Source organism: Rhineura floridana, chromosome 15 (assembly GCF_030035675.1).
Source record: "Rhineura floridana isolate rRhiFlo1 chromosome 15, rRhiFlo1.hap2, whole genome shotgun sequence".
In the NCBI taxonomy this organism is placed as follows: domain Eukaryota; kingdom Metazoa; phylum Chordata; class Lepidosauria; order Squamata; family Rhineuridae; genus Rhineura; species Rhineura floridana.
Window position 1 is genome coordinate 32011560 of NC_084494.1, and position 60948 is coordinate 32072507.

At 46.2% G+C, this 60948-nt stretch overlaps 2 protein-coding genes, 1 long non-coding RNA gene and 2 pseudogenes across 6 annotated transcripts; 2 read left to right on the plus strand and 3 right to left on the minus strand.

Annotated features, from left to right (window-relative positions):
* Window positions 1–27302: 27302 nt before the first annotated feature.
* On the minus strand, window positions 27303–41578 carry LOC133370405 (uncharacterized). Its single transcript, XR_009759124.1, has 3 exons — window positions 41192–41578; window positions 32059–32202; window positions 27303–31397 (listed from the first exon to the last, which is right to left on the minus strand). It is a non-coding gene; the product is annotated as an uncharacterized LOC133370405 (long non-coding RNA).
* On the plus strand, window positions 28295–39533 carry LOC133370403 (pregnancy-specific glycoprotein 22-like). Of its 2 annotated transcripts, XM_061596672.1 has the most exons (6): window positions 28300–28601; window positions 29718–30119; window positions 31876–32265; window positions 32755–32877; window positions 35329–35403; window positions 38378–39533. In XM_061596672.1, exons 1-5 carry the CDS (start codon window positions 28547–28549, stop codon window positions 35364–35366), a joined length of 1008 nt encoding a protein of 335 aa, XP_061452656.1. In that variant the 5' UTR covers window positions 28300–28546; the 3' UTR covers window positions 35367–35403; window positions 38378–39533. The 2 variants fall into 2 exon arrangements, with proteins under 2 accessions (XP_061452657.1, XP_061452656.1); XM_061596673.1 differs by lacking the exon at window positions 31876–32265 and having other exon boundaries at window positions 28295–28601.
* A 2455-nt stretch (window positions 41579–44033) lies between the features above and the next one.
* Window positions 44034–58839, minus strand: CEACAM19 (CEA cell adhesion molecule 19). Of its 3 annotated transcripts, none has more exons than XM_061596676.1 (8): window positions 58712–58839; window positions 57325–57600; window positions 55932–56303; window positions 52506–52689; window positions 51077–51129; window positions 49713–49807; window positions 47041–47082; window positions 44034–45295 (listed from the first exon to the last, which is right to left on the minus strand). In XM_061596676.1, exons 2-8 carry the CDS (start codon window positions 57374–57376, stop codon window positions 45248–45250), a joined length of 846 nt encoding a protein of 281 aa, XP_061452660.1. In that variant the 5' UTR covers window positions 57377–57600; window positions 58712–58839; the 3' UTR covers window positions 44034–45247. The 3 variants fall into 3 exon arrangements, with proteins under 3 accessions (XP_061452660.1, XP_061452658.1, XP_061452659.1); XM_061596674.1 differs by having other exon boundaries at window positions 57325–57603; XM_061596675.1 differs by having other exon boundaries at window positions 57325–57701.
* Window positions 49218–49336, minus strand: LOC133371057 (5S ribosomal RNA; annotated as a pseudogene).
* A 1726-nt stretch (window positions 58840–60565) lies between the features above and the next one.
* On the plus strand, window positions 60566–60684 carry LOC133371021 (5S ribosomal RNA; annotated as a pseudogene).
* Window positions 60685–60948: the final 264 nt, after the last annotated feature.

A 60948-nucleotide genomic window follows, 5' to 3' on the forward strand; every position in this document is an offset into this window, starting at 1 on the left:
GGAGTTGTAGTCCAAGACATCTCGAGGGCACCAGACTGGTGAGAGCTGCCTTCGACTTGACCCCCAACCCTCTGAAGCTGATTTAGAAAGAGCGCAGGGGGCATGCAGGGAGAGGAGAGGGCAGGGATGTCCCATTGCACAGCTAAATCTCCTTGTGCTTGCGGAACTATGTCGCTGGTTTGCGTCTTCTGGCCACTTGTTGAGAGACATGTCAGCTCAATGCATATCACTGCCTTCCCTTTGTTTCCTTAGGATGGGGAGTCAGCAGGAACCAGGCAATGAAGGCACCGGGCCTGGGTAAGTACCAACCCTACAAGATGGGAGAATGAATGGGAGCTCAGTGGTGGAGGTTCAAGCTCTTCATCATACTTACATTGCCTGCTCAGCCTATTCGAAACCCTCCAAATGGATGTGGTGGGCCTAAGGTGCAGCACTTAATCAGGCCTGCACAGCTTGTGATCCTCGAAGACAAACACAAGCCATTGTCTAACACAGTGGTTCCCATCCTGGGGGCCACCCAAAGTAATCCAGAGAGGGCCACAAACAGTAAAGAAATGTATTATGTATTTTTTTTTTAAAAAAAACACCTTTTCTCTCCCTGGACGCTGGCTGCTTCCCACTGCCACTGCAGATGACACCTCCCCCTTGCTCCAAACAAGGAGGACTTTTGCTGAAGCACCAGAGCATCTTTCAGGCACGCCAAAGGCAGCCATCTGCCTATAAAACATGTGACAGATGTCAAAGGAGGTTAAGGGTGGAGCTACCAGGCAAAAGAGGGGATTACTATTGCCAGCTCCTGTCTCCTCGCACTGCCGCTGTTGATGATGCCCTTACTCTGAATGAGAGGACAGGGCTTTTCATGAAGCAAAAACAAGCAAGGCTGCAAGGAAAGGCTGTTTCCCCCTTCCTTTCTGGCAGCCAGCCAGCCTGCCTTTCTTGGCTCCTGCTTCACTGCCACCTCCTTTTAGAAATTATTCTTATTGCGAGGCTGCCCAGAACTCACCTTCGGCCCAGAGAGAACCAAAGAGCAGTGAGGAAGTCTAGTGGACTGCTCCAAATTTGGAAAGATGTAGTGTCTTCTGAGTTATAAGTATAGCTTTCCAGGTCCTCAGAGATAAGGCTGGTGAGATGTGGCCTACATGCAGTTCCGGCTACCTTCCCCTGATTCTAAGTTGGCTTTCTTCCAGATTATGAAAAGAGAGCTCACTCTAAGTTGCAGAATATTGTCAGCATTTAAGTCTTGAACAGCATCAGCCAGCCCCACAGACCCTCTGCCATCCTCCAGAAGAGGAGCACCATATTCATGGAAATCATGATGAAATAATCAAGGACATTCTGATGGCTTCTCTAGCACCAACGCTAATGCCCATCCAGACCCTCAGGGACAGGAAAACAACAGCATGTCCCCACATGAAATGAAAGCCTCCAGAGCCTACTTCTGACTGTATCAAATTTTGTAATCAAATTTTACATGATGGTTACTGAGATTAGGGATCAGGTTTTCTTCTGTGTTTAGATACTTTTGGACCGCCATTTTGAACCAAGATGGCAGGCTGAAGCTTTCAAACCTACACTGATTTTAATCATTGATTTCAAAACTGCATTGATTTTTTTTATGGTTTCTTAGAATTCCTGAGCTAGACGGGGTACAAGGTTGCTAGCCTTACATTAGATATATATTACAGTATATTGTTCACTCTGTTTGCCAAGTTCAGGAATACACATGGAACCTTTATTTAGCCAAAAATACCTCCACCATTTGCACACAAGGGACTTGAGGGAACTCCAAGGTTTGCAGAAGTAGACAAAAATATTTAGTAGAAAAACACCTAAAAGGGAAGAGATCTAAAATAGCTTGATGAGGATTGAGCATTCTTAGTAGGCATGAACGCTGACCAACTGTTGGGACTGGGAGAGAATCTGGGCAGAGGAGAATGGAATGGAATATCCTGGGGAAAGCTTTGACTGGCGTACTGGAACCCTAAACAAAAGCATGACACGCTCCCCCAAGGCCACTGAAGTTTCTTTAATCATTTTACAGTATTTTATTAGATTTAAATCTGGTAAGTTGCCCTGTGAATTCATTTCAGGGAGAGGGTGAAAGTTTCCAGAATCAATTTAAAAAATAACACTACTCAGCTCATCCACAAATATCCAGGATTTTTCCACAACAAAAGTTAATACAAACAATGACTCTTGACCAGAAAAAAGTTACCACAAGACATGCCCACATCATGCTGCGAGTGCATACTATATCTGGTGAATACTCACAACAGAGCCTTCTCTGTCATGGCCCCTAGACTATGGAATGCCCTCCCCTGTGAAGTAAGATCAGTGCCCTCTCTTCCCATTTTTTGACTGCTGCTTTTTTATACAACCATTTGGCTAAATTTCTACCCCTTTTTACAGATGTTTTTAAGGATTTTATGGATTTGTTTATATATAGTTCTTTGTATGTTTTTGTATTTTTAAATTTCTGTATGGTTTTGGGTATGCTTTCAATTTTTAAATCCATGTAATCTGCCTCGGGACCCACATTCCGGGTAAGAGATGGACAACAAAAATAAATTATTGTTGTTGCTCCACAAGTTGATTAGAATTCTGCCAGCACGCTTTCCCTTATAGCTCCAAACAGAAAAGGGACTAGCTGCTTTTTTTTTTTTTAAAGAAAAGAATGAAAATTCAGAGAGGGAGCCTGGAACATCCCTCAGGAGGCCAAGCCCTGCCAGCTCCTTATGGCTTAAACCCTGGACTGATGTACAATCTGCCTTTCTCAGATGCCCCCCCCAAATGGGGCCTTCCCCATCCCACTCACCATGCCTCACATCCCTGCTTTATGACCTCCTATTGTTACCTGGAAGCTCACAAGGGTGGGGGAAGCTGCAGGTATGGAGACAACTTAAGCTTGACCTGAGGAGACCTTGCAGTGATGGGGGATGAGTGGACTCAGTGGAGGGCCCTGGGCACTGGGGTTTAATGTCACAAGAGGAACCCATGTGTGCAGTTGGACACAAAACTAACCTCCCAGGATGCCCCAAACCCTCCCACCTGCAAGAACGGCACAAACACCATGCAGTCACTGCCCTCTGGTTGTGGAAGATCTTGGCTGCTGCTGCTTCTGGCAGGTGAGAGACTGAGACTCAGTGGTGAAGGGAAGTGCCATGGTTCAGTGGCAGAGCCCGTGCTTTGCAGGCAGGTTCAATCCCTGGCGTCACCAGCTAAGGCTAGGAAAGGCTCCTGCCTGAGCTCCTGCAGAGCTGCTGCCAGTCAGGGCGACGATACTGAGCTGGATGCTCCCATAGTCTGGCTCAATCTAAGACAGCTCCTGATGTTCCTATATTAGAGGTGGGAGCTCGTCTATCAAGAACAGGAATGGAGGCGGAATCTATTTTAAATGGATTTTATATGTGGATTTTTGTGTTTCCAACATAGAACAGTCAGGCCACATGATGTTCTGCATCATAATTTTATAAGTGTATTAATATGTATGGGCCATACCCAGTGCACTTCTTCCATTAGTGCAAAGATTTATGCTTACACAAAAGAACTTTCCCCTCCCTTTTCTCCCCCCCCCAACCTGCTCCAGAGGGTTCCCAACCTGGGGGCCGAGACCCCCAGGGGGGCTGCGAACAGTAAAGAAATGAATTGTTTATTTTTTAAAAAGTCTTCACTCCCTGGACGCTGTCTGCTTTCCACTGCCGCTGCAGATGACACCTCCCCCTTGTTCCAAACGAGAGGGGAGGACTTTTGCTGAAGCTCCAGAGCATCTTTCAGGCGCACTAAGGGCAGGCATCTGCCTATAAAATACATGGCAGATGCCAAAGAAGGCTCAAGGTGGAGCTACCAGGAAGAAGAGGGGTTACTATCACTGATTCCTTGCACTGCCGCTGCTGTTCTGCCTTACTCAGAATGAGAGGAGAGGGCTTTTCTTGAAGCAAAAAGAAGCAAGGCTGCAAGGAAATGGTGCTTTCCCCCTTCCTTCCTGGCAACCAGCCTGCCTCCCTGGGGGGAGGGGGTCACAACATTTTTTGAGCTTATAAAAGGGGTCCCATACTCACTGCACTAATGGAACAATTTGTGGAGTGCTACGTGGGCCTCAACGCTGTGTATTTTTATACACTTATATGCATTGCTGGATCTTTCTATTTATGTACTGGTTACGTTAGGAAACCTGGTGTGTAAATGCATATAATATGCATGCAACATGTGTTTAATAATGCACACAATTTGTGAGAATTGTTTGTCCTTTCAGTGGAAACAGAGCAACGGGTGGGGGGATGGACTCACTTCTCATCGAGACTAAGGAGCGAAATGGGAACTAGGGGGGAAAATCCTCATAGATAAGCTCGATACCAAGATTTTCAGAAAATTCTATCCCGAACTGGAAACAGGATATGGGGCTCAAACCGTAGCTTGGAGAGGCTCTTCAGACAATGCTAGCAATGAGTGCTGCAGCTGCCTGGATATAAATCATGCCCGCCAGATTCTGAGATGATTGTACAACAATGAAGTTCATTATTTGAAAAAAATATATAAAGATGATAATAAAACTCCCCTTTGTCCCTTTTCCCCAGAGGTGTGACTTTGAAAAGCCCTCTTCATGCTTCATTTCTTTTCTTGCTGCTGACCTCTTCCTCAAACTGAATGCCTGTCTCTTTTTTTCTCCTCCCCACCCCAATCAGCCCACATTTTGAATTCTTGTTTCTCATTGATTCAAGCTGGGAATATCAGTATTCCTGTCACCATGGATCCATGGTTCCCTTTAGTAGGAAAACAAGTCACACTAATCCCAATAGGAAGCGTGGAGAGCATTTTCTCTTGCTGCTGGTTCCGGGGGAAGAGTAAAATCATGATCTATCAACCGCCACCAGTTTCTGTGCACAACTACAGCGATGCCTACACAGGGCGTGAGACTGTGAACCCAGATTGCTCCCTGCACATCATTAATTTGACCCTCCTGGACTGCGGCTACTATATGATACAGAAGGAAAAAGCTTCGCCTCAGGCATCAGAAGTGGGACAGATATTCTTAATGATCAGAGGTAAGATCCAACACTGGAGGCACTCAAGAGGCAGCTGGACAGCCATCTGTTGGGAATGCTTTGATTTGGATTCCTGCATTGAGCAGGGGGTTGGACTTGATGGCCTTATAGGCCCCTTCCAACTCTACTATTCTATGATTCTATGATAAGAATCCATCAAATTTGCAAGAACCAAAACACAGCCATCCTTTGAAATCGAATGTTGCAATGCCGACCAAACAATGTTTATAAAAAGGCATATGTTAGGAGAAAGTGCATAAAAATGAATATAGTAGTGAAAATAAGATACAAAACTGCATTAAATGATGCAGTTGAAGTCGCATCTTCAACTGCCCCAAGGCATCAGTCAAGATTGGAGGGCAGGACAAGCTCAGGAGAAACAGGGAGGGCTGCTGCTGCCCTCCCCAGTATTGTTTGCCTCATTCTGCTAGTGGAGGGGTGGGAAGGAATGATCCTCCCGGTGTTACTGCAAACCACGCTGTGCTGATTCCATTCACATATTTGGTCTTGGAAATGGTTCTTTGTCTTTGGGGCAGATCTACACACCAAACAAAAATACTCATTACTAAGATGGTAACGGGTGAATCTGTCAATTTTTGTTTCTCTTATTTTCTAATTTTTCCAGTCCTAAGTTCAGTTCTCCACATTCTACATCGGTTGGCGATTTTTTAAAAGTCCTCATGAAAATTCATCACCTTTTCAGTGCAAATTTCCCCTAATATACATATTTCTTGCATGCAGTTTTTCCCTAATATACCATTTTATGCAGAGCATTTCTCCCTAATATAATGCACTTTTGCATGCTATTTGCAATAGTATATGACTTTTAATGCACACTAATATAAACATTCTTGTAGACATTATTTGGCTAGAGGAACCACATTGCAAAGTTCAGTGTAGTGTGAATTATGAAGGATGGCTGTGTTTCAGTTCATATATTGTCACAGAAAATGCATAGTAGGTGAATTCACCTTTAAATGTGAACTGAATCAAATTTCTCCCCCACCCTTAGACATGGAATGATCTGTCAGTTTCTGTTCTCTCCAATTCTCTTTTTTTATCTTAAATTCAGTTATTCACATTTCTGCAGCAATCTACGGGGGGAAAATTAAATCCTCATGAAGATTCTTCAGCAGTGTGAATGTTTCCTAATAAATACATTTTTGTTTGCAGTTTTGACTAATGTACACGTTTTTGCAAGCAATTTATCCTAATAAATTTATCCCTTAAATCAGCCTTTCCCAACCAGTGTGCCTCCAGATGTTGTTGGACCACAACTCCCATCAGCCTCAGCCAGCATTGCCAATGGTCAGGAAAGATGTGGATTGTGGTCCAGCAACATCTGGAGGCACAATGTTTGGGAAAGGCTGCCTTAAATATTAGACAGGCGCCATATCTTTTCGGCACCTACTGAAGACCTTCATTCCACAAGCCTTTTAAGAGACCTTATCCCAGTCTGTGTTGGAATTGCTTTTTAAGATGTTTTTAAAACTTTTTTTAAAAAGATGTTTGTAAAGATGTTTTGTTTTAATATATTTTAAAGTCTGTTTTTTATGTTTTAGAGTGTTTTTAGTGTTTTGTTTGCTGCCCTGAGCTCCTACTAGAAGGGTGGGATATAAATTAAATAAATAAATACTCTACTCTACTCTACTCTAATATAATATGTATTGCTGTATTAATTTTCACCAACATATTAATTTTTATGCGCACTTTCCTCTACGATATGCATTTTTGCAAACATTATATGCCGAGCTGCATTGCAAAATTCAGATGAATGTGACTTTCAAAGGGTGGCTGTGTTTTGGTGCTCATGTTGTTTCAGAAAGTGCGAATGCAAACCAAATTGAATAGGAATGCCCCATGGACCTGAGGATGAGTTAGAGCAAGACATTGTCATTCACCTCCCTAATTTTCACATTGGTTTTCTTTGTGTCTTCAGATGAAGAATCTGAAAAACTAAGGAAGAATCCTGGTCTGCCTGCAAAACTAACTGCAGGGATTGTTGTGGCATGCTTGTTTGGATCCCTGGTCACAATCGGCCTCATTTCCTACCAGACTTTGACCAGTTATGGAAGGTAACTTTTGCTTGTCATTCACTTTGGTTTTTATCCTTAATATATATATATATATGAAAGGGGCTAATAAAGTCTTTTCTAGCTTGGTGCCCTCCAGATGTTTTCAAAACATCTGGAAAGTTTTAGATTGGGAAAGGAGCAAAAAGCATGTGACTGTCCACACTTGCCAAGTTGGGGAAGGATGGTATACCCATTTCAAAAAATAAAAAAGTGTGAACAACAAACGATCAACAGCAGAATAGAAATAATGAAATAACGATAGCAGCCCAGGGACAAATTAGCTCCATCCCCCTCCACTGATCCTGCTTGTAGCTTCATCCTCCAGTCCTGTAAATGTGAAGAGATACACTATTATTTTAGTTAAAGATTTGATAGAAAAAGAACAAACAGCTTCTTGGGCCGGGGCAGAGAACCTCAGGCCCAGGGGGCAGGGGGGAGGGGCTGAATGCAGCCCTCCAGGCCTCTTTACCTGGCCCTCTGGATTCTGCGCAGGCCACTGGCCCTGCTCTGTGCCCACCTTTGTTGGTTTTCCCTGGCTGGAATGTGTCCTTGAACTGTGATAATGGATCTTGCTCGTCTGGATGAAGCACCACTAGTATGCGGCCCCTGGAAGGTTGTTCATGAGGGAATGCGGCCCTCAGACTAAAAAAGTTTTCCCCAACCTTGCTGTTGGGTCCTAGCTTTCATTTTCATTGACGTTTTGTCCATTTGTTGCATTTTATTTGTATCATATTTCTGTTCCTCATGTAAGATGCCGTGATAGACTTTGCTCTCAAAGGTGGTGTTTAGATGTTTTAAATAATATAAAATAAGACCAGCTTCTCACTCCAGAACTCTTTGTTCTTTCCCCTTTTTCTTTTGGAACAGAATTGATCCTGAACAAGCATCCACAATTCTGATCTGAAGTCAGAACAAAGCCTACGGGACAGAGTTCAAATCCTCCCAGTTGAGAAAACCAGATCCTCCCTCCAGGCACTTTGTAATATTTGCATTCATTTACAATTACAGGATGGTATTCAGTGCTAGTTGCAGTTAATGTTGAAGTTAATAAACATGACTGACTTAGGTTCATTAATTTCAGTGGATCTACTCTGGGTAGGACTCAGTTAAATACAACTCATATAGTTTGAACACAGATGGAGATACAACTGAACAATCTACTCGCAAAGTTCATGGCTCCCCTATCAAAACTCTAGAGCAAGGATGGGGAATCTGCAGCCCCAGTGGGACAATGCTTTGATGTCTTTGTTGCACACTGCCCAGAGAGCTATGCTAGTCGGGTGGTATAGAAATTTAACAAATAAATAAATAAATAAATGTATGAACTAGTAGACATCATCAAAATATTAGGAAAGTGCTGATTGTTGTTGTATTGTTATTGAAAGATGTTGCTGTTGCTTTTTTTTAGCAATGTTAATATTTTGTTATTTAAATTTTTGTAAACTATTGTTCTTTGATGTGTATTTTGTATTTGTGTTTATTTTTCGTGGGCCACCTTGAGGGCCTTTGTGGCCAAAAGGCGGCATAGAAATAAACCATAATATAACATAACAGATGTTGTTGGACTCTGGCTCCCATCATCCCCAGTTAGCATGGCCAATGGTCAACGACAATTGGAACTGCAGTCCAACAATATATGGAAGGTCTGTGCATTCCTCATAATGGAGGCTGGAAGTCAGAGTTCCATCTGAGATTCCGTTTCCACCTTTGGATGACAGCAAGAGTCTGGTTTCTCCAGTTAAGGGAGCTGTGTGCAGAAAAAACGTAGGTCTAGCCTTGAATTTGGATGGATGTGGCACCTAGTGGTTTGGAATCTTTCAGGCCCATAGATGAAGGCAGCAGGTTATGAAAACTTCTGGTTTCCATTCTCTGATTCTGGACTTGCTCTCTTGCAGATGAAAAGAAAGACATCATCATTCTGAAGAATCCTGGCAGCATTTACGTCTGGAACAGCATCAGCCAACCCCACAGACTGCGGGAGCCATTGCCCTCCCCACCCCCTAAAGGGGAGCTCCATCCATCTGAGAAATGTTAATGAAATAATCAAGGACATTCTGATGGCTCCTTGAGGACCAGCCCTTCTACCCATCCAGCCTCACAGGGGCAGAAAAAGAACATCATTTATCCACTGATGAAATAAAAGCCTCCAGTGCCTACTTGGCTGCCTCCATGCCCTTTGACAAGGACCCTCTGAGTGGGTCCACCTCCTATATGTGAGCTGCTGCTGCCCATTTACTAGTCCTCTCCCTGTGGCCCCAATCGGCCCAGAAGCAGCGCGAGTACAAGCTACTGCCCTTTCACCAGCCTCCTAGCATTGTTCATTTGCTTAGGTGGGACACGTGAGCAGGCAGTGACAGCAAGGAAAGGCAGCAGCAGAGTCAGGGGGCTCCAGGTGTCATCAGTGGGACCAGGGCCGGCGCCAGGCATGACTGGGCCCTTGGGCACCAGCCTGCCCCGGGCCCATGGCACTGTAGCTCAACACCCTCCTAATGCAGGCGGCGTGGGGCTAATAAACCTGCCTGCGCACCACCCCACCTCTTGTGTCATGTGAATGACGTGTGCATCTATGATACCTGCCATCAACCAAGATGGTAGCAGGGGCATCAAGTCCCTTAGGAAATCCCCCATCGCCATCTTGGGTGATGGCAGGCATGCACGCACAGCACACACAGCATTCACACTGATGGGAGAGGTAGGGGGGGTATGTGTGCAGGCTTATTGAATCCCACACTGTCTGTACTGGGGGGGCTGGGAGCTCCCTCTCTGCAGTCCACAGCAGGGTCTGGTTGAAGAACCTAACCCTATCACAGATCACAGAATGGGAGTGCCACCCTCTCACTCCAAGGAGGGGCTCTGGGCTGCAAGGGCCCTTGGCCAGGGCCCAACCTAGCCACCCTCTGGCGCTGGCCCAAAGTGTGACCCCTGCTGAGGTGTGGGCCTCAGCAATTGCCCGAGGATGCCAACCATGAAAACAGGGCTCTCCATATTCAACTGATGCATTGATTGCCAGGTGTTCATGTTAGTGTTTAAAGTCCTAAATGACTCAGGTCCCAAACAGCTGAAAGACTGCCTCCTTCCCTCCAGTGTTAAGATCAGCAGAGGGGGCCCTTTTGGTAGTGCCACCACCCTCAGAGAGGGAAAGGGCATTCTCTGTTGCAGCCCCTAAGCTGTGGGACTCTCTCCTTCCAGAGGCACATCTGGCATCCTCATTGTACTGTTAAAGTGGATGAAAGTGCTCAAGTCATCCTAGCACACCAAATCCATGAAACAGACTTTTTGAGGTTGGAAAAACGACTGGGAAATTCATTGGAATGTATGGGACGAACGAATGATTGACAGGAGGATGTGTGAACAGCCTGAAAACAAATCAGGAGGAATGCTTATTGTCACATATCTGCCCTGTAAACAAATCAGAACAAATGCTCAATAATTAAAACTGAGTACAGACAATGGTATTCCCAGTCTCTATGTATGGATGTGAAAGCTGGACAGGGAAAAAAGCGGATAAGGAGTTATCACCTGAAGAGGAAACACAGGGGCTGCGGGGGACCCATGCACCCACCCATACCTGCGTGACTCCTCTGGCCGCTGTGCATGTTTAATGTGCGCTTCAGCCATGGGAGCGGCACAGGACAAATGGGCTAAACTTGCCCTGCCATTATGGCCCCTTGTCTCCAACTTCAGAGCAGCCGTGTGGGATTTGCTTCTTAGCAAAACAAAACCCATGTGGGACAGTCTTCCCCAACCTGGTGCCCTCCAAATGTTTTGGAACGCAGCACCTATCAGCTTCAGCTAGCACAGGGCTGACAGGGAGCTGTTTGTCCCAAACATGTGAAGAGCACCTGGTTGGGGAAGGCTGCCCCACAGGACACCCTAATCGCAGACCTCCGGCTGCGAGACACTGAGTGGAGCTCATAGAAAGAACACAAGGCCTCCCATTCCAGATGCTGATGTGAGGTACCTTGTGCTTGGAAGAAGGGAGGGAGGCTCAGAGGGTGGTGAGAAGGGAGAGGGCCTTTTCTGGTGTGGCACCCCGTCTGTGGAATATGATCCCCAGTGAGGTCTGCCTGGTGCCTTCACTGACATCTTTTCGGCACCAGGTAAAGAAGCACCTGTTCCCCCCAGGCATTTGATAGACTGAGATAATATTGTCTGTTATTGGTATGCTGTCAAAGCTTCCTGTGGTTGCTTGAGGGTGTTGTTGTGTTGCTGTTGCTTTCTTGTTTTGTTTTTGTAGTATGATATATTTGCTTTTGTTTTAACATTGTTGTAAGTAGCCTGGAGACCTTTGGGTATCAAGCAAGTAATAAGTCTAATTCATCATCATCATCTTCATCATCATCTTAAGCAAGCCTGGCTCATCACAAAAGAACTGTCAACGTTTAAATGTATTTTGGGGGAGAGTCTGGGTTTCAGCCTGCCCCAGCCATATCAAACAGGGCCAGGCTGGGATTTGCAACTTGGAGGCATCTAGGCAGAAAAGTCCAACTGGAAGAGAGTATTGTACATTGCTACACAGGAAACGCTACACTCAGAAATCACCTGGAGAGAGAGACAGAGAGAGAGAGAGAGAATCAAGGGGTTTCTCAGTGCAAGGCTGCAGCTGGGCCAGAGATGAGGCCCAGAATTAATTTCTAATGCCAAAAATTCACCTCTGGAATTAGATGTTTCCTCTGAGCACATGCAGAGTGCATTTCCCTCACTGCACAGCACCCACATGGAGAGGTAGGGGGGCTGCCTCAGGTGGGAAATGTTGCAGGGAGCAGCAAGTGGCAGTGAGGTGTGAAAATTCAGAGCTGTGGATGCGACGTGACCTGCCCTCTGCCCCCTACATTAGACTGCTGCCCTCAAGGGGGGAGCTACTGTCCCTTCACTAGGGCTGAAGTCAAATTTTCAATTTTAAAAAAAAATGTTTTAAAATATGTTTTGTTTTAATAAATTTTAAAGACTGTTTTTATAATGTTTTAAAGTGTTTTTAGTGCTTTTGTTTGCCACCCTGAGCTCCTACTAGGAGGAAGGGTGGGACATAAATCAAATAATAAATAAATAAACTGCCAGTCCAGGCAACTTCTGTACATAGAATAGGGGACGGCAGGGCAGGGGGGGAGTGGGGAGAGAGGACACCATTTTGTCCTTCACCTCAGACAGCAAAATGCCTGGGGCCAGCCCCACCAGACTCCCATAGGCTGAAGCACAAGACAAGTGCTGGACCCCCACATATATACCTCATCCCCTCTCGTTTCCATAAATAGAAACCTGCTTACCTCTCCAGTTCTTGATAGAGAGCTTCATCGCGAGGCTGTAGCTCCTGAAGAGAAAAATTAAATTAAATCAAAATTATACTAAAATTAAATTAGACTTATATCCTGCCCTTTCTCCCAAAGAGAGCCCAGGACGACAAACAAATGAAAAAGCACTAAAAACATCTTAACAATCAAAAACAAAACATCTTTAAAAGTACTTTCAAAAACAAAAAGAACAATCCAGTACCAACGCAGACTGAGATGAGGTTTCTACTTAAAAGGTTTGTTGAAAGAGGAAGGTCTTCAGTAGGCACTGAACGGCAACAGAGATGGCAACTGTTGAATATTTAAGAGGAAGGAATTCCACAGGGTAGGTGCCACCACACTAAAGGTCCGCTTCCTATGTTGTGCAGAATGGCCCTCCTGATAAGATGGTATGTGCAGGAGGCCCTCACCTGCAGAGCGCAGTGATCAGCTGGGTATAGAAGGGGTGAGACACTATTTCAGGTAATGTTAAGACAATTCAGCAGGAAGCCGTAAAAATCCTTTGTTTTATATATATAATCATGCAGAAATTCCCCAGTTCTCCAGGGCTCAGTGTGCGGTTGAGCAACTCTATCAATGTCAATTTGTCTCTGCTTCTCATTTTTCCAATTTTAAATTAAGTTATCCATATTTTCCCATCGGTTTGCGACTATTTTATATATTTTTTTTTAAAAATAGAGTTCTCAAGAAAATTCATCAGCAAATTTATCCTAATATACACGTGTGTATGCAATTTTGCCTAATATACACAGGTTTACACTGCAATTTCCCCTAATATAACACATTCATATTATTTTCCCTAATATCTTCAGTTATATGCACATTTGACCTTAGGATATGCATTTCTGTACACATTACTTGGCTGGAGATCTGCACTGCAAAAGTCAGAGAACTGTGAATTTCAAAAGAATGGGTGCAAATTTGGTAAGTTCACCCTTCAATATGAACTGAATTGAATTTCTTTCCTGTTCTTACCTCAGTAGCACCCCCAGCTATGTGGCTTTGATCTGAACTCCCACAGTCCCATTGATCAGGGCCTGTCCCTATTTCCTGCCTTTGGGGAATGAAATGTTAACTGCCCATTGTCTATGGCTCAGTTGCCTCTTCTCAGTCCCTAGGGGCACTTCCAGACTATCGCAATTGCCGGTGGGATTCAATCACATACCGGCAAATTCAGACAATTAAACTTAATTGATTCTCTTGCACAACAAACCCCTTTCCCCACAAAATCAGATGTTTTGCAGTAAGGAAAGTGATGGAGAAATGCAATGGCAAGTGTGGGATAATGCTTGATGCAATGTAGGCCCCATCTGCACTAGACATTTCAAGAGGTATTATGCTACTTGAAACAGTCATACAGGGCTCATCTATACGGTGGTTTACTGTGTGTTTGGTGCTACTCACATCCCCTTTTAATTCACATGGTTCATATAACACTACTGGCAAACAGAAGCTATCACGCAGTTTTCCCCCTGTAAATCCGTACAGTAGGGCCCCGCTTTACAATGCTTCGCTTTACAGTGCTTCACTAATGCAGCAGTCTCAATTAGACGCAATTAGATTAAAGCCCCACTCATATGGCACTTGTTTAGCTTTTACAGCGGTTTTCGGGCATCGCACGCCATTCTATTCAATGGGTTCCACTTTACAGCAGTTTTCGCTTTACAGCGGGGGTCCAGAACATAACCCACCATATGAGTGGGGCCCTACTGTACTAACCCAATTCTCTGATAACACAAAAAGGGAAGAAAAAAAATCTTCACTCCATATCTCTAGTGCTTGGAGCAGAGCTTGGAAAAGTTACTTTTTTGAACTACAACTCCCATCAGCCGCAGCCAGCATGGCCATTGATTTGGGCTGATGGGCGTTGTGGTTCAAAAAAGTAACTTTTCCAAGCTCTTGCTTGGAGACACTTTGCTCCTATGCTTTTTGGTAGGTGTGTCAATCGTTCCCCTCTCCATGCCCACTCCCTCCTCCTCCCTTCTTTCATTTCATTTCCTGTAGGCTAACAAGCAACTTCCGGCTGTTCTTCTCTCCATTCTGCTGACCCTTTTTATGTTGCTGCAAACGGTGTCATTATTTTTCTTTCCCCCTAACTTGTGCACAAAAGCATAACACTGCTCAAAGATTTGTATTTCATCTGTATCGTACCAGTGAAAATACAAATAATCACACTTCCGGGTTGCTGGTGTGTTTTTTTAAATGGAACCTACAGCAGCTGCTAGAACAAACTGAGCATGCTTTGTTGACAAGCAACCAGAGGGAGTGGAAATGTTAAACTGGAGGGCGTGGTCATTAGGAAACTGCATTATTGATCCTTCCCTTCAGTGTGAATAGGAAACACCATGTTTGCAGCTGGCATTGAGCCCTTACTGCAGACAATGCAAATAGAAAACAGAGGTAAAAACAGCATCTTTAGTACAAAGTAATGCTCCCATGCGGATAAGCCCATATTCTATGATACAGACTATTTTCCTGAAGAGGCTGAATTTTGAAAGAGGAACATAGTAATAATCCCAACAGGCCAAAAAATCCTGGGAAGTGTTGTTTGTGAAGGGTGCTGAGAGGAGACCCCTATTCCCCTCACAGAGCTACACTTCCCAGAGTCCTTTGGGAAGAGGGACTGATTGTTAATCTACTCTGGAAAAATTAGAAACTGGGAGAACTGAAACTGACAGATCCTTCCATCCCTACATGCACAGGGTCCCGAGTCCATCTTCTCCAGTGAAAAGGATCTTGGACAGTAGGCCTGGGAGAGAGATCTGCTCCAGAATCTGGACCTCAACAATTGTCACCGGTCAGAGTAGACCAGCCTTCCCTGGACCTGATGCCCTCCAGATATTTTAGGCTCCAGCTCCCATCAGCCCCAGCCAGCATGGCCAATAGTCAGGGATTATGGGAGCTGTAGTCCAACAATATCTGGAGGGCACCACCTTGGGGAAGGCTAGAGTAGGCAGTGCTGGGCAAGATGGATCAATGGCCTGACTCATTTCAAGGCAGCAGCCTGTGTTGGACAGTCTGACTGGGGTAGAAGTGAGCAGCATTCTTTCACCATCCACAGAAAGACAGTCAATTAAACCCTGTGCAAAAGTTGAGCAAATTCAACAGCTGAGTCATGCTCAGAAAATGAACAAATCCTGAGTCAGACTGTGGCATGAGTAATAAACAAGCCTTACCCAATGGGCATCCTTCTAAAAAAATATCCGCAATAATAATTCTCTGCCATTCAGCAGGGCAGGTGGGCAACTTTTTTGCCCACCTTAAAGGCCGCGTTTATTTTAATTATTTCTAAAAACATTTGTATAGCACTATTCCGTTAAAAACATCAAAGTGGTTTACAACATGTTAAAAACAACCATTTTTTAAAAAGTATTAAAATTACAATAAAAACAAAAGTCAACTGTTGCGGAAAAAAAAGCATCTTCTTAATTGCCTGCATAAGCCTGGGGGAACAGAGAGGTTTTCAGCAGGCGCTTTAAACTTAAAACAGTAGTGGGTGGAGCTACACCCCAGTAGGCGTGGCTAGAGCCAGTGGTGGGCATGGTCTGGGCTAGTGAAGGGTGGCGCTATTTACACACATATTCATTTACCATCTCTTTCACACACACACACATACACACACATACAGGGAGGTTTAGCCCTTCCCCTATTCTGTCCTTTCTATGCAAATCTCACTCCTCCAGCAAGATTTAGTGATAAAGGGAATTCGGCTGTCCAGGGATGGGAAGGCTTGCATTCCTGTGGAAACCACACTGAAATCAACTGATGGCCACATGTAGGCTGCAGATTGCCCACCTGTGATCTAGAGAAAGCCCTGGTCCTCTCTGTACACAAAACTGCCTGGGCATCTGCAGTGGGATGCAGGCAATCCATACCGCTGCATCGAGCTAAACTAAAGTATCTAGGTTCCAAGTTGCACGGCGGAGGTGGGAAACTCCTTTGCAGCCATCAGTCCGCATTTGCTCGTGGGTGACCTTCTGAGGGCCACATATCTGTGGCGGGCAGGGCCAGATGCAAAGGCAGCCAGAGCAATGGATGTGACTCCAGCCACGCAAAAGTTCACACACTCACACACACGCACACCTGTCTCCATCCAGGCAATCAAGAAGCATTATCACAGTTCAAATACACATTCCAGCCAGCCAAAACCACGCCAGGAGGGTGTGGCCTGGGAAGAGTCCCAAAAACAAATGGAGAGACCCAGAGGGCCACATTTGGACCCCAGGTCCAAGGTCCCCCAGTCCCGCTGAATGGCATGGGCAGACCCCAGTGGAGGCTGGTCCATTAAGCAAATGGGGTGCTGCCCACCAAACTCACCCTGCCTTCCGCCAGCCCCCACCTGCCTGCCTTCTTCCTTGCAACCACTGCGGGGGTCAGCACTGCCTATACAACTTCCTCCTCTTCCTCCGTAGTCTCAGCGTTGCCCCGGTAGAACTCAGGGGGGAAGAGGAGGAGGAAGAGACAAAACTAGACTTCGTTGGCTCTGCCTGCCATTGGCTCTGGCTCCACCTACTGTTGGGCTCCTTGCCTTCCGCCCTACCAGTCCCAATGGCACCAACTGCCACGGGCAGACAGCATGGTGCCAAAGGCAACAGCTCACAACCTGCTCGGGTCGAAGCAAGAGGACACTGACACTTAGCCATGGCCAAGAGCCAGGCTTGCATGCTTCTCGCTGGCCTCTCCGACGCCGTGCCACTGCCACCGCCTGCTTAGTATCAATGGTATGGAGTGGGAGATAGATGCTCCTCCCTCTGTCATAACACTAGACGTTGTGGATCACCCAAGGAAACTGATTGGCAGTCCGTTCTGGACACACAAAAGAAAATGCTCCTTTGCATCAGGCTGAGCGTGAACTTACGGAACTCACTGCCACTGGCTTAGGACGCTTTCACAGGGGATGATCACACACATCAACAGATGAGTGGTCTATCAACAGCTATTAGCTCTGATAGGTAGACAGAACCTCTGTCAAAAGGGGCATTCTACCCCTGAGGCCCTAACGCTGGGGGACAAACAGCAGAGGAATGAGAGGTTCTAGAGGCATCAGAGGCCACTGTTTTAGAATGTTGTAAAAGAGGATTAGATAAACTCGCAGAAGCCATTAGCTATGATAGCTAAACAGAAACTCCATGTTCAGAAGCAGTGTACCACTGAGTACTTGTTGCTAAAGTGCAAACAAAAAGGAAGGGCGGACAGTAGCTTTCATACTGTGCTTAGGATCATAGAATTTTAGAGTTGGAAGGGATCTTGGAGGTCATCTAGTCTAACCCTGCACAAAATTTAGGAATCTTGTAATGGCAAGGTTGTTTCTGGGGCTTTTGGAAGCATCTGTTTGGTCCCTAGAGTCATTGAGCCTTTCTGATATATCCTTTTATATTACATCAAGCAGACTAGTCTGTCCAGATTTGACTTGCGGCTGACTTGCCAAAACAAAAGCACAGCCATCTCTAGGCTGCATTACCTTCTGTTTCCCTTGCTTGCTTTCTTCCCAAGACCTAATCTTCACTCTGGGGGTACCTGTACATTTACCTGGTATATATTGACAGGGTCTGCAGCGTTCTCAGGCTTGGCCTAGATCAAAGACAAACAGAACTGTTTTAGAGATTGCTAAAGCAATACTTTACAGTTGTTGTTTTTAAAAGTCAAAACGTTTGCAGGATGGAAAAAAACACCAACTTTTTCATGATCCTTTCTGTTTCTGCATTAATCTATGGATGCAAAATAATAATAACAACAATCTCAAATATGTATTTAAATATGTACTTTAACACATACTTAACTGTGTCTCTTCTCTCTCTTCGCCCAGAGAGCTTCGGCTATGGGGCGGTATACAAGTATAATAAGTATAATAAATAAATAAATAAAATACAGATTTAAGGATTTATTCACACTGGTGTGTGCATTTCACCTAATATATACATTTTTGTATGCAATTTTGGCCTAATCAGTGCATTTTCTCTAGCAATTTCCCCTAACATGATGCCCAATACTATAAGTAATTTTGTGTGCTTTTCCCTAATGTACAGGTTTTTTTGTATGCCTGCTTTGATTAGAAAAACCTTCCCAAATTTCGAAGTGCAAATTTCAAAAGATAACTATGTTTCAGTTCAGGTTTTAGCTCAAAAGGTATGATGAATTTTCTCTCCCACACCTCAATGCAGCTGCTGGGTCTGTCTGCCACTGCCCCCATCATCTGCCACTCTCTGAGTAGTCATTTGGGGGGGAGGGGGCTGCTGAGCTGCGGACTTCAGCCCCAAAGTGCAGACGGCTCACAAAGTGACATGCAGTTCACATTCAAAGGCAAACCTACCTAATTCACACTTTCTGATACAATTCAAGAACCAAATCTCAGCCATCTTACAAAATCTGCACTCCTCTGAATTTTGCAGTGCAATCCTTCAGCCAAGTCATGTGTAAAGTGCACATAGAAGTGTATAAGTGAAAATAAGCTACAAAAATGTTTTATATTAGGGGAAATTGCTTTGCTAAAATGTGCATTTTAGGCAAAATTGCATGCAAACGTGTGTATATTGGGAGGAATGAGCACTAAAATGCTGAAGAATTTTCATGAAGATTAAAAAAAAACATTGCAAATTGCTGCAGAAATTTGGAGAACTGAATTTCAGACTGGGAAAAATGAGAAAGTGAGAGAACCAAAACTATTAGATCTTTCCATCCCTAGAGCTAGCTGAACCATTGATGCGGAAAGGCAAAAGTGGTAAATGCAACCACACTCTCTCTCACCATCACTCACCTTGGGTTCCATCTGTGCGACAGGGGGAAGGTCCTCACACAAGGATGGGATTGACATCATCTGTGGGGGGTTCTCCCTCCGAACGTGGGCACCTGGGAACAAGGTGCGAACTGAGGAAAGCACATCTTTTACAAAGATCAGGAAGGCTTCAACATTCTGTCAATTAACTGGGAAGGTTAAACAGCGACGACTGAAGGCGAGCTATGCACTGTTTCAGGGACTGCAAATTAGGTGTGTTCTCATTAAAATGCAAACCGAACTACTTTCCTGCCCCATCTGTACCAGCCAGCACTTGATATAGAGGCCAGGATTCTAAGCCCTTCCCAGTTCAAGGGTACTACTCACAGAAACAGTATAGCAGGGATCCTGTCAAAGTCATGCCGGCCACCAACCCAATCACAATGCCCAAAATGACCTTTAGAGGGAGCAGTTTAGCCCAAGAAGATTCTGGAACAGAAAGACAAAGTGCCGTGAACTTTCCCCATATTTAAGCAACAGGGTCCTTATTATCTCTCTCTCTCTTTAATTATTTGGTAAGCCACTATGCGAACAGAACGCTGGACTAGATGGGTTTTTGGCCTAACCCAGCAGGGCTCTTCATCTCTTCTTCCTTTGACAGGGTAACGAGGTCTTCTCTTGCCCAATCCTAGCATGCATGTTACTGCAACCCAGCACAGGTCACGCAGTTCATCAGCCCAAATGGGAGACCCTGGGGATTGCATTCACTCTCTTTGTTGCTGCAGCATCACACTGTTAGGCATCCTGTTCACACAGTTGCCTGGGACAACCTTCCCAGGACAGAAGAACAGCTGCTGATTTGGCATGCATCTGTGCTACAAAGTCAAACTACTTGTTTATTTTTTTTAAGTTTTAACTGCCATGGTTTCCCTCAAATTGATTTGAGTTTGTTGCTTAGTGTTTTACAGTCTTGGTAAGAACATCCTGGTTCAGGCCAAAGGCCTTTCTTGTCCAGCATCCTGCTCTCACAGTATCCAGCCAGATGCCTCTGAGAAGCCAGAGACTTGAGTGTGACAGTGGAGGTAGCTGTCAGGGTTAGTAGCCAGACAGCCTCCTTCATGGATGTATCTAATCCTCTTTCAAAGCCCACCAAGTTGGTGACCATCACTCCCTCTTCTGGGAGCAAATTCCATAGCTGAGCTACGCGCTGTGTGAAGAAGCACGTTCTGGTGTCTATCCTGAATCTTCCACTCCATTAGATGTCCACGAGTTCTAGTGTTTTGAGAGAGAAGAAGAAAAGCTTCCCCCTATCCGCTCTCTCCACGCCATGCATAATTTTACACACCTCTATCAAATTCTCCCACCCACTCTGACTATACAGATATATAGATATAGATCCATAACAATCACTACCAGACTGGGGATTCTGTGAGGTTTCATCCGTGGGGTAGGTCCCATTCTGGTCCATGAGAAGAGTGACCATCCCTGTTCCTCCTGGAGCCACCTGGAAGAAGGAGATAGTAAAGGCTGCAAAAATAAAATAAAAGTGTATGCAAAGTCTTATATTAACAGATACTTCTCTTCTGTGGTCAGCACCTTTCAAGCTATTTCTTCATCTCCCCACATAGATACACATTTTCCCAATCCAACCCACGCATGATTTCTGTAACATCCAAATACAGTTGCCACCTTTTTCTGGCAAAGCTCCTGTGCTTTTAACAGCTGGGCGACAGGCAGAAATTAAACAAACACAGCATTTTCCCAATAGGGTGATGCAGTGATGGGAAACACCTTTACCTGTTGAACTCCTACCTGCCACATAGCTGACAAAGGGTTAGGCAAATGGCACCTGCTTTTTCCAGCAACTTTTTGTTAATTCCTCAGATCTTGAATGTTGTACTAATGCACCTCACCCCTATCATGGAAAACTGTCATGCAAATCTGCAACCTTAATGTGTCACTATTTTCCTCATCAGATAGTGAAAGATTTTATATGCAGTCTGCTAAACCTGGAACTAAACAATTGCAAACATTTAAGACGTGCCAAAATATCAGATTCCATTCCACTCCTCAAAATTTTGAGTGAGAAATGAGAAATTTAGCCACAACTTGTTGACATCTCTCAGTTAGATTCTGGCAGGCGTCAAATATGAAATCTCAGAAGCTGTCACCAGTCAAATATTGCTATTTTAACCATTTCACTTCATCTATGATTTACTTTTGGTGTCAGATATACCACTGCGTGTCAACAACCACATTCTGTCAAAGACCCAAATACTACATACCATGACGAAAACACTGTCATGTATAAAATACGTAAATAAAATTTCATCAGTGGTCCAGAGTAGATGTTAAATACTTGGTCAGCACTGAGCAACAATTGAAATACTCACAATGTCTAGTGGAAAATCGGCATCAACATTTGAAGAGGGGAGTTTTCAGAACTCATTCATTTCATTTTTACAAGCTACCCGGCTCACTATTGTATGGTTCTGACCTAGAGTCCTTTGGTCTATTCCTTTGCCTGTTTGGACCACCTTCCTTACCTGCAAGGAGAAATTTTACCCAAGGCTTTGTCCTTGGGCTAGCAAATTGATGTTCCATTGGCTTTCCTCGCACACAGAGAGCTGTGGAGCGAACTCACAATTTGTGGAAAGTCCAGACTCCAGTGTCAAGAAAATCCCCTTGGAAAAAAAAATCTCCCTAAATCCCCCCTTCACTTCCTCTCCAGAGAAGACCCCCAGCGTGTGACTGCCCAGTGTTGTATTAGAACACTCTCTGAGACATGCAGTGGGGTTTCAGACCTTTGTTTTGCCTCCTCCGGCCTAGGCACCTGCTTTGCCTATTTTGCTGAGAGATGCAGCCAAAGAGTTTGTGGGATGACAACTGGGGGCGAGATACAGGGGGGGAAGAAGATAGATCTCGTGTTCTTCCCTTTCAACCCATTCAAAGTCACAAGCAAGCTAATCCCTGCTGATCCCTGTTATGCAAAGCAAGGGCACAATAAGGACTTCTGTGTAACAAGGACTTGTGGGACGCAAGTGATAGGTGGAACACTGACCCCATCAGTCATAGATTCAACGGGGGGAGTAACAGAGATAGGTCAGTGGGGTCTCTTTCATCCCTGAATAATATTCAGTTTCACCAGGAACGAGCATTTGCTTACAATGCCTGGTTTGCATGCTGCATACATCAAGCATCTCCGTTGCAAAATCTTCCATTTAATGGCAGGCTTGAGGGACGCTAGGACTAGGGACCTGTACTGAACATTTATGGGAATGTCAGGAAGGGTGACCCTTCAGTTGAAAATCAGTCAGCATTTCTGAACATGTGCAGAGTGTGTTTCCATCACGGCTGAAGAACAAAAGGCAGTCCAGACATCTGAAATTAGGGAGCCAAGAATCAAGATGAAGTTTGTGCCCAAATGCTTCTTGCCTCCAGAACTTAAGCACAAATAAAGTGTAAGCTAGGGACGGGTGAGAATTTCAATTCAGTTTGCATTTTAAGCAGAATCTATCAAATTCGCACTTTCTGAAATAAAATGAGAACTGAGACACAGCCATTCGCACTTATCTGAATGTTGCGATGCAATTTGCCAATCAAACAATGTTTGCAAAAATGTATATCTTAGGGGCAAGTGTGCATAAAAATAAATATAAGAGTGAAAAAAACATGCAAACATGCACTACATGACAAGAAACTTGCAAAAATGTGTGAATTAGTCAAAACTGCCTACAAAAAATGTGTTTATTAGGAGAAATTCACAATAAAATGCTGGAGCATTTTCATGAGGATTTTTTTTGGGGGGGGGGAGATTTGCAAATTGCTGCAGAAAGATGAAGGACAAAATTTAAGATTGCAAACATGAGAAGCTGCGAGAACTGAACCTCACAGATCTTTCAATTTCTAGTAGGAACTAATCTAAGCCTCTGACACCGATTGGCTGAGCTGGCATGATGTCACAAGATGTTCACTATTTCTTCCCTGGACCCTGCCTGTGTCCCTGGCTCAAGCATCCCAAAATCAGGTAGAACAGATGTGTTACTTCAGTCAGACCATTAAGTCCATCTAGTGCAATGGCATCTGCTTGGTCTGGTGGTGCTCTTTGGAGTCCAAGGAAGGGGCCTTTCCCAGCCCTGTTTCCTACGACAGATTAACTAGAGAAGCCAAGGTTTATGAACATCAGAAGAGCTCTCCACGATCAGACCAAAGGCCTTTCAGGTATCCTGGTCCTCAGCTGCCCACAGCTTTATACAGCTCCCCGTCCCCAATAAAAGAATAGAAGATTGCTTGAAAGTTTGGTCACTGCTTGTGTCATGGACACTCATCCCAGTTCTGTCCCTGGCAAACAGGGTCTGATAAGATTTTGTACTGCTTCAAAGCCTGTTTATCTAGAGCAGTGGTTCCCAACCTGGGGGCCGGGACCCCCAGGGGGGCCGCAAAGTAATCCATAGGGGGCCGTGAACAGTAAAGAAATGAATTATTTATTATTTTTTTTAAAAAAAGTCTTCACTCCCTCGACACTGTCTGCTTTCCACTGCTGCTGTAGATGACACCTCCCCCTTGCTCCAAACAAGAGGGGAGGCCTTTTCTGAAGCTCCAGAGCGTCTTTCAGGCGCACTAAGGGCAGGCATCTGCCTATAAAATACATGGCAGATGCCAAAGGAGGCTGAGGGTGGAGCTACCAGGAAGAAGAGGGGATTACTATCACTGATTCCCGTCTCCTTGCACTGCCGCTACTGGCAACGCCCTTGCTTAGAATGAGAGGAGAGGGCTTTTCATGAAGGAAAAAGAAGCAAGCCTGCAAAGAAAGGCTGCTTTCCCCCTTCCTTCCTGGCAGCCAGCCTGCCTCCCTGGGGGGAGGGGGTCACAATTTTTTTTCAGCTTATAAAGGGGGTCCCGTGCTCATAAAGGTTAGGAACCACTGATCTAGAGGCAACAGAGAGACAAAACAAATTTGTGTGTATGCCAAAGGAAACAATGCCTGCCTCAAATCATTGTCTGCTCTCTAAAAACTATTGACAGGATCGTCATTGTGACTGTGAATGCATAACGGCGATAATTCTTTAAAACAGGAGAGGGGAACCTGTGGCCCTCCAGATGTAACTGGACTCCAGCTCCTATCACTCCTAGCTATTGGCCATGCTGGTGGAGGGCCACAGGTTCCCGACACCTGCTTTAAGAAGAGCAATATAAAAGGATAACACCACCACAATGAGCCGCACATCCCATGTGGCCACTAGGTAGCAGCATTGTCTCTAGCTGCCTCTCCTTGTGCCTGTCAGATCGGAGTCTGGCTGTTTTCATGACTTCCGTCAGTGTGGTTGCTAAACTGTGAGCTGCTGCTGTCAGGTGGTGATGACAGCGGGGAAACTGACTTTGTAACTGCCTTTCTTTCCTAATTTTTGCCAGGAAGCGCATGGCCACACATTGCCACATGGACCCGATGCTGCTGTTTTGCAATGGGCAGAGAAACTGACAAGAGGCAGGCAAACTGGGATGCATTACTTATTTGCATTGGGTGGAGTACAGCAAAGAGGAAGGTTCCTGTACACCTTCAGGGAGCTGGGGAAGGGCCGTAGTGCGGAGCATCTGCTTTGCATGCAGAAGGTCCCAGACTCAACCCAGGTAGGGCTGGGAGTGTTCCCTGCCTGAAACCCTGGAGAGCTGCTGCCAATCGGCGCAGACGGCAGTGGAGGAGGAGGGTTCATTTGGGCAGATGGGCCACCGCCCACCAACCTCAGTCTGCCTCCAGCCAGCCTCCATGTGCCTGCCTTCTTACTTTCAACCAGTTCAGGGGGCAGCACTTCCTGCCATATTCCTCCTCTTCTTTAGACCCAATGTTGCCCCTCAGCCAGGACAAGGATGGAGACAAAAGTAGAATGAGTTGGCCCAGCCTCTCATTGCCTCTGCCTGTCATTGGCTCTGGCTCCACCTATTGTTGGGCTCCCTGCCTTCTGCCCTACCAGTCCCAATGGGCACCAGCACTAAGTGTGATGGATCAGTGGTCTGACTCGGTATAAGGCAGCGTCTATGCTCCTGTGACTATAAAGCAAGGGTAGCACTTGCATATTTTCCACCTCCCAGTGATTCAGCTCAGGGCTGAGGGCCCTCTGGCCCTCCAGATCTTGTTGGCTTCCAGCTCTCATCAGCCTCAGCCAGCATAGCCAATGGTCTGGAACGATCAGAGACACAGCCCAACAAATATTTGGAAAAGCCACAGATGAGTGTGTCACTTTATGACCTGGAGAGGAAAAGGGCAATGATCCTGCACCCTTACTAGCAGAAGAGGAAAATTAAGGGAGTGTAACTTGAGAGTGCTCTTGTGCTCAGGTCCTGCTTGCAGGCTTCCCAGAGGCCTCTGGCTGGCCACTGTGAGAACAGCCCCCTTTGGCCGGATCCAACAGGGCTCTTCTTAGGTCCTTATGTCCTGAACGTCTCTCTTCTACACAGCTAGCCTCCTTTTACTGCTGCCAAATCCCCAGCCAAGGCAGCTGGAACTCCAGTTGCCTATCCCTAGTCCCCAACTTGTTATCAAGGCCCTTTTCCACCAGTTGGGCTCCAGCATGGCATGTGGCAGAAACGGCAAACTTCAGGCTTGGGGGGCCGAATGTGGCCCTTGAAGCCTTTCTAGCTGGCCCTTGGGGCTGTTCCTAGGCCACACCCCTCCCTAGCCCTACTTCACCCCTCCTTGAGCGCTTTGGCCTTTCAGGAATGTATCTTTGCTCTCCGATCGTGCCTGTTGCTTGTCTCGAAGGAGGACAGAGAAAGGGAAGTGGCAGAAATTAGCCAACGGCACAAAGGTAAAATGTCCATTCATTGTTCTGCTCACTTTTGCCTCTGACCTCACCCACCACTGACATGTGGCCCCCAGAAGATTGCCCAGAAAGGGATGCAGCCTTCAGACTGAAAATGTCCCCCACCCCCTGAGCATGGAAAAAAGACAGTCAACAGGACAATGGTGGTGGTGGAGGCAGGAACAAGAAAATGATACTGCAGCCCATGGGGGGAGGGGAGAATGCCTCTTGCAGTCCCCACTCTTGGCTGCATGGACACAGCAATTGAGGCTTTAATAAAGGCCTTCCGGTAGGGTTGTCATCAACCTTTCTTACTGACCCCAACTCCTGTACCGTTTAACAGCCGCTTGATCTGTCGGTCTTTACAGGTTGATCGTGCTGTTAATGCCGCATGGTGAAAAACATCTCTGTCACTCAAGCTGCTTTTAAAGGCACAAGAACAGGCCAGGCCTTGCCTCTTCTGGTCAGTTGGCAACCCAGACACCCTTCTACATGCTACTTTTGCATGGATGGGGCAGAGACCTAAAGAGCCCTTTGCCTCGCTCAGTTCATATGAAAAGTGAAAACTATCCAAAGTGATGGGCGTAAGAGTAGGTATCCTTGGGACCAGGTGGGGAGGTCCTGAAGGGCTAATTTCAAATTTATTAACAGGGCAACCAAATACAGTTGTAGCCAGAGAAGTGCTAATTGAGGAGGCTGCTATCCCTTTGTTTCTCTCCCTCTCTCTCTCTCTCTCAATTCCTGAACATCAGGGAAAACTTCATGACAGTTAGAGCAGTACAACAGTGGAGCCAATGACCTAGGGAGGTGGTGGGCTCTCCAACACTGGAAGCTTTCAAGAGGCAGCTGGACAGCCGCCTGTCGGGGATGCTTTAATGTGGATTCCTGCATTGGGCAAGCGGTTGGACTCCATGGCCTTGTAGGCCCCTTCCAACTCTACTATTCTATGATTCTGGATTGGGCACAAGAAGGGCTGCGGGTGACCCTTGTGCCCATTCTTTCTTGCCGCTTTGAGTTGAGATTTGAACCCTGGTCCCCCAAGTCTCCTAGTGTGACACTCTGACCACTATGCAACACTGCCATCATATACACATCGATACCTCTCCCTCTTCCTTCAAGGTTCCTCAAGGCCATATTTTCTATGGGACTCCTAACAGCGCAATCTTAACCTTGTCTACTCAGAAGTAAGCCCCCATACGGCTTACACACAGGCAGTGATGGGCAAGAAATTCGGTTCAGTTCGCATTTCAAGCCAAAGCTACCAAATTTGCACTTTCCAAATGAATAAGCAAACCAAAACACATCCTTCAAAATTCACACTTTTTTGAATTTTGCAATGCAGTTCGCAAACCAACCAATGTTTACAAAAATGCATACGTATAGGGGAGAGTATGCATAAAAATAGATATACGAGTGAAAACAACATACAAAAATGCATTATATGACAAGACATTTCATGCAGGAATGTATACATTAGTCAAACAGCCTACAAAAATGGATTATTAGGAGAAATTCACACTTAAATGGCTCAGTGGCAGTGGGAGAATTTCCATGAGAGCTTTAAAAAAAAAACCACCACAAATTGCTGCAGGAATGTGGAAAACTGAATTTAAGATTGGAAAAACCGAAATGGACAGATCTTCCCATCCCTGCTCCCTGGTAGGAAGGGGTTGGCTGCCTCGTTCCGATCTGCTTGTATTCTGATAGTCCATTTGATCCCAATCCTCTTTTTTTTTGTCTCCGCTTGCTTCGGCACTCGCTGATTCGATCCACTGTTGTGGTGGTGGTGGTTGGTTGCGGGAAGAAAATGGCGTAGTTTTGTTCCTATGTAAATGATCATGATATTCCACGTGGTTTATTTTTTCCTATTTATCACACCTACACACTGTTATGAATGCATCAATTTAGAAGAAATTACAACAATAATTATGTAAAATCAGGGGGGTTATCGGAAAGAAACCTGTGCCAATTACAGTGTTGGCCCACTGCAAAAAATCAGTGACAGTCTGAAAAGATAGCGGACTGTCAGATTCATTGCAATCTGGTACTAATTAGTGGATATTCTCCCCCATCTCCCAGGAAAGCTGGGTTCTCCCTTTCTGCCTCCTTGTATCATTTCCCCTTGCTGTATGCTCCCTGGGAGCGGGGACCTCTCTGTGTCGCCAAGGTAACTCCCTAAGATTCCATGGACACAGCTGACGGACACTGCATCAAGAAAGGATCCTTTTGTGCAAAGTAGGGGGCCCCTGCCAAACTCCCCTGCCAGCCCCACAAAAACCCGGTGACCCGGCTGCCCACTTCCCGATTTGCACGACAGGGCTGGGCCACCAGGACTCACCGCCTTAGTCACCTTAGGATGGTGCAACTCAGAAGCAACAACAACAAAAAGACCCAAAGAAGGGCAGGATTGTGGCTGCCGGAGCATCATCACCCCTTTTGTAATGGCTCTGGCTTCCTTCCTTTCTGCTGCAGGACAAAAGGAGAAGCATCAGGGAGTGTCACCAACAGAGAGACAGACAGAGGGACAGACAGAGGGACCCCAGCCTTTGCCAGAAGAAGAGGCTCAAGATCCATCCGGCCTGCTCCTTGCAAGGGCTGCCCGTTTCACAGACTACATTGGCAGGAGGAAGAGATGATGGGTCTCCACAGCAGCCGGCAGGGCTCACTGAAGGCCCTCCTTCTCACAGGTCAGTTGGGAAAGGGCCGTCGTTCGGCAACGGAGCGTCTGCCTTGCATGCAGAAGGAGCCCAGGATCAATCCCCAGCATCTCCAGGTAGGGCTGGGAAGGTCCCCTGCCAGAACCCCCAGAGAGCCTCTGCCAGTCAGTGTAGAGAATACTGACCCAGATGGACCCATGGTCTGACGCAGGGTAAGGCAGCTTCCTATGACTGCAGCCGAACTGCGCAGTCTTATGCATGTCAGTGGTATAGGATGGCAGCCTTGAGCGTCAGCAGGTGATGCTCCCTTTCTTTTGCCCTTAGAAGCCTTTCAGGCCGGGTGCTTCTTTGCAATTAGCCGATATATCCTGTCGCCCCAGAAGTACTCCCTTGAGAGGAACAGCCAGGGCTCAGTGGGAGAAGATCTGCTTTGCATGCAAAAGGTCCCGGATTCTCTCCCCGGCAGCATCTCCAGGTAGGGCTGGGAGAGTTCCCTGCCTGGAACCCAGGAGAGACACTGCCAGTCAGTGTCGGCAATACTGAGCTAAGTGGAACAAGTCTGATTTGGTACAAGGTAACTTCCTGTTTTCCAGTTGGAAGAGCAAACTTATACTTATTCGGATCCGGGATCCACTTTTATCCATGGTCTGCGTCACTGTATGCATTTGGTCTGTTGCCCAATTAAAGAAACCCTAAATTCATCATACTGTTGTCAATTGATTGATTGGATATGCATACGATTAAAAGAATTGGGTTTTGCATTTGGTTTTTAAGAAAAACTAAGTTCGCAAGCAGAACATGTTGCATCTCAAAAACCAGAGGAGAAAAGGGAGCTGAGGCCAGGCAGGATTTCTATTGATCAGAGTATGGAGCTTTAGAATGTGGAGCTTCTCTCAGAATAGAAATATTGATCCACTAATCAGGATGCAGAGCTTCAGGACATGGATCTTCTCTCAAAACAGGGATATATTGAATTTGGGTGTGGAGAGTCGCAGCGCTTCTCTCCAAATGGAAATACTGCTCTAATAATCAAGACGTAGAATGTCAGGACGAAGAGCTTCTTTTACGACAGAGCTATCTTTCATTTGGGACCACTGCTAACAGACTGAAGACCTGACTCACATGTCGTTTTGCCTCCCCTTGCAGGTTTCATCCTAAGCTGTGTCTTGCAGCTGGTGCCAGCGCAGCGCAGACTATCTGTGATGGTTGAGCCATCAAACCCTAAGGTGGGTCAGAACATCACGTTGACCCTGTGGGGATCCCCCAGCTCGTTTGTGCAGTGCCAGTGGTCCCGAGAGACCCGGTCAGGGGGCTCAGGCACCATCGCCACGTACTCCCCCCAGTCTCGGGACCAGCAGAGGCAAGGCAGTGCATACAGTGGGCGGGAGACAGTGTATCGCAACTGCTCCCTGCATATCACGCGATTGACACAGCTGGATACGGGAAATTACACCGTGGAGATAGAGGAGGCTCCAGTACAGCAACCAGACCAAGAGCAAGATACTGAAGGGAAAGTCCACAGAGCTTCAGTTTACTTACAGGTCTCTGGTAAGCATTAAACCCCTCCCAGTAAGGTTGCCACCTTTTTTATGGAAAGGCTCCTGTGCCTTTAACTGTGTAGCCGGCAGAAATCCAACCTTTTCTGCCATTGCACGACCACGCTGGGAAATCCTATATTTATTTATCTCGTACCTTCCCCCTCCCCCTCCCGTCCTTCCTCCACTGAACTTAGGGTGTAATGCATGGCTTGCCCCAACATCCATCCTCACAACAATCCTGCCAAAAAGGTTTGGCAAAGACTAGTCCAGCATCTCCCAGTTAGCTTTATTGCAGAGTAGGGATTTGAATCCAGGTCTCCTCTTGCCCGAATCCAACTCGCTCGAAGCTGTTGCATCCCTGCTGCAAAAGGCACAAGAGCACTGCTGAAAGAAAAGCTGGCAGCCTTGCCCAGCAGGGACACACACACCCCTGGCTCTCAGATCTTTTGGTGAAGCTGCACTTCCCCACGGCCCCTCGCACTGCTTTCATCCTGGGCGTGGTGATCTATCCCTCTCTGGCACTGTGCTACAAATATGTAGTGTGTGCATGATTCAAGTGGGGGGGGAACACTTCACTTTCCCCCCCTTCTGTCCTTCACCTGCACCTCAGTTCTACCCACCAGCCCCAAATGTCACACCCAAACATTAACCGCCTCCCCAACAACTGTAAACAGGGTGGGCAGCTCTCTTGCCCTGCATCTGTGAAGCGGGGAACCTTTTCCAGCCCAAGGGCCGCATTCCCTCCTAGGCAATCTCCTGAGGGCCACATGCCAGTGGTGGGTGGGCCATAGGCAAACGTGAGCAGGGTAACAAATGTACGTTTTACCTCTGCACAGTAGGCTAGTGCCTAGACACCCACCCCCCTCTCTGGCCTCCATCCAGGGAACCAAGAGGCATTCTCGATGTTCAGGAACATGCCAGCCAGGCCAAAGCACTCATGGAGGGTGTAAAAGAAGGGCCAAGGAGAGCCGTGGCCTGGAGAGAGTTCCGAGGACCAGACAGAAAAACCTGGAGGGCCAGGCAGCCCCCAGGCCAGAGGTCCTTCGCCATTGCTTTAATTAGAGCTAGGGCATGTAAATGTTCGAGGTGGCATGGTGATCATGTTTTCTCTCCAAGCTGTGAAAAGTTTTGCCCTGCTGATTCCTGCAGATCAGGCTACTATCCAGGGCACACAAGAGCACGGCACATCTGGTTTTCTGGTCAGTTGGCCACCCAAAGTCAGATTCAGCATGCTTCTGTTAAATCCGTTGTCCATTTCTGGGTGTTTTGGCTGTAAGTAAATTTCAAGCTGTAGCAACAGAAACGAGAGTGGATACATTCATTTTCTTTAGTTAGACTGACTCCTGCATTTTGTGCCTCAAAAAACTAATTTTTTTCAAATAGCTGCTTATTTTAAGGCTTTGATTTAAAACGCATAGGAGCAGAGACTATGCAAAAATGTGACAATCCTATCTGACAGGAAGGAGGAGGAGGGCCCTTAGTGAGGAACAGTTTGGCCTCTTCTAAATAAAGTTGCGAGCTTACCAAGGTGGGGGCAACCTGGACTGTATATTTGCCTTTAACAGGACCTCGATTTGGAGAAGTCAGCCAGGTGAAACTTTTCAAGGCACAGAGATAAGCACCTGCTAATATCTGTCAATCAAGCTGCTGATCAGGGCACAGGAATATGGGCCGATAAAAAAGTTGGCAACCCTCTTTCCAAAGTTTTTTTTACTCGTCTCCTCCAATCCTGAGCTATATGAAATCCTTATGAACTCTGTTTGCAGATTACATTCCCATTCAAGTAACCAGCAAGCCACTGCGCCCAAGTCTCAATCAAGAAGTCACCCTGACGCCTCAGAATGTCCCAGCACAATTTGATTTGTGCAGGTGGATCATACAAACCCATACCAACACTCGAGAAAAAGTCCTCCTTTACATCCCAAGGCAAACGGTCCAGCAGAGCTCACCCCAAGAGAGGAAAACTGTGCGGGAGGATTGCTCCTTGCACATCGCACTGCTCGCCGCTTCTGACACTGGCAACTACACGGTCCAGATAGAGGTTCCTGTTAACCGGCAGCAAGAACCATGGAAGGAGATTGTAACTCAAAAGCCTGAAAGAAGAGACAGTCAGGTGTACATGGGCCACATTTATTTAAAGCCCCTCCAACAATCTGGCAAGTATCGCTCTGCTCTGGAGCTCTGCGCCATAAGGCAGCCACCGGCTTAAAGAAACCTTCAACCCGGTGTGCAAAACCTGTGGCCCTCCGGATGATTCTGAACTACAACTCCCATCAGCCCCAGCCAGCATGGCCAACAGCCAGGGATTATGGGAGTTGCAGTTCACCGACATACCTCCATGCTCTGTCTCCACTGTCAGAGGCAGTATACTTCCAAATACCAGTCAGTGGAAACCGCAGGAAGGGAGAGTGCTTTTGCGCTCAGGTCCTGACTGCGGGCTTCCCATAGGCATCTGGTTGGCCACTGTGAGAATAGGATGCTGGACCAGAGGGGGCCCCCTTTGGATTGACCCAGTTACAGGGCCCTTCTCTTACGTTCTTAACATCTGGAGGGCCACCAGGTGCAGTTGCTTGGAATAAGTAAGATATAAGAGGCAATCTGGGGAGAGCGATGCTTTGATGCCCCATCCATTTTTCCCCTTTCAGATAAGGAGCCCCACAAAGGCGGATCTGCCTCTTTGAGCTACAGTGCAGGAGTTATCGCTGGAGCCTTGTTTGGATCGCTGGCCTGGGCAGGCACCCTGAGGAGCCTCTTCTCTGAGCTCTTCTGTGAGTAACACACCAACTGGTGGGAGGCACAGGATCAGAGATTAGACAATTTCATGGAGGATAAGCCTGTATCAATACCAATACTGCATCCCATGGACTGCGAAAAAGACACATAATTGGGGGTTAGAACAAATTAAACCAGAACTATCACTAGAAGCTAAAATGATGAAACTGACGTTAGCATACTTTGGAGACATAATGAGAAGACAGGATTCACTAGAAAAGACAATAATGCTGGGAAAAACAGAAGGGAGTAGAAAAAGAGGAAGACCAAACAAGAGATGGAGTAATTCCATAAAGGAAGCCACAGACCTGAACTTACAAGATCTGAACAGGGTGGTTCATGACAGATGCTATTGGAGGTCATTGATTCATAGGGTCGCCATAAGTCATAATCAACTTGAAGGCACATAACAACAACAACAAGGCTATATCAAAGCCTTCTACTCATGATGGCTGTAAATTACCTCCCGAATGAGAGATACCATGCCTCTGAATACCAGTCACTAGGAAGCAACAGGCAGAGAATCCTGCTTCTGGGCTTCCCAGCGGCAGCTGGTTGGCCACTGGGAGCGAAAGGATGAAAGCAGTGGCAGCTGGTGGCTCCATGTCAGTGGGGCACTGAAATCCGTTCCAGGTTTTAGCCCGAACTTTTGAGACCTTGGACAGTGCCTTGGACAAGCCTGTGGGAGGCATATGCCAGTGGTGGGTATGGCCAAAAGTGGCCATGGCCACCTCACGCACTCACATGCACAGCCTCCCATGCTCCCCTGAGACTCCTCGGCTGATTGACCCCTCTCTGCACATCAAATGACCAACCTGATTACCAGACAAGGGGGGATTGGCATTCCTATCAAAATGCTGGACTCCGCCTCCCACCCCATCCCCTGCACTATCTCTGCTTAAAAAAAGATCTGCCAAAATTGGTGAGGTTTTGGATGGGGGCAAAACAGGGCCCCGAACTGGGGGTTAGCCACCCCGGAATGAGTGGTTAATTAGGAATGGGGTCTAGCAGTTGGAGGGGTTGTGAGTGGGGCTCACAAGCGATGGGTTCTATTCTCAACTTTGGGAAGAAGGCATCTTTTTAATATGTAGTCTTTAAAAAATATATTATTACACCCAACAGTCCAAGGTGCTTGAGGGGATGGGTGTGGTTTGCTCCTCCCCATCCAACTCCCCATTTGGGGAGTCCTCAAACAACCCCCCTCCTAGTCCTCAAACAACCCCCAAGAACACCAAAATGCATCTCATTTTTGTCACCCATGAATGGGATGGCAGAAATCCTTTCAAGCGCAGCTGACTTTTCACAATACCAAAATTGGGAAATTCTTTGGTTCATTTTTGAGCCAATCCAAATTTGATTTCCCCTTTCTACCACTTGACTGTCAAGCCTCACTGGTCCCTGGCTGCCTTTCACAGCTTCACATGACCAGCATAGATGTGTCTTGGCCATGGAAAGCATTTCAGGCTGCAAGAGTGAAACCTCTAGGGAGAAAGAACAAAGTAAGAGGGTCCAAAAATCCTTTCCTGATCACCAGTCAGGCCCAGAAATGAGGTTCAGGAGCTTTTATGTGCACTTCAGAGAAAAGGCAAACATTCTGGTCCAAATCCCTGAATTCTTCTGGTACACATACACACACACATTCTGAACCCCTGCAATGCTAGCTTTGTACCAGCAAGAGAAACCCTGCCAGAGCCTTGCCTGGCCCCACAAAGCAATTGGAGACAGTCAGGGATTATGGAGACTGGGCTGGGTGGTTGAATTCGGATGGGCTAAAGCAGGGGTGAGGAATTTTTTCAGCCCCGTGACTACATTCCCTCTTGGCAACCTGTCGGGGCCACATGTCATTGGTGGTCATTTCCTGACCATCAGCAATGCTGGCTGAGGCTGATGGGAGTTGTGGTCCAACAACATCTGGTGGCCCACTGGTTGGGAAAGGCTGCTCTCTATCCTCATGCTGGCAAGTATAATGTGTGGTCAGAGATCAAGGACACATTCTAGCCAGGCAACACACTCAGGGATGCCACAAAGCAGGGCTGGTGAGGGGTGTGGCCTGGGAGGGAAGGGGGGAACTCTAGAGAGGGTGTGGCCTGGGGACAGTCTTGAGGGCCAAATAGAGAGGCCTGGAGGGCTTCGTTTGGCCCCTGGAGTTGTGGCTCCTCCTCCCTGGGCTCAAGGGACTGTTGCAGATGTACAAGAGGCAGTGTGAGGTAGGGGACAGAACATCAGGATCTCTGTGTACCAAAGACAGCTCGGTTTGAATCTTCACCAAACCACAGAGCTACCTTGGCAACCATGAGCCAGTCAGTCAGTGTCACTTAGCCTGTCCTACCTAGCAGGATTGCTGTGAGGATAAAACAGGATAGTCTTTATATTTGCTTGCCTGAGCTAATAAGAAAAAGGGCCAGATGTGGATATATTTAATGAATCCATTTCATTCACCTTTTTAGGCTCTTTTGTGTCGCTGCGACCCAAGGTCCTTCCATGAACACTGAATCTGGCGGTACTTGCCTCACTTTTCCCTGGTATGTTATTAGGATGGCGGAGATGCAGTGGTGGTGGGGGCGGGGGCGGGCCTGGGGTCTCCCAGGATGCAAAACATCTGGGGGGTGTTTGCTTCTTTCCAAGCTTCAGCTCTGAAATGGAAATGGACTGCCTTCAAGTCGATCCCAACTTATGGCTACCCTATGAATAGGGTTTCATAGCAAGCGGTATTCAGAGGGAGTTTACCATTGCCTCTCTCTGAGGCTAGTCCTCCCCAGCTGGCTAGGGCCTGCTCAGCTTGCCACAGCTGCAAAAGCCAGCCCCCTCCTTGTCCGCAACTGCCAGCTGGGGACAACTGGGCTCCTTGGGACTCTGCAGCTTGCCCACAGGTGGCAGGGCACATAACCCCTGAGCCACTCACTGTGGGGGTGATCTTTATCTGGCCCTTTAACCCAGGAGACACGAGCGGGGATTTGAACTCACAGACTCTGGACTCCCAGCCGGGCTTTCCTCCCCACTGTACTATGCCAGCTCTAGACGCGCTTATAAGAAACTGATGGCATCAGTGGTTCACCTTCCACACACAGGGCTAGGATGCCAAGAACTCCAGGAACCCAAGAGTTCCTGTTCATGTTGGGATTGCCAACTGATCAGGAAAAAAACTGACCCAGCCTGCTCCTGTGCCTTTCACAGTGGCTTGTTCTGCAGCAAGCAGCTAGTGAAGCTCTACAGCATACAATGAACATAACCATCTGGTCACATCAAGCACTCGTGTGAACCAGCCCAGCAATAAAGATTTTCCAAGTACCCCAAAGTTTATTGCTGTAGGCAGCCAGCTTTGCCAGGGAGAAGGGCTTTCCTGTTGTTGCTTGGGAGCCCTCTCTCCAGAGAGATTTATCTTTTAGGCACCTGGCTAAGTCCATCCTGATTTCCCAAACCTTTCCACGGTGATTTGCTGGAACCGCTTTTATGGTTTCTCTCTGCTGCAGTTTTGTCTATACTGCTTATTATGTTCTTAATTACATGTATTGCTAATTTTTATTCGTTATCATTGCGATTTTGATTTCTGCTTGTATGCCACCCTGAAGACTTTAAACATAAAACCAGCCGCTGCTGAAGGCTTAGCGACCGCAGCTGCTGAAAGAGTTGGCGTTGTCTTTTGCTTTTTGGACAGCCATCTTCCGTGCCATGTGACAAGCAGGCTTCAAAGGGTTGCTTTTCCAGTGTTGGGCAAGCAGCTTTTTCAAGGGGCATTTTTCTCTTGCTCCTCCAATGCCACCACCCACTCACCACAACCCTAGTCATGCTTACTAGGAAGTTAGTTCATGTTAGCTTACTTCAAAATAAGAGCATAGGAGATTGTGGCTTTTGCCACCTTATTTATTTATTTATTTATTACATTTATATACCGCCCCATAACCGAAGCTCTCTGGGTGGCTTACAGCAATTAAAAACATTAAAAACAAATATACAAATTTTAAAACACAAAAAACAATTTAAAAACACAATTTTAAAAAAGTCTCCTACTTTTGTCAGTGGCTATACGCATTCCTTATCTCCTTCAAGAACATTTAGGCCACATTAACACCATACACTATTATTCCACTTCTTCCCCCTAAGTGTAGTCTGTGAAGGTGCTGAGAGTTATTAGAAGACCCCCGTTCCCCTCACCGAGCTATGGTTCCCAAAGTTCTCTGGGAAGAAGGACTGACTATTAAACTACTCTGGGAATTGTAGCTCTGTGAGGGGAATAGAAGTCCCCTAACAAAGCTCAACACCCTTAACAAAACGACAGTCCCCAGAATTCTTTGAGGAAAGCCATGACTGTTTAAAGTGGAATAATAATGGTATAAATGTATGGTGTGAATGTGGCCTTACATGGCATGACACCCACTCCTCTGCCTTTCTCTCACTCTTCACTAAGGCTGCGCACACACCATATATTTAAAGCACATGACTTCCCCCAAAGAATCCCAGGAACTATAATTTACCCCTCAAAGAGCTATAATTCCCTGTACCCTTAACAAATGACAGTTCCCAGGATTCTTTGGGAGACACATTTGCCTTAAATGTATAATGTGGATACAACTTTCTCTCCCATGAAGCCTTTGGCTTAGCCCCCTGCACCTCACTCCCAGCTAAAGCCACGCCGTTGTAGCAATCCTGGGAACTGTAGTTTAAGGGTGCTGGGAAATGTAGCTCTGTAACGATACTGGAATCAGCATTTCCAGAGGAATGCCTAGTTGTGTGAAAGGAAAACAGCGGATCTGAAGGTACGAAGTGTGAACCTTGCAAATTTATCACAATGCAAACCCTGCATCTTTACTGCGAAGTTAAGCTCTCGTGTGAATGAGCCCTTTTTTCTTTGTGAAAAGAAAAAAGAACCACAGCAGTCCAAAATGGCATTGGAAGAGGCTGAATATGCCCAGTAACAAGTGACAGGTCCTGAAATGGCCGCCAGGTGGCAAACCTGTCTCAACCCTGAATGCAGCCTTCTGCTTACAAAAACTGCGTGATTTTAATGGGATGGTTAGTGGTGCAGGGCAGTTCTTATGCAGAGGATTTTCCAATAACTACACGCACACACAAAACCCCATCACCCTGACCCATTGTCATGATCTACAGAAATTGGCAGGGAATGTTTTCCGTAGCATGGGCATAGGCATTGCTACCTGCTAATATCTGTGGATCAACTTTCTTTTAGAAGGCACTGGTTGGTAGAAAAAGTTGCTAACTCTAAATGTAGCGCTCACTCTTAATGTATTATTGCGACTGGATCAAATTATTTGTTCTCGCTTTGCCATAAGCTGCTATACTCAAAATCATTTATCGCATGTTGATTTTGCCTCTTTTCCTTCTTTCTTCACTAGCAAACTGTAGTTTGTAAACTATTTGGGTTAGAGAACTCGCCCTCTCTCCCTTGGCTTACATTCTGCAAGTTCCACATAGCTGGGTAACACCCTATAAATGATACCATGGATAGTATCTCATTCTAATCACCAAATCTTTCTGCAGTCTCCTCATCTATAGACAAGAGACTCGTGACAGCCTGAAAGGCCTCGCCACATCATTCCGTGGAGTCCGAAGCAGCGGATCAAGAGAAATCCTAAATCTGGGGCTTTCTATATAAAACTCTATTTCTGTTCATACAAAAACGTAAAGATTTCTAACAATTACAGAGTTGTATATAGTGTTAGTCCTACTCAGGGTAGACCCACTGAAATTGAAATTAATGAACCTCAGTTCATCCTGTCTATTAGTGGGTCTACCCTGAGTAGGATTAATGCTGGATTAGTTACTGTAAACCGCCCAGAGAGCTTCAGCTATGGGTTGGTATATAAATACAATAAATAAATACATAAAATAAACACACAGGATGCACAAGTTATAAAAATTCAAAAGCATAAATCATGCCATGTTTGAAGCATATAGCTTGTTTCAGGGCATTTTTTTAAGGAATTGTTACTGGGTGTCCATTTTTTCATTCAGATAGCTTGCACGTGGAAGCCTCTCTACCATGTGCAAGCCTTGACTGAAGCGAAAGTGGTTCAGAATAATAACATTAAAAAACAAGGAGTGAACACAGCTTTTCATATGCATTTGCACAAGTTACAAGCCTAGCAAAATTCTTATTGGCCTGCCCACCCACCAGCAAATACATGAATTCCAAACCAAATTTAAATTTAAAAACTGCTGCTTATGAACCACGCCCTGCTGCACCAGAATTCTTGCCAAAAGAAGCGCAAGGATAGGGAGAACCAGACATCACAGTGTACAGGAAAGAGATTTTGCTAACAAGTTTTTCAGGAAGACTGGTGGTTTGTAATAACCCTAAGAATTATTGTGTGAAGTGCCCCTATGCCTCTTTCTGTTCAATTTCACTAAATTTTCATACATCTAGACAGTGTTTCAATGGCTTCCAATCTGAATTTGTGTTCTTAGTTCATTGATTAAATTTTATGTGTCCATTTGTGTTCCCTGGGTGTCCAAAAGCTAGGACTGGGTGTACATTTTGACACACAATTATTGCTTAAAAATGCCTTGGCTTGTTTTCCAATAATAGATAGATGTTACCCAGCTTTGAACAAAATTTTTAGAAGTCCAGTGCTGTCTTTGCTGCATCCTGATAGTTTTTGAAAATAAAGTGCTTTTTTGCCACATTAAACCTATTATCTACAAAATCTCATTTCAGCCTCATGATTTAACAGTTTGCTTCCCATCTGGAGCAGGGCTCTGTTGTTCTTTTAATGCTTTCCTGGGCCTTCTACATAAAAGACCAGGACTCTGCAGCACAGTAAAGATGGAGGCTGCAGATAAAGGAATTAGGGGGGAACAGGCAGAAAAAGCTTCCAGTTGATCAGTGGGTTTTGAAGCACAGGGAAGTCTCCGGATTACTACATGGTTGGCAACCCTAGCAGGAAGCCAACTCTTGCGGGAAACTCTTCCCACTCCCTAGCTCCTGGTTCCTATTGTGGTGACTACAGTGCCGATATGTTGAAAGGCACTTGCTCAAAAAAGCATGCCAGCGATATGGGGAAAGGCCAGCCAGCGTCTTTCCCAATTCTTGCAAGCTAGGAGGCAGCCACAAATTGTCACAAGAAGTCTTTGCAAAGCTTCTGCAAACACCCCAGATGAACCCACAGAGCAAAGGAATATTCTTTCATTTCTGATGGGCAAACAGGCAGAAGAGTTTAATTTGGTCAAGACCTACCTGGATTCCAGTCTCAGGACTGGTGTCAAATACCTGGCCTCAAGTTAAGGACATAAGAGCCCTGCTTGATCAGGCCAGTGGCCCACCTAGTCCAGCATCCTGTTCTTACAGTGGCCAAAAGCAGGACTTGAGCACAACAGCTCTCTCCCCATTTGTGAGTTGTGATTCTTAGCAGCTGGTTTTCCAAAGCATAATGCCTCCAGGAGTGGCAGAAGAACACAGCCATTGCGGCTAGTAGCACAGTTGCTGGTCATCAAGAAGAGGAGGGTTGCCAGCTCCCAACCTGCAGAAAGTGACGATGCTAGTAGCAGCCAACGTGGTGCCCTCCAGTTGTTGCTGGACTACAATTCCCATCAGCTTCAGCCAGCAGCCCAATGGTCAAGGATGATGGGAGTTGTAGTCCAGCAACATCTGGAGGATAAGCTCATTGGCTACCCCTGGTCTATATCTCAAACAGAAGTCGTGGGATGACGGTTTGGCCATTCTACCTCCTGCCCAGTATATATATACACTCAACATGTGCGCACATCTCGCACACCCTCCTCCCATATCTAGTGTTTTAACAATATAAAGCCCTTAATGCAAGGGGCAGGCATCCCTTTCAGCCTGAGGGCCACATCCCCACATGGGCAGCCTTTTGAAGGCCATGTGCCAGGGGTGTCCATGGCCAGAGGCAAATGAATCTGAAGAAACAGCAGTTGTTGCTCAGATCCAACTGAGCCCAATGGGGAAGTTTTTATCAGCGTCGAGCCATGACATATAAGCAGGCTGACCCACACAAATGTAGTAGGCGAGAGGTGAAGCTTCCCTCACCTGCCACCCCATGCATGTCTCCATGCCTAAGAAAAAAAAGCTTTGCCTGCATAGCTCCCTCCCACGCGACTTATCTCTTGGGTATTCATCCTGATTTGTTTCAACAAATCTTATGCAGAGATTATGCCTGATATTTATGGAACAGAGTTGGTGTGGCGTAGTGGTTAGTGTGTCGGACTATGACCTGGGGGACCAGGGTTTTGAATCCCCACACAGCCATGAAGCTCACTGGGTGACCTTGGGCCAGTCACTGCCTCTCAGCCTCAGAGGAAGGCAATGGTGAACCCCCTCTGAATAACGCTTACCATGAAAACCCTATTCATAGGGTCGCCGTAAGTCGGGATCGACTTGAAGGCAGTCCGTTACCATTTTCAGACTTGTTTGCAGGGAGGTTACACTGCCACGAGTCTCCGTCCTGCATTCATTGTTTGTACCTCTTGCCGTTAATCATTTGTCCATCCCAGACTTTTCAATGCATTTCCTGTCACTTTCCAAACTGGATCTGCTGTCATGGGGTGAGGATAGAGCCCTTTAAGAGCTTTAATTGCACACAGCTAAACATCCGGTTTGGACTTGAATCCCTCCTGCAAAATAGCCTAGAGAGAAACACCCGTAATTCCCACACGGCAGACTACTCTTAAAGGCGCAGCAGCAGAACCACTCTACAAAGTGGCTGCCCCACATTCCAAACTTCTGATACCTGGACAAAGCAGAGCATGCCATCTTCCTGATACTGGGTGGCCCATTTAACTCTGGGTGCCTTCCTGTTTGCAGCCGCACAGAAGAGCAACAGGGCGGGGCCCTCCTTGTTCAAGATTCTCTGGAAGTTTCCTAATTGCAGGCTGGCATTGGTGATTACCTAACCAATACTGGAAGAAAGCCCTCCGAAGGGTGCAGCTGGCTAACTGAGGGAACTTGAATGCTGGGAAAGGCTCCAGCAGGGATAAAGATTAACAAGTTGGACTGGCAACAAACTGTTGCAACGTGGAGTGTCACGTTCAGGGTTCCAGCTAATCAGTCAGCTGTGTCCAAGATATGCAATTCCACTATTCCTTCCCCTTCGGTCTTCTGTTCCACTACCCACCAACCCACCCAAAGTGGGCTAGCATTCCGTTGCCACCTAGCACGCTCACTCCTCATTGGTCTGTTTTAGAGTTCCTCTCGTTTTAGGGCTTTTTTGTAATTCTGTATTACACATTCTGCTTACACATCAACACACACGCCTTAGCATACAGCTCCTCCAAAGGATATGCATTGTGGTTCAGAACGCCCTCTCATATTCCAGCACCTTTGCTTCCTGAACAGCTTGAATGTTTGTCAACATTCACCCGCTGCACCAGCCCAGCCAATCAACATATGCTCAGCTTCAGTTTACAGTGAAAAAGAAGGCAATGGGAGAATCATCCATAACCTCCAAAGTAGGGAATGGATGAATCTGTCTATTTCAGTTACTCTCCATTTCTAATTTTTCCAAACTTCAGTTCACATCATCAGTTTGTGTTTTATTCATTATTTAAAATGTCCTCCAAAAAACGGTCGGCATTTTAGTGCACGTGCCTCCTAATACACACATTTTGGCATGCAATTTTCCTAATATACACAATTTTTGCAAACAATTCCCCCTCATATCATGCATCTGTGTATATTATTTTAACTATGCATTGTTATGCACACTTTCTACTAATATACATGTTTTTGAACACTTTGGGGAAGGTGGAGAACTGCCTCACAACGTTCCAAGATGTGTGAATTTCAGAGGATGTGCATTTCAGTCTGTATATTGTTTTGGGAACAGCAGATTAGGTAGGTTCACATTAAAAAGTTGAACCAAACCAAATTTCTCCTCCAACCCTAATCCAAGCATCATGTTGCATGTGTTATACAATGACTAAGGGTTGCAGTCTTATACACACTTACCTGGGCGCAGCAGAGGCTGGTAACTGAAAGCACCTTGGACAACTTCTTGAAAGTTCAGACTAAAACCTGGAACGGATTCACTGCCCTACTGACACCAGAGCCACCAGGCTCCACTGCAAGCTAGGCATAAGCCCCATTGAAAACAAAGGACTTTGGACTGTACCTTTCGGCCTGTCCAACAAGGCATGTAGCTCTCATAAGATGTCGGCTTTAAACACGGGCGTCAAGGTAGTGAACAGTGAGCGAGGCGTCAGCCCCAGCGAGGTGGCTTTTCCCCCCACTTACATTTTTAAAATAAATAAATACAACTTTTCTCTGGTAACAGGCATGGGGTTTTCTTTTTTAATTATACCTTGTGACCCTGTCAAACATTTCCTGTCTTGAAACCGACTGCAGGGAATTTCCTAGCAAAACACCCTGTTTGGTTAGTAGCAGGTTACAAATAATAACAGACCTCACTTATCTCCGAAATGTCTTCGAATCTTCTCTCAAGGATTGCTACTGGCAGTCAAGATAAGCCCCGTAAGCTTTGGAAAGGCTGGATTGCTCAACTAGAAATAATACTAATAACAGAATGAAACTCTTCCAGATCAAGATAAGCCTGCTCAAGCACAACACGCAACAACAACCTTAGATGGATGATAAACAGAGATGGATATAGCCACACTGCAGACGTTTAGCTGGTTTAACAGTCCTGTGCCTACCCGCCCTGCCTGAAAAGGACAGAGGTAGGGAGATGGTAGAATAGGATCTACTGGTAGATCTCTGGGTGGCTTGCAAGGGTTTTTGATGCCCAAGTGTCTAAACTAAAAAGCTTTTCCCCTCTCCTAAATTAGCTTACTGGTGGGGGGGAAGCACTTTGGTGGGAGGGAAAACGAGGAGTGGATTTTGTGTGCATGGACTGATGAGCTTAGTTTTGGTACTCATCACAGATTCCAGGGCTATGGCTCAGGGGCACCCTGTTGCTTAATTTGTAGGGTATATCTGCTTGGCAGCCACCATTTTCCACTGCAAGGATGGGAGAGTCTGTCAATTTCAGTTTTTCCTCTGCTTCTCATTTTTCCAATAATAAGTTCAGCACGACATGTTCCCACATCAGTTTGTGGGGTTTTTTTTAAGTACACATGGAAAATTCATCACCATTTTAATATGAATTTCTCCATATATACATATTTTTGCATACCACGTTGATTAATATACTTACTTTATTGTTTACGGTCAATGACCAGCCATACAAACACAAGTATTTAAATGCAGAAAGACAGAAGAATTACATATAAACAAACAGATTGAATTATATAGCTTATATACAAACAACCTTAAAAAAATAAAATCTAGTATACTACAGTTAAGATGCATTAACTATGTTTCCTTATAGTACATGCTAAGACACAAAATTTTGCCACTTTAAAAGTTATTTCGTTTCTCAAATCTGAGAGAAGAAAGAAGGTATAAAATGTGTCAGATCTATCTGGTATTTTTTTTAAAACTGGAGCAATATAAAAGGAACAAGTGTCCTTATAATATGTACAGTGTAACAGGATGTGAGTGATTGATTCAGCAGCACCCGATTGTCATAGGGAGATGCATTGGGAATAAGGAATACGCAAGTATCTCTCCTCCAACAAGGCTGATGGTAAAGGCTCTGCAGTACTTAGGAATATCTAGGTCATAAAGATTAATATACACATTTCCCTAATTTAATGCATTTTTGTATGTTATTTTCACTAATATATGCATTGTTGTGCCCACTTTACCCTGGCATATGCAATTTTGCACTCATTACTTGGCAGGAGAACTGATACAAAATGAGAGAAGCACAAATGTCGAAGGAGGGCTGCTTTTCAATTCGCATAGTGTTTTGGAAAGCAAAAATTAGGGTAGGTTCGCCTTTAAATGCACACTGAATCAAATTTCTCCCCCGGCTCTACTCTGGGGAGCTTGCATGGGGTGGGGAAGAGGATCTGGCTCAGCCCTCAAAAAAGAAAGAAAGAAAGGTGTGGCTGAGCACCAAACTGCTGCTAAAAATACGTTCCCAGGGTTATCTGGAACCCAAGAGGGCCAACACAATCACATTCACATCCAGGCATATTTCCTCCCCCCACCCCAATCCCTTGAGAAGGAGCAAGTCTTTAGCCACGCTTGATTGTCCAGTTTTTAGGGGGAAAGATGTGAGCTAACTGTGCAGCCCACAGCAAGTTCCTTCCTGCGCCTCCATTCCACGTCAAGAGAAAGTCCCAGACCTGACAACCTTTGAACTGAGCAGTGGGTTGAAATTCTTCGCTGTATTCACAGTCTTAAGGAGAAAGCATATAGAGCCCACCAGCAAAGGACAAGACAGGACAGAAATATAGGAGATTGATTATTCGCATCCCAAAATAGTGGAATGGGTCGTTTTCCAAGGCTAGTGGGGGTGTCAGAGAAGCACCTTTAAGGCCACAGCATCACCTCCTGATCTCGGCATAAATGGATTCTGCTCTGCGCAGCAATTCCTAAAAAAAATTAGTGGAAAGGAATCCAGTTATCAGCAGACTGATGATGGGTGGAAAGGAATGGGAAGCATTTAAAGATGAAGGGGAGGCCCAGGACAGTACAAGCCTCCTGGCTTGTCAGTGAGGATGAAGTGCTGAGGCCCATCTCAGTGAGGAATTGACACTGGGAAAACCCATTGACTGAGGAATGAAGCACAGAGCGGTGAGCATAGCAGAGCCTTCTCAGTGGTGGCCCTTGCATTGTGGAATGTTAGACTTGCTTCAGGCCCAGTTAGAGGCTGAGCCAAAACATTCCAAAGACACTGGAAATTTCAGAGATCTTTCTTTTTCTCATCACCTTAGAAAAGGGCAACTTGATGCAAAAAAGAGCATAATCATCAGGGTAATTAACCACAATGCAAAATATGACTACATGGTTAGAAGTATAAAAGATAAAGGATCAATTGATTATTTATTTATTTATTTATTCTTTTGTTTTATTTTATAAATTTATATCTCGCCCTTCCTCCCAGAAGGAGTCCAGGGAGGGAAACAAAAACACTAAAAGCACTTTAAAGCATCTTAAAAACAAAAGACTTTAAAACATATTAAAACAAAACATCTTTAGAATATGTGAAAACAAAACCTCTTAAAAATATTTTTTTTAAAAAAACGTTAAAAATATCTTAAAAAGCAATTCCAGCACAGATGCAGACTGAGATAAAAGGCTTGTTGAAAGTGGCAATTAATGAATAATTACATTGATTTTGGATCAACAGCCTGTGCAAATATTTCCCCCCTCTTATAATTGTTTCTTAAAGTATTTATGCATTGGGCATAAAAACAAAATCATGTAAGGATCAGACCAGTGGTTCACTCCATTTACAGTGACCAGCCAGAGGCCTTGAGGAAGAGCTGCACTGACTACCCCAATGCTGCTGGACCATGTTTAAGGTTGTGCTATTGGCATACAAAGCCCTGAGCAACTTAGGACCAGGTCACCTCCAGGAACGCCTTGCTTGGATACCCCTGCCCAGTCATTTCGATTCTTGGGAGAGACATTCTTAATAATGCTGCATGCTCCCAATATTCATTTTATGTCCACTAAGATTAGGGCCTTTAGTGTGGTGGCACCTGCCCTTTGGAACACACTGCCAAATGACATCTGCTGGGAGGAAGGGCGGGATATAAATCAAATATTAAATAAATAAATAGATCAGCCAGGCACCTACAGTATTTGCGTTTAGGCACCTGCTTAAAACTCATCTGTTCAGCTAGGCTTTCTCCAAGAGGTGATCCAGACATGTTTGATGTTATAAGCGGGTCTGCTGGTTTGTGATGCATTTTGCACTTGTGTTATGAATGTAATTTTATTGTTGATTTTATGCTGTTTGCTGCCATGATATATTTTCCCCTTTGAATGTGTGGTGGTATAGAAATGTTTGCAAACAAGCAACAAACAAATAAATTAGCAAAGAGGGTGTGATGCAATAGCCATCACCAGCAATCCGCTACACCGTCCCTAATCCTGGATGCTCCTTTTGGGTTATTGTGCGACTTACATCCATTGATGAAACATTTTATTTATAAGATTTCTTACCTGCCCTTCACATTAGTTGCTCCACCTCACTTTTGCCCCTGGCCACGCCCACCCCTGGCATGTGTCCCTCTCAAGGTTCCCAGAAGAGAATGCAGCCCTTGGGCTGAAAAGGTTCCCCCCCCACCTTCTGACAGGTATATGAAATAAAAATGAGTTAAGGACTTACCATGTAATTTGTGTCCAACGTCGGGCAGGTACCTGGCAGAGGCTGTGAAAAGAGAGAAAATATGGTAGGCGATAAGAAAGATCCGATACACAGGAAAGGGTGGGATTTATGTCGATCCTTCCTTCACAGGTTTTGGGGAGATGTGTCTATTTATTTATTTACGTTCTTCTATTGATATCCCTTCTTACTGTCATTACAGAAGGTGTAAGGTGGCATACATGTGGTTCCCAAGTGGTCTCCGATCCAAGAAACTGACCAGACCCAGGCCTGCTTAGCTTCAGCAAGGTGGTGGCCTCACATGCCTTCAGACCATAGCCTGTTAATGGGCAATGCCAGCGCACCACGATGGCTTTCAAGCTTTCTATCTTCCAGAATAATGTCACGGAGAGTGGGGTGTTTCCAGCTACCCACCACCGCCTGCTTTTGGAAGCCTTGTAAGATGCTGCTGCAGGAGTGGGACTCTGAGGGCTCCTCCACACTGTGATTTGGTGTGTGTCTGGTGGCATCCCTTTGTAGTTCACATGGTTCACATGATGTTGCAGGCAAGCAGAAGCTAAAACATAGTTTTCCCCTTTAAATTCGTATCAACCCAATCCAATTATAATGCCAAAAGGACAGGAAAAACCGTCACAGCTTCGCTGCGCCCCTCCATGCTTTGATTCAATGTTTTCTTAGTGGGAGGGGTCTCTTATGCCCCATTGCCCACTCTCTCTCTCTCTGCCGCCCGCAAAAGCTGCCGCAGCTGCTGCCTACTTTGCCTTTCCCTCACTCTCCCCTCTACTCAGTTTCATATAGTTTCATGTCAATTGCACCCCAACCCTGACACCCCAGACACATGCAATTGACAAGAAACAATGAAACTGACAAAAAACCCTCCCCTTCTTCATTAGTATTATTAGTAGTAGTAGTATATCCATACCCTGGAGGGAGTAAACATGTAAAATTGGGGGCAGGGCTACAAGGAAACAGCGATACTAAACCTTTCCAGAGGAACACCTACTTGCGTGAAAGGAAAACAGTGGATTGGAAGCTACCATTGAGCAAGAAGTATGGATGTTGAAAAGCCATTGCAATAGTAAAAGCAACTTCTTTAGTACGAAGTTAGGCTCCCTTGTGGATAAGCCCTGAGTCACAGCAGGGGAGCGGAGGTTTCTAGGAGCAAAGTGACACTGTGGAATTCCTTTCTCATTTTTGCTACTGCCTGACAGGAGTGATCACACTATTATATTCATTATATTGATAAGTTGTTTTTTGTTTGCTGTTATGTTACTGTTTTCTTATTTTTGTTATCGCTGTTCATTTTAAGGCAGCTTTGAGAGCAATCTTGTTTGTGTGTGGAAAGGGGGCATACAAAGGGATGATGATGGCCTTCTTTTTCACATTCTGTGGCTTTCTAAGCAACCCCAAAGCCAGGTCTGAGGGATCTTTGGCCCTCCAGATATTGTTGGGGCACATCCACACCAGGCATTTTTTCCACTTTAAACAGTCATGCCTTCCCCCAAAGAATCCTGGGAAATGCAGTTTGTGAAGGGTGCTGAGAGCTGTTAGGATACTGTTATTCTGCTCACAGAGCTCCTGGGAATAGGGGCTGACTGTTGAACCACTCTGGCCATTGGAGCTCTGTCAGGGGAGTAGGAGACTCCTAATAACACCCAGCACCCTTTACAAACTACACTTCCCAGGATTCATTGGGAAAAGCCATGACTGTTTAAAGTGGAATAAATGGCTGGTGTGGATGTGACCTTACAACCCCTATCATCCCTAGGCGTTGGCCATGCAGGCTGGCTGGGGCTGATTGGAGTCTAATATCCCGAGGGCCACAACCCTAAACATTTGCCACGTGTACTCCCAATGTATAGCAGAGGATTATGGGATACACCAGGAGGTGTAACATTTGCAAGGTCTACTTTTATTTTATTTTTATTTTTTTACTAGAACCACAAAATCACCAACCAGAACCTGGTGAAACCTAATGGCTGGTGCAACAGGGAGGGTCAGAGCGAGAGCAGAACTACATACCTTCTGCACTCATGAGACATATACAAATACATTGTTGCTGTTATAATGCCTTCAAGTTGATTATGACTTATGGCCACCCTATGAATCTTTTTTGGGATATATTCATAGGGTTTTCATGGTAAGAGGTATTCAGTGGTGGTTTGCATTGCCTTCCTCTAAGCCTATGGCACCCAGTATTCCCAGGTGGTCTCCCATCCAAGTACTAACCAGGCCTGACCCTGCTTAGCTTCTGAGATCAGACGTGATCAGGCATGTTCAGGGTAGTATGGCTGTAACAAGTACATTAGTAGCCTACCTCCAATTGACAACTGGAAGTATAAACCCTTGTCAGTTTCCAGAAATGAGCATCTAGTGATCTAAACTTCTAGGGATCTTTGCAAGGAGAGGCCTTGAAATTCACCCTCATGCCCCAGTGCCACCCTCCCCCAAACGATTCAGTTTCACCCTACTTTTTTCCTGTAACACCCCCCCTTCAAACCAAATCTTTGGAATTCTGAAAGTTCAATCAGGACTAAGGGAGTTGCACAACAGTGCTCACTGCCTGAGGGACCCAGCTTCCATCTCCTCTTCCCACCTCCTAATCCGCTAAATCTCATCACACCCCATTCTCAGAACCAGGAAAGGGTGTTTGGTCTGTCAGTGCATAGACTCACAGGGAGTGGTCCAGAGAATGAGGGTAGCTGCTTCCCTTCTGTGTTGGGTGATTCCATGGACACATCCATCTCCTCGTAGATGGGCTCCTTATCATCTGGAAAGAAGAGATTACAACAATATTATCTCATTTCACCAGCAACATAAGTTGATTGTGTGTATGTCATCCTTCTTCCATGGCATGCAGGTTATCCTCACGACAGCCCTGGGAGGTAGATTAGGCTGAGAGAGGGAGACTGGCTCAAATGAGCTTCATGGCTGAGTAAGATCCGAACCTGGCTCTCCTTGAGCAAGTCCAACTCTCTGTCCAATACAGATGTGGGGAACTTTTGGCCCTCCGGATGTTGCTGAACTACAACTCCCATCATCCCTGGCCTTTGGCCATGCTTGCTGGGGCTGAGGGGAGTTGGAGTCCAGCACCATTGGGATGGCCAAAGGTTGCCCACCCCAGGTCTAATACAACACATGGGATCTACTCTTTCGTATGAAGTCAACGGATAAGACTTGCTCAACTTGTGACCCACCAAGTCAATAGCAGCCCATCAGTTATGTATGGTGGTCCAACAGAGCCACACTAAGCCTGGTGTTCCTGGGCTGGGTCATTATCAAGAATCCAGTAGGCCACCATACATGGCTTACAGGCTGCATTCACCTTGCCGGACCACAAGATGTGCAAAAGTGCACTAGGTCTAGCACCCTGCTGAGACATCATATGTTTAGCCTCCCAGAATCCTTTGCTCTAAAGACAAGGGTGCATAAAACTTATTATTGACCTCTGTTTTACCTTATTTTAATGGGTTTTACTGTACAGTTTTTTTAAACTTGTTCTAAACCACTTTGATGTTTTTAAATGAAATAGTGGTACAAAAATAAATAAATAAATAAATATTGCAAGGTTGGATTCTCTGATTTCAGCAGAAGCAGCCTCCTCCCAGAGCTTGGAAAAGTTACTTTTTTGAACTACAACTCCCATCAGCCTCAGCCAGCATGGCCACTGGATTGGGCTGATGGGAGTTGTAGTTCAAAAAAGTAACTTTTCCAAGCTCTGCTCCTCCCAGAATCCTTTGCTCTAAAGGCAGAGCCATTCATGGCTTACTATTGCAGAGTTGATTTCTCTGATTTCGATGCATCAGTCTGCACAAGCAACCACAGGGCACTTGTGTACAGCCTGACCTGATTCTTCGATAGTCTGCATGGCAAATGCAAATTCTGCACACGTGACATCATGTCTGCATTCCCATCCAACTTTGAGGAACGATTAGCCATATGGAAAAGGATATCCCACTCTAAGGCCCCCACTGCACTGTTTGCAGGAAGGTGGATTCCAGTATTCTCAAACTCTCTAGAGCAGATGACAGTCACTCACCATGTTTGGGTGATGATAGTTTTTTAACTCCTGGATCCAGTTTTCCTATCATCCTAAAAATAGATTTGAAAGTGTGAATGGTTGTCCTTTGAAGCAGACAAGTCCTGAATCTTAGCACACACTCTGTGAAGCAAGATAGGCCGAAACAACTTGCCCAGAGGGTCAGACCCATCACGTTAACTTCCTGGCATTGCTGCCACTTAGTGGGGAGGGGCAAGGTGGCAAGGAGATTGGGACTGTGCAGACACACTGACAGGAGCATCAGATCAGTTCCTCCAGTGCATCTACACAGCCCAACCTCCCCACCACCTCAACCCTCCCCCTCTTTTTCCTGCTAAGTGGCACCAAGGCCACTACCAGGAAGCTAGTGTTGCAACTTCGCCACTTCTTCTGAATATTTTGGCCATTTTTTGTGTTTGGTCTTTGGTTATAAAATTTGGGTTGTAAAATGGTTGCTCTTGCTTTGGCTCTTGTGCATAAGAAGGTCAAAAGTTCCCAGGAAGGTTAAAAGTTCAAGGGGATATTTTGCTTAGGATGTTTTGTACAAGGGGTTATTGTGCGGGACGGTGGTCAAAATTTCGTCCTGATGCATGCAATAGAACCAGGAGACTAAGAGGAGCCATCTACTTTCCAGAAGCATGATGGGAAGAAGAACCCCTGCTTGTTACTGATAAGATGGCAAACTGTTGTTAGAGGGTCTAGGCCTCTACTGTGTTTTACATTAAAATAGTTATGTTTCATCAGTAACTAGCAAGTTCTGTTCTTCCTCAAAGCCAGAAGTCACCTCTGACTCTCTCTCTCTCCTACCACATTCCCCTCCACCCCAAACTCACACACACTTGTAATCTAATCTTATCTTAAAACAAAACAATGCCCTTCCTATTGCAGAGATGAGACTAGCTTTTTAAGCATGGATCTACATTTCAGAGTTATATTGGTTATATACCAGCCAGGGCTTCTCCGAGGCAACTCTAAGAAATGTGGGGGTGGGGGTGGCAGTTACTAAGAATTCTTGGCAAAAGATGTCCCTCACAGAACGACAGTTCCAGGCTGGCCCACGACATCATCCCACCTGAGGCAAAGGACAAGATGTGGCTAGGCAGGAAGAAAGTGTGCAGGGAATGCCAATCTGCTGACAACACTCACAGCATCTGAGGACAACAGGCTAGCTCGGGGGACAGACAGCAGGCTATATAATACCTGCAGCTCTGTCCTCTACTACCTTGGCCATTGATGCTTATCTCCCAGCGGCCACCACTGTCTAATGGTAGGGCCAGTCCTCTACAGTTTCCAGGATTTCCTTAGGAGAGGGGAAATTTTTTAACACCCGTTTGCTTCTTTAGCACAAATAAAGGACAGGCGTGCTGGATCTCTTTCGGCGGTCTGTCTTCTCAGCCACCCCAAACACATAATCCCTAGTCCCCATTACCCTGTGCCTGGATCTGCCTTCCGCAAGACAAACCGGTAGACCATGACAGCCCCCACGGCCGCAGCGAGCAAGATGCCAACCACGACTCCAGCGACTATCCATCCCAGCATCAAAGAGGGTTTGGTCGGCTCCTTCATGGGAGGTGTCTGTGTGCTGGACGTTGCTGGGGGTGGACTGGCCACACCTGAGAAAGGAGAAGGGACAAGGGGGGCAGTTAGCATCCAGAATCAGGTGTGTGCAAGGGAGCAAACAAATCTTTGAGACGCGGCACGTCCAGCTGCGATGAAACAGCCTTGTTCTCATCCTGTAGCTCTCCCCAGCACATTTCATCCTCACAACAACCCTGTGAGGCAGGGCCAGCTTTGAGAGGGCCAGCAGCATAGTGCCCACAGGTGGGCCCCTTCCACTGTTTTGATTGTTTTATCGCTTCTGTATTTGCCACCTTGGGCTCCTTCGGTGTCGCCTGTCCTTTTGAGAAGGGTCGTAGCTCAGTAGTAGAGCAGAGGGTCCCAGGTTCGATTCCCAGCATCTCCAGGTAGTGCTGGGAGAGAATCCCTGCTGGAAACCCTAGAGAGCAGCTGCCAGCCAGCGTAGGCAACAGAGATGGGCAAATCTGTCCATTGTGGTTTCTAATTTTTCCAGTCAGATTGCAATCTTTTTTTTAATGCCCTCATGAAAATTTGTCAGCATTTTAGTGTGGATTTCTCCTAATATACAAAATTTAAAATGCAATTTTGCCTAATCTACACATTTTTGCAAAACAGTTTCCCTTAAAATAACACATTTTTGTATGTTCTTTTCACCAATATACATATATTTATTTGTTGGTTTATTTATTAAATTTATATCCCACCTTTCCTACTAGAAGGAGCCCTGGGTGGCAAACAAAAAACACCAAAAACACTCTAAATCATCTTAAAAACAAAAGACTTTAAAACATATTAACATAAAATAGCTTTAAAAACTTTTTTTTTAAAAAAGCTTTAAAAACTTAAAAAAAAAAAAAAGCTTTAAAAACATTAAAACAGTAATTCCAGCACAGACTGGAATAAGATCTCTACTTTAAAAGGTTGTTGAAAGCAGAGCTTGGAAAAGTTACTTTTTTGAACTACAACTCCCATCAGCCCCAGCCAGTGCCATGCTGGCTGGGGCTGATGGGAGTTGTAGTTCAAAAAAAGTAACTTTTCCAAGCTCTGGTTGAAAGAGGAAGATCTTGCCCTAGAATATACATTTTTATTCATATTACTTAGCTGGAAAACTGCATGGCAAAAATTCAGAAAAGCATGTATTTTGAAAGATGGCTGTGTTTTGGTTTGTGTATTGTTTCTGGAACTAAGAATTTGGTAGGTTTGCCTTTAAATGTGAACTGAATTTGAATTCTTCTCCACCTCATGTGGATGATACATCTCCTGCAATGCTCCAGAGCACCACGGAAAGCAGTCAAGAAATGTAAATGGTTTAAATATATTTTGGGCTGCGATCCTGTATACACTTTCCTAGGCACATAAACACCATTGAAATCAATGGGGCTTTCCTCTGAGCAGACATGTGTAGAGCAGCTCTGTTGGTTGATTCATCAAATGCATTTTAACCTATCAATCAATAAAGTAGATTAAATCTCTCTGCATTTGACTAAAATCAAGTGTGGGAAACCTTTGACCCCCTCCAGATGTTGCTGAACTACAGCTCCCATCAGGGCCAGCGCCAGGCATGACTGGGCCCTTGGGCACCAGCCTGCCCTAGGCCCTCAACGCCATAGCCCAACCCCCCCCATACAGGTGCTGTGGGGCTAATAAGCCCACCCACGTGTCCCACGTACCTCTCCCACCCTGTGAATGATGTGCGTGCTCCATGAGCACGCCTGCCATCACTCAATACCTAACCCTTACGAAAGCCTCCACCACCATCTTGGTTGATGGCAGGCATCTGCACAGAATGCACATGTTGTTCACAGGGATGGGAGAGGTAGCTAGGACATGCGGGCAGGCTTATGGCAGCCCACGCTGACTGTATCGGGGGGTGCCTGGGAGCTCCCTCTCCGCGATCCGTGGCAAGGTCAGGAGCCAACGCTGCCACAGATCATGGAACGAGATTGCTACCCTTCCACCCCAAGGAGTAGCCCTTCAGGGGCCCACCTAGACCACAGGGCCCCTCAGCCATGGCCCAGCCTGGCCACCCTCTAATGCCAGCCCTGGCTCCCATCATCCCTGACCATTGCTTGTTGGGGCTGAGGGGAGTTGTAGTTGAGCAGCATCTAGGGCCAAGGTTCCCCACACCTGTCTAAAATAGTTGTTTTAAAGGGGGAAAGGCCTGTTTTCCTTTGTTTTTAGCCTTCCCTAACCTGGTGTCGTCCAGCATGGCCATGCTGGCTGGGGCTCATGGGAGTTGTAGTCCAAGACGTCTGGAGGGCACCAGGTTGGGGAAACCTGGCACAGTGCATGCATGTATATGTCAGAGCAGGAGCCTTCTTGGAAAAGGCATGCCCTCCTGATGGAGAGTGAAGAAGGGCAGGAATGCCTCTGTGAAACAGGTGGGGGGGACCTTTGGCCCTCCAGATGTTACTGGACTACAACTCCCACCTTCCGTCGCCATTGCTTGCTAGGGCCGATGGGAGTTGCAGTTCAGCAGCATGCGGAGGGCCAAAGGTTTCCCACACTAACTGAATCATCAATTAAACGTTGGGACGCTATTTAATGCAAGAACGAGGGCCTGTGTGCTCCCCACACCCCAGATACTTTGGGGGCTACAATTCCCATCATTCTGACCATTGGCCACGCTGGCAGAGGCTGATGGAGTCCAAGAAAGCTGGAAAGCCAGAGGCTCCCCTCTCCATGTGTTAATGATTGCACAGAAGGAAGAAAATTATAGAAAGATAATCGAGGCCTTTTACGTAACAAGAACAAACAGTCCAGAATGCCTTTGATCGGTCCCCAGCATTCCTAACCAACACGCACATGCAGTAAACAGCAAAACAGCAAGAGGGAAATCTGGATGGCGCAACTTACTTCAGGGGGGTTGGAGAGAAAAGCTGCCCCAGCCAAAATTAGGGGAAGGGCCCTAGCTCGGTAACAGTACATCTGCTTTGCATGCAGAAGGTCCCAGGGTCCATCCCCAGAATCTCCATGCAGGGCTGGGAGAGATTCCTGCCTGAAACCTTAGAGTGCTGCTGCCACTCAGTGTAGACAGTACCAAGCGAGATGGACTATTGAGACCAGCTCGGTATCCAGCAGCTTGCTATGGTTCTCCCCGCCCATAAATTTTAAGGGCACTGGAGCCCTGCCCTCTGACAAGAGGGTCTCTGGAGCCAAGTCCTGGAGAACCCTTGCTTGAGGCCAGAATTAACGGATTGTGCTGCGGCGCTGAGCCACAGTAACAGGAAACGGGGAGGCAACAGGACTGGGAGCAAAGCAGAAGGGAAACACTCACGGGCCAGCTGAAGTTCAATGGTCCCTTTGAGGGTCTCTTTGGGCCGGAGCAGGATAAGGACGTTATAAAGCTTGACGTCACTGGGCTGGACCCCAGCGATGAGGAGGGATCCATTGGGGAATCCAAATTCTCTCCCGGAATGTTGGACCCCGTTACGCTGTGGGCGGTCCTGCCCGGGGAAGTAGCTGAAGATCCTCGTGGAGCCATCCGTGGCTGTCCCTCGAAACCAGTCGACCCGACGGATGTCGCCCTGCACGTTTGCCACAGAGAGCGTGACATTCTGGCCTTCGGCTGGGCTCTCCGGGATAGACACAATGGAGACGTTGCGGGTGACACCTTGGACCAGAGGGATCCACAGGCCGAGCAGACAGGCTGCGTGGAGAGCGAAGGGAGCATCAGGATGGAAGACCTCCGCTTCTCACACCGTCCTCCCCCTGCGTCCTGTCATCTGTACCCTGCCGGTGAGGAGGCTGCCCTCTCTCCTTCTCTGGCTTAGTGCACGTCTACACACTACACACGGAAACCAGTTTCAAACCTGTTCAAGTGTCAATGGCTCCCAGTCCGGGAACACACACATGCACAGCGCCTTGACCCTCTTTAGAATTGCCAGCTTTTCCGCCAGCCCCGTTACTACGTTGTAAGACGTTTGACCTACTGGCCGTGGTGCATTTTGGTCAGCCTTTGCCAACTTGGTGCCCTCAGATGTTTTGGGCGATGGGAGTTGTCCAAATCCTCTGAAGGGCACCAGGTTGGCAAAGGCCGAGTTAAGTATTTCCAGACTCTGGGGTTCAACATGTGGCAAGCCCTGCTTCACTGTATTTGCCCCCCCCCTGTCATTCATCTGTCTGGAGCTCTGGCTTATGGCCCCAAGTCCTGCCAATGATACCACTGCCTCCCGATTTCTGTAGGGTGTCCCTCCATGTGTTGTTGGACTACTCCAACTCCCATCAACACAAGCCAGCACAATCAACTCCCTACACTTCCAAATCTGGGATTGCCAACTTCTGAATCTGCATCTACTCCTGTGCCTTTAATAGCAGCTTGACAGGCAGAAATGAAGCAGGAAAAGCTGTCCCCCATTGCATTGTCTTCCATGACAGAAGGAGGGGGGGGAAATCCCTCTACTTGTTAATAGGGTTGCCAACTTTTGAACTGGCCCCCTGTACCATAGCTGCCCCTTGAACAACAGATTGATCTGCAACAGTTAGCAGGTGACTATGTTCCATCCCACGCCATGAAAAAAAGCTGATTTCCATATATATCAATCTTTTCTTAAAAGCAGAAGAGCAGTTTTTTGTCAGTTTGGCAACCCTGCTCATTGAAAAAGAAAAGAAAAAAGTTGGCAATCTTGTGGGTGGGCTCCCCATCACTTCGTCCTTGGCCATCAACTCACCTGCTAGGAGAAAGCCCTTAGAAAAGAGGTCCCAGCTGCTCAAATCCCGCATGGTTCTTGCTGGAAGGTGATCAAAGTTCACCTTTAGCTGAAATTACTCTCCTCCAAGGCAGAATTAGATGTTTAAGACTGAAACCAGCACCGGGCAGCCAGCTGGACACCTGGGTTCTTTTCCTGTTCCATTCTGCTGGGAGATTTCTCAGTTCTCACTGGGAGAGATCCTGATCCTGAAGTGCCAAACTGTTGGGCTGCTTCCTCCTGCCGTCTGGCTGACCTCTTCTTCGGGGTGTGAGGTTGCGTGGGGGAGGAAAAAGCAACAGCACCCAAGGCCAGTGTCAAAGCTGCTCAAGCCTGACTCACCAGCTGCCAGGAATGTCCTGGAATATTAAAAGGCCGATTGCCGTACCCAGGAGGCCGGATGTACCGGCTCAGTGCCCTGGCCAGGGGTGGGGAATGGGCAGGGGAGCCAGGTATGCTCAAATCCTCAACTTGTAGCCCCCCTCCCGTTTCTAACATCCCAGCCCCTAGATTTCTCTCCCCAACCTGATGGGCAGAGGTAAGGAACCCAGGAGTCCCAGCACCTCCCTCTTAGGAGCCAGTGTGGTGTAGTGGTTAGAGTGAAGGATTAGGATCTGAGAGACCAGGGTTCAAATCCCCACTCAGCCCTGAGGCTCCCTGGGTGGTTTGGGGCCCGTCCCTGCTTGTCATCCTAACCTACTTCACAGGGTTGTTGTGAGGATAAAAGGGAGAGTGGGGGGGAGAACCATATATGCCTCTTTGAGCTCCAGGGGATGGGGGGGGGGAGGTAGGATATAAATGAAAGACCACAATAATGTGCTCCAGTTCAAGCTTTTCCCAATAAAGGGAGTGGGAGGGGGTCCAGTTCAGGGTCTGGGTCCAGTTCCGAGTTAATGTTTGTGGAAAAGGTGGGAGATCATTGGTCCACATTTTAGTTTTAAGCTTGATTTATAGGCTGCTTTTCCACGCAAACTGTGCCCAAAGTCATCATTTCCCCAAACCCCCAAAACTACCACTACTTATTATCATCATCATCAACAACAACAACATTTATTACCCGCCCTTCACCCAGAGGTCCCAGGGCGGGTTACAACAATTTTCAACAACGGCATTAAAAACAATTAAAAACAACCAAACACCACAAACTAGGGTGGGTGCTAAAAATATGCATTTCAGGTGTCAAAGGCCAGGGTAAAGCAGTGCATCTTCAGCATTCGCCTGAAACTGTACAGTGAAACGCACTTTGAAACTCAGCAGGAGTAATTCTGAGTAATCTAGTGCATGGGATCAGGCTGTCAGCCTCTTCTGCTATAACCGCTATATTCCACCACCTCCCGGTGCAGACAACAGACCCCTGGTTTTCTCTCACCTTCAGCTGAGATCTACAAGGGATCTTCACAGGCTGACAGATCCTCACCGGCTGCTTTCTGCCTCTGTCTTCCCAGTTTTCCTCTCTCCGGTGCGGCCTCTCACCTGCGCATTCCCAAGCCTGACCCAACCTGATGGGTTGGATAGCAGGATGACAGAGCGATGGGAAAGGTGGGGCCACCACAGTCATTTGGGTGCAGGAAGGAGGAGCAGGTGGGGTGCTTTCCCTGAGACATGTTGGGTGTAATTACCAGCGCTGGGACACACGGAATATCTTAGCCAAGAAAAGGTGGATTTCTGCCTGCCGCACAGAAGAGACACAAGAGTTTACCTGCCAAGCAGTAAAATGCTGTTGCTCTACATTAGGCCCCAAATGGGTTGGTGTCCTGTGTTGCTGGTGCAACAAGGACAACTCCTAAACACAGGGAGAGTTGAATAAATGAAAAAGAGAGCTATGTTGTTGTGAGTCTCTCTGCATTATTCCCCCCCCCACCATGTATGTGAGGGACACAATCAATGTATCTTACGGGAAAAGTTCTGCCCTTGGAAGAGCAGAGAGAGTGAGAGTGTGTGAGGGACAGAGTTTCCAGGTGCCGTTTTCTGTATATCAGTTATAGGGGTGCAGAAGCAAGCACACTGGCTGGACCAGTTAGGGATGCAGGAGAAATTCAATTCAGTTTGCATTTCAAGACAAACATACCTAATTTGCACTTTCCAAAACAATATGCGCATTGAAACACAACCCACAATCGAAACTTGCACTTCTCTGAAATTCGCAGTGCAGTTCTCCGGCCAAGTCATGTGTACAAAAATGTACAGACTAGGGGAAAGTGGGCATAAAAAGGCATATTTTGCTGAAAATAACCTATACAATTATATTAGGGAAAATATAAATAGGGGGAAATATGCTTTGCAAAAACGTGTGTGTTAGGCAAAACAGCATACAAAAATGTGTATATTAGGAGAAATTCATACTAAAATGTTGATATTTCATGACTTTAGAAAATCCAACATGGAAATTTGCCCCTCTCTGGTGCCAACATTACCAAAAAAGGACCCTGCCAACGGTGAGCCTGAGCTGATGGTTTGAGATTGTACTGTCCCATTGTTCAGCTGGTGTGAACCCTTGCTGTTTCCCAGGGCCTATGTGGTTTCTCACTAGGGAATGAACCACACACAGGGTTGCTAATGTTTTCGCTGTGCCCTTGGCTGTAGCTGGATCTGCAGACATTCTCTCTATCCATGTCATGAAAAGCTTCAGTTCCATTAACGGCACTGGTAGAGGCCAAGCTGTTCCCCCCCACCGGTCAGTTGGCAACCCCAACAGCAGCGTCTCCCTATTTGACATTGCTTGGGGTGTCACGTCTTTTTTTAAAAAAAAAAAAGTGTCGCAATTGGCAGCTGTAGTGCTTGGGATTTGTGTGAATGAATCACCAAGAAGTTATATGTTGGTGGAAGCATTAACTGTGCCTAGTTAGCATGCAACCCTTTTGTGATGGTCAGGTGTTTTTCGTGCTCTATGATGCCCAGCCTAGAACAAACCCAACAGATGCCAAGTTGCACATACAGACAGTGGTGGCCAAACTGCACTCTGTGCTTGCTCAGAGGCATCCTTGTTTAGTCTCAGGGCCACACTAGACATGACATCAAATATTTCTTTGTATCTAATATGTGTGGTTGGGTTTTAAAAAATGCCAGTGGGGAATTCTCTCATATGCAAAGACTACCTTCAGAGGAGGGATTTTTTTCCTCAGAGCCACCGCTGTGGTTAAAATCACTCTGACCTTCTTTCCAACTGATGCTAATCTGCATTGAAACAACAACCCTGCAATATTAAAAGGCATTTAACACGTTGTGCTACAGCCGTACTACCCTGAACACACTCGATCTCATCTGATCTCAGAAGCTAAGCAAGGTCAGGCCTGGTTAGTACTTGGATGGGAGACCGCTTGGGAATACCAGGCTTAGACGAAGGCATTGGTAAACCACCTCTGAATACCTCTTTCCTTGAAAACCCTATAAATATATCCAAAAAATATTAATAGGATCATCATGAGTCATAATCGACTGGAAAGCATATGACAACAAACACCTTGTGACATCAAATGATGGACAGGAGGGCGGTCCCACCCACCTGTCAAAGTTGGCCGGGTGTGGTGGGGGAAGTAAGTAAAGATCCGACCACCAGCTGGGTCCAGTTCTCCACTCCTGTTCTAGAGCCTGCCCACATGGATAGCT

Coding starts and splice junctions, on each gene's coding strand:
- LOC133370403 (XM_061596672.1), top strand. CDS start 28,547: ATGATGGGTCTCCACAGCAGCCGGCAGGGCTCACTGAAGGCCCTCCTT. Junction 32,266..32,754: donor AAAGCCCCTCCAACAATCTG/GCAAGTATCGCT, acceptor TTCCCCTTTCAG/ATAAGGAGCCCCACAAAGGC. Junction 32,878..35,328: donor CCTCTTCTCTGAGCTCTTCT/GTGAGTAACACA, acceptor TCACCTTTTTAG/GCTCTTTTGTGTCGCTGCGA.
- CEACAM19 (XM_061596676.1), bottom strand. CDS start 57,376: ATGCGGGATTTGAGCAGCTGGGACCTCTTTTCTAAGGGCTTTCTCCTA. Junction 56,304..57,324: donor TAAGGGCTTTCTCCTAGCAG/GTGAGTTGATGG, acceptor CTCTCCACGCAG/CCTGTCTGCTCGGCCTGTGG. Junction 45,296..47,040: donor CGTTGGACACAAATTACATG/GTAAGTCCTTAA, acceptor AATTTTTTTTAG/GAATTGCTGCGCAGAGCAGA.